The 52,673-nt window shown below is 39.7% G+C and overlaps 1 protein-coding gene and 1 long non-coding RNA gene across 3 annotated transcripts; one reads left to right on the top strand and one right to left on the bottom strand.

Moving 5' to 3' along the window:
- The first annotated feature begins 3,335 nt into the window (after positions 1-3,335).
- LOC308229002 lies at positions 3,336-5,471 on the top strand. 2 transcript variants are annotated; one of them, XR_013958319.1, is made up of 3 exons: positions 3,336-3,410; positions 4,010-4,080; positions 4,785-5,471. It is a non-coding gene; the product is annotated as an uncharacterized lncRNA (long non-coding RNA). The 2 variants fall into 2 exon arrangements; XR_013958320.1 differs by lacking the exon at positions 3,336-3,410 and adding an exon at positions 3,446-3,557.
- Positions 5,472-10,921: 5,450 nt separating this feature from the next.
- PRSS12 (serine protease 12) lies at positions 10,922-51,432 on the bottom strand (the record flags this gene model as incomplete). Its single annotated transcript, XM_080623118.1, has 13 exons — positions 51,063-51,432; positions 43,591-43,729; positions 41,133-41,311; positions 38,890-39,040; positions 35,042-35,220; positions 34,247-34,388; positions 33,060-33,256; positions 30,093-30,234; positions 26,245-26,450; positions 25,528-25,606; positions 21,023-21,145; positions 15,268-15,548; positions 10,922-11,229 (listed from the first exon to the last, which is right to left on the bottom strand). Exons 1-13 carry the CDS (start codon positions 51,415-51,417, stop codon positions 10,922-10,924), a joined length of 2,481 nt encoding a protein of 826 aa, XP_080479244.1. The 5' UTR covers positions 51,418-51,432.
- Between the last annotated feature and the right edge of the window lie 1,241 nt (positions 51,433-52,673).

Here is a 52,673-nt window from a genome sequence, read left to right as displayed (position 1 = left end):
ATTTGCTTTCTGCAGAATCTGTGCCATTAAAGGTTAATGTGTGATTATGAGCAGAAAGTGACCATTACAGGAGGTGTAAAAGGGCCTGATATGAAATAACTTAATTATTTAAGCAAACATTGCTGAACATGCTGTTGATATTTTCCCAATTCTACTCCTGCAGAAAGAATTAATCGCAATGATTTGCAGACTTTCTTGTACAGAATATCCTTTTTCATTGCTTAAAAATGTGAAACTTCCTCAGGAAGAAATTAAATAGGTATTTCAGTGTTATAGAGGTAATACTCTTGTCATTCACATTGAATGAAAATTGCTGGAAACATTTTTCTCAAAGTTTTTTTAAATAAAAATAGCTATTATTCTGATAGTGGCATGGTATCTGAAGTGCAACAATAAACTCTGATAAGAAAATGTAGTGCTGTGTGGAAGTGATTTGTCCGTTCATAAAAGCTGTCCTTTTCCAGGTTACTTAGCAGCTGTTGCAGCTTGGCACTGAGCTACAACAATCCAAGAGCATGGGAGCAGCATGAAATGTTTTCAGAAATCAAAAATAGTGCTTACTCTCTCTGTAAGTGAATGTTACTGCTTTATGCAGCTGCTTGTTTTACTGCTTTTGCTTCCTGCTTACTTTTTTTTTCTTGTGTGAGAAGTTGCTAATGTGCTATAGAAATATTTCCAGAGCTTGCTGGTTTTAATATAACAAGCAGACTTTATTCAAATCATTTGCTATGGGGATTCAGTAGTTGTACCAATGATCAGCCTACACAGAAATGAGAAAACCTTTCTTCAGAGAAACCTCTAAAATGGTATCAATGTGCAAAGGAAAATTCACTGTTATCAACAAATTTGGAACAGAATAGGAAACTGTATTAGCTATCTGGGCAAAAGCTGCTTAGTATCTTCATCGAGGTACAGAAAGCAGGAAACCTATGTTAAGAAAATAGTCCATTCATCACAGAGAAATAATGCAACCTATAAGTTAGAAGCTGCTTTTATAATACCCATTTCTGTAATCTCTAAGAATTACAAAACTGGAATGGTAATGTAGTAGCAGAAAAGCATTAAGCAAAGGAAAAGATCTTTGCTACAAGTAACACCTGCCTGACCTCTGTCTCAAGTGTATCTGCTTTCATTTACTATTTTTTTTCAGTTCTTCCAATCCCAAAATTCTTAGTGCTCAAAGGCAAAAGACATTTATTTTGTCTCTGTGGACCACATGGATGAAGAAAGCACAAGTGTCAGCATCAAAGGATAAGTCACAGGAATGAGGAAGCAATTAAGAGCTGAACCCAAGGATTAGGGAAGTCTGAATAGAGGGGGAATTTAGACACATTAAGGTGATAGATTTGAAAAGCATATAATGACCATGAGTCTTCATGACTGTTTTCTGTCAGGTTATTTCTTTCTTTTGTAACACAGTATTTTCATTCTTCACTTCCTTTTTTCTGTTCTGATCTTCTCTTTCTCTTGAGAAATTCAGATGGGAAGTAAGGCTTATGCGCAAACACACAAAAACCAAACAAAAAAAAAAATCAAAAAACAGAAAAACGCCTTTTGCATAACTTTTATAATACACAGTATATGTGTTTTAGCTATAGAACTCTGGGAGGAAGGAAAACATTATGAGCTGAAGGCAGGAGCCAGCTCTTTTGTGCCTGTGACAGTGGAAATAAAATTCCTGAACAGAAATGGTGCAAGGTCAGAAGAGCGGAGGTTTAGTTGATGGCATAGGTAGGACTGTAGGGTGCATTATGGCTGTAATTTGTCTCCACTTTTGCACAATCCTAGCTGCAGTTTTATTATTCTGCAACACTGCCTGAAATTCATGTATTTGAGGCAGTAGTATTACATCATCATCATCGCCTGGAAATGATGAAAAACCTCCAACATGACAGATACACCTTAAATAGTTTCCTATCTTTTCCATGGGGTTGAAAAGGTAAGAAATGTGATACCAAAATATGAGCCCAAAGGCAGCTTCCTGCAGTACAGTTGTCCTCACTTCCAGCCTCTTCTTCAAAAACTTGCTAACTATTCAAGTAACAAGTCATCCTGGTGTAGCTGGTTGAGCCAAATTTTCAGTCCCATGGCTGGTTCAGTTCACTGGCATGTGGTCTGCAGAAGTCAAAATTGCCTGCCCATTCTTCCAGCATGCCCATGCATGGAATATGAACTCACCTTTGAGGCACCAGCTGTGCCAGAGAGCAGTTTTTGCAGCCTGTACCCAGCTTTAAAAACCATCCTTCCTTGCAGTGAGGGTGACTGTAACAATACTTGAGTTACAACACTGTGGTGTAGGAAGTATGGCAATTGGGGGAGGTTTAGGCTTAACATGAGGAAGCATTTCTTTCGCAAGAGGGTGGTCGAACACTGGAACAGGTTTCCTAGAGAGGTGGTGGATACTCCAAGCTTGTCACTGTTTAACAGGTATTTGGGCAATGCCCACAACAACCTGCTTCACTTTTGGTCAGCCCTGAAGTGGTCAGGCAGTTGGACCTACAACAGATCAATGTAGTCCCTTCCAACTGAAATAGTCTATTTATTTTTTACTCTATTTTATTCTATTTTGCTGTAATAAAAATGTGGATGTAGGAATTTGGCTGGCGTTAACAAGATACACTTGCTTATATGGACTGGAAAATTACCTGTGTTTACTAAAGGGATGGCTTCAGTTTTCTAGTACATCTTTCATGACACAACCTCTTTTTTCTTCTTAGCCTGTGGTTATTAAATAACAAACAGTAGTGTGTTAGCATTTAAGGCCCATCTTCCAACTTGACCAAGCATACAGGTGTATATATATATACACACACACGTATCTCTGCCTACATATACCCAGGCTGAACAGGGCTTGGAGCAACATGGTCCTGTGGAACTTGTCCCTGCCCAGGAGGCTGGAACGGGATGAGCTTTAAGGTCCCTTCCAACCCAAACCAGTCTGTGATTCTATGGAAAGCAGCATCAACACCTACACCAGCTGAGGAGAGCCACTTTGGTTCGGGGAGTAACGGCAGCTTCTTTTCAGTGAATCCTCTAATCCGCTTTCTCCTGGGGTTGTGATTTCCGCAACATCCGAAAGGAGGAGAAAACTACGCACACGACTTTAATCCTACTGGCAACAGCCCCCTGCCCATGTCCCTCACCATACCTCAATCTACCACTGCACTCAGCTTCCGCTTGGGCGGAGCCTACGCTCCGGCCGCCGCTACGCGCTGCGCCTCGCCCCGTGGGAGGGGCCTGCGCTTTGCCACGTCCCAGTTCGTCCCTAGTTCTTGTGGACCGCTGAGGTGTGCGCTGAAGTGGCCTTCTTGCGCGTGGCTTATGAGCCGCTGAGTGGGATTCTGGTGGGCGCGGGGGGAGACCACTTGTGGAACAGGCGGCGGGAGGCGTCGGCGAGGAGGATGAGGAGGGTGAGGAGGGTGAGGAGGGTGAGGGAGGTGTCGGTGTTTGGTGCCCAAGTGCGGTCGCAGCCGTGAGGCGCCGCGGAGCTCTGCTTTCTGCCGGCGCGGTTGGGCCCGAACGGAACTACCGCGGCAGAGGAGCGGAGTGAGCAACAGGTGGGCGCCGCGGCGAAGCGGGGACGTTAGCCGAGGGCGGCGGGGCCAGGGCCGCGGTGAGAGAAGAGAAAATGGCGGCCGGCACGTGTCGGGGTGGGTAGGGGTGATCCATGACTCCATGGGGGCTGCCGCCCGTGGCTGTCTCCCTTCCTAGGCATGGAAGAGCAGTTCCTTACTAATTGGCAAAACTTCTACCCGCTTGTGGGTTTTAGTCGTTGACTGTAGCAAGGGACAGCCCGAATCGGCCGATGTGTGGGACGCCGTGGGGTTGGCCCTGTAGTGTTTATTTCTTTTGGAGCGGTTTTTTGTGGATTTGTTGATTTTGTTTGGGGTTTTGGGGTGGGTTTTTTGTGTGTGTGTGTGTCTCCCCCTCTCCCTCCTCCCCCCCCCCCCCCCCCCCCGTAAGTAGAGCACAGTTTTCAAACGTTTTCTTTTTTTTTTCTCTTCCTCAGGGGGGCAGAAGCTGAAGCATGGAGATGCATCTGTTGCCATTGAAGATCCTTCCCCAAAAAGCTGTGTCTGGGTATGTGTTACATAATATGCTCTTAGAAGTGAGGTTTTGGGCAAGAATAATACTGATTTTATAGTTTAGTTTAGTGACTGAACTATTGAGATGTGCCTGTTGAAGTCAAGGTTTAGTGTTTTGTTGCTTCTTTGGTGTGTGTACTTTATTGGCAGAAAAAAACGTAACCAAGTGTATATGGTAGTGTGACTAGGAAGGATTAGGCCACGGTGGAGATGCATTAGATATGCTGGGAAGAGTGGTTTATGATAAAAAAGTGTGGCATGTCGCTATACTCTTGCCTGCAAAACTAGAGGTATTGGATTCCACAGATTTCTTGGGGATGACTGTGCCAGGGAAGTGATATAAGAAAAGGCCAGCATCCAAACAGCATGGGGTTAACTTAGATCCAAGATAAGGAACTGTGTCTGTGTTGCAAGATAACAGGAACAGCCAGTATGTGAAAACAGGAAATACATTGTAAGACCAATCACTCGAGAAAGAACCGGTTCTTACCAGCCCTGTGGTGCAAGTTAGGAGGAGCGATCCTCTGGCGCCATAATAAATGTACCCGCTTTACAGCTCTCCTTGAGTTGTAGAGACTAAAAGTTTTGTTTCAGAGCAGTTTACAACTCCTAGGAGCACATCATATGGTTCAGTGATGTTTCCTGTGTTGTATGTGTTTCCAGGAGGAAGATTAAAGTGCTTCAAACTTGTTTTTACAGGGGAAGACCACTCTTGAGCTGTTGTGACAGAAGAAGATGGTGCTAAATTCCACACATGAATTGTAGGAGTAACTGATTAGAACTTTCTAATTTTTACTTAGGGTAGGGTAGATTTGTCTAATCTTCCGCATTTGATACCTTTCATGAGCAATAGTATTCCTGGTTATCAAGCAGAGATAGCAAATGCTGATTTTAGTCTAGATCTTAACCTCACTTCAGAATTAACAGAAATGAAAGAAAGTTCAGCCTAAATGAGAGATTCTGCAGCCCATCTCTCCTTATTACAAAGAAGTGCTGGAATGTAGCTTGCTATGCCTGAGATTAGCCTTGATTGCTTCTGTACAAATGCAGCTAGGATGACTAGCTTGTTTTGTGCTGCTTCTAGGGATCTTCCACTGCGCCTGGCTTTGGGCTGTTGCAAAGTCTTAAGCAATTCTAATAATGTTCTTGGTAGTTTCGTGGCTGTGCTGCGCTCTGTTATGTGGCTGATGTTGCCACAGTTTTAGTATTAGATTTGATCATGGGCATATTTAGTGGTGGTGCTTCTGTTCAGGTGTGTTAGAAAGGTGGCTGCAAGGAGCACACTGCATAAGCTGAAGGTAAGTTTGTGAAGTCTAGAGAATGAATGTGATATCTACAGTCAATGTAAATCAGTCAAATGTATGAATAAGTTAATAAAGAGACATCGACTTTGACTGCAAGTGTTGTCTTTTCTTTGCAAGACTAATGATAACCAAGACTAGACATGCATGTGTTCTTTGGAATTACTTCTGCAGCTGTGGGGATACAGCTTTTGGTAGCTGAGCCTGAAGTCTGTGACTCCGTGGTTTCAGGGCAAATGTTGCTGATGTGTTGTTGATCAAATTGTCTGGGAGCCATTCCAGAAGTCAGTTGATTTTAATCAGAGGTTACTGCTGCAGGTGAGAAACAGTGACTTTGAGCGTAGCTGCTTTTTCAGTCCAGATTGTTCAGGGATGTTCTGTTTAATCCATATTCGAGAAAAAGATATACGGAGTTCCACTGCAGACAGGACACGTTTTACTTGTAAGTAAATTTACTGTCTTGGCTAATAACAAGCCATACTGGCACAACCTTTTGAGGAGTATCTTCCAGTTAATAGGGACACATATTGCAAATTGTTGCAAACTGGAAAGTTAGGGGGCAAGGGCAGCTTTGAAAGAACTGGGAAACAAAATCTGAAACTAGAGCTGGGATCATTAGGCTCCGCAATTACAGCTAAGTGCTTGGCAACTGGGGGTTCCTGCTTAAATGAGGTGGAGTTGTGAGCTTTAATTGCAATGTGGATTAGGTCTGAGGAAATTACTTCTGATGATCTTGTTCTTCACAGTTTGGAATAGTCGAGAGATCAGGGAGCTGTTGAAGGAAGCTTTTTTTCCTTTCCTGCCATTGTAACAGTAGCTGAATGTATAGTCTGTGTGGAGCTATAAGAAGTGGTACTACACCTGTATTCATTGGTGGTGTGGGATTGTTCTTTTCAATAGCTCTGCATGCAACACTCTCATACGACATTTTTATTGCTTGGGATTCCAAGTTTGAGGCTGCCAGCCTGGTAGTCAGTAGTCATGAGTGTGTACTGAATTTCTTCTTTTCCATGAAGATTGGACTTTGGTAGTAACCTTAGTGCTTTCAGGAAAATAACATCTATCTGTTTTACAAAGGCACTTATATGCTTATCTTACACAAGAAAAAATGTTAGGCAGACAGTGGCAAGAGCAGTTCTGCTGTTATCCTGGGATCTGCAAAGTGGCTTCCTCTTTTCAGATAATTTTGGGGTTTATTTTGCGACTGGCTTTGAACCTATGAAGAAAATTAGGTATAAGCAAATGAACAGGAAGCAGCAGGAGAAAGGTTGGGGATCAGTTTCTTTGTGGATCTGGAATGCATTAAAACAACATTAATGCAGAGTACAAAACTCGAATATGATGTGAAGGTTTAGAGGAAGCAATTTTTCTTCTGTTGTCAGTGAAAAGTTCAGGCTTTCTGGTGTTGGCATCATATACTGTATGGCATCACACTGATGTGGTCATCTGATGTGTTACCCCAGTATCCTTGAATTTGATCTGACAGCATTTATGTATAAATTGTAATGTTTGCTGTGGGTATATCTTGCTAGTTTTAAGTGCTTAGTGAAGTGACAGAGCTATGAAGTTTCCCATGTACACCCAGTCACGTGCATAGAAGGTAGTGAAATCTGCTTTCCCTCATTACTTGAGTAGAAGAAGTATTCTTACAACATATGGCTTTTTTATTTCCATGTGGTTTAGGATGGCTTGTTTTCATTAAATTCAGAAATTTAAATTCCCAAACAACTGTTTTCCTATCTTTCAATCTATTCCTGTCACATCTTGGCTCTTAATCTTTATAGGTGCTCCTTATTTTTCTGCAATTTGTTCCATCTGCAGTTACATCCAGTGTCCCTCACCTCTCACAACCTTCACCAAGTGCAGTCTGTATTTTTTTTTCTTTTACATTGCTACAAAGGTAAATACTTCATTCCAAACTCTTAAGCCATCTTTTCCCTGTTTGTGGTTGCTTAATGTTGCATTTGCAGGAAGCTGCATGATCAGTTTCTGTATTCTGTGCTAAATAAATGGAATAGGAACTATGTCATGTGAGCAGGTGTCTAATGTGTATGAGGTAGGTCTGGTCTCCACTAGCTCGGCTAACTCAAGACACCCAGCACCCTGGACCACAAACAAAAAACCTTTTTTCTCATGCGACAAACATTGTTTTCTGGGAGGATCTCCTACTGGCATCTGCTACTTGAATCTGATTGTTTCAGCTTTGTATGTTTGTGCTCTGCAACTACTGCTCTAAAATTGGAACATGAAAATCTTAGTATAAATATTCTAGCACTTGGAAGTGTGAAATAGTTGCAGTAACATTGAAAATTATGAAGAACATTGATTCAGGACTGACCTTTTGTTAAGTATTTTTTTATTTTGTTAAGTGCTGTGATTTTTTTTTTCTGGAAATCAGACAGCTGAGGTTGTAGATATTCTGCATATACTGATCATAAAATGAGTTCTTGGTTTATCTGTGGCTTACAGGTCAGGTGCATCTTTGGGAAGTTGTTCATGGTTGAGATGAATGCATTTGTGTGTGAGCTGCAGTAATGCTTCTTTATTTAGTCTGTATTTCTCTGGAAAATGGAACTGGGAAGTTCGGGGGACTGCATCTAACTAAATCTTCGCAGTGGTGGAGAACCTGGATAGGTAACACATTTGTGTTTAAGATGGTAATAGACGTGCTGAATCTTTTCTTAGTTTATGCCACCGTTAACACTGTGGCCCACCTGTTTAACACAAAACTCAGCATTTGGCAGGTTTTTCTACAACCTTATGTGTATTGAATATGTTGGCCAAAGGGGAGAGCAGCAAAGGTAAAAAAAATTCTTAAGCTGTTTTAACAGTGTAGGATAATGTTACTTATGACAACCTAACTGGTCTCAGTTAAAGCCCACAAAGCATTTGGAATTCCATCAGACAGAATAAACTTCCATCTCTGGGGGGGGAAGAAAAAAAAAAAAAAAAAAAAAAACCCAAAGTGTAGATGCATTAAAGAAAGTATTTTCAAGAGCACCTTCTTTCACTTGAGAAAGCTCACATGAAGTTTACCTAGCTGATGTTCCTGCAGCATCTGCATGTACATTATCCACAGGATGAATGTATAGAAGCTGTAGTCAGTGTGGCAGTTTTTATGGTATACATTTATGTCATCAAGCTCATTGACCAAAAATTAGAATGGCATAATAAAGACAATTTCATTTTATGTTGGAAACTGAAAAGGCATGTTCTCTGCATGAAAATGGTAGTGCAACATATAAAAATCTAACAAAGCATTCTGTTAAAGACCAAAACTAATGAACTACCATACTAAATCTTACCACACTTAGTCTGCAGGCTTGTCTCTGTCCCCCACCCCTTTGCTGTGGTGCAACTTCTAAAAAATACTATTTTCCTTGGACACAACACATGTATTGCACTATACAGCCTACTCGACCATATATAGCCTACTTCACCACGTCTCAAAATAACGATTCTGGTATAGCAAAGCTGTGATGGTACAAATAGATACATTTTGACAGATTTACTTCCCGTTTAATTAGAAGGGGTATAAGTAAAATGGTTTTGAAGTTCACAAGCACAATGTTTCACACGGGTCTGTTATGTGTCTGACATAGGTGGTCACAGTACTATGATTTCTGGCATATTTTTAAATAAAATACTTTATGCGATTTTGATTAGTATGGAATTGCAGGAAGGTAAAATATATTAAAGCACCTTGCGTACTAGGTTAGCACCAGTTCCAACAAAATTAAAACTATTCATGACCCTTGAAAATTAAATTTGGGGTGAGAACCAAGGAAAATTAAAGGCCATGTCTTCAACCACTTGGGCTTCTGCAATGCCATCATCACTTTTGTATGTTAAATGAGTTGACTCAGATACTTGTTACAACACCAGAGAGCAGAAATGGGTGATTGCCCACTTATAACATGAATGCAAACATCCCACTTTGTTCATGAAAGGTAGAGTTTGGAGATAAAAAACACATGGAAACAGCCACTGGTAGTCCTGGTTTGCACAATCACTATGTGGTGACGCACGTCTGCCACCCTTTTCACACCATAGCATTTCATGGCCCACAGAGCTTTTGTTTCATCTTTTTAAGAAGCCTGTTCACGTAATGCGTAGAGCACATTTGCATATAGAATGGCCTTTGACAGGGATTGTAGAGGTAGCGCTGAATTTTCCTGTCTTCTTGACTAGTTAGTCACAGATATTTTCAAGACTAATACCCATTAGTGTTGCACTAAGATGGAGATTGCGTCTAGTGGTCTGTGTGCAGAGTTCAGTGGGGTGGCCCTTTTTAAAAGGATAGCAAGTTCGTTTATATTTGTCTTGTACATCAAGAGTAACTTTTTATCCCTGCATTTTTATAATAACCAATTATGGTCTTCATAGCGTGAGGAACAGTATTTGTAAAAAGAATTAAATGGAAGCAAGATACGTCAGTACTTCAGAAGCCACTGAAAACTATCTAGCTCTGACCTTTCCTGTAAGATCAGGCTGAACAGTGTTGCAGCTAAGCCAGAGAGAGTTGTCTAAATATTATCTTGTAGAATACAGTTAAGACTTTATAGACCTTTTCAGACAGGTTTTGGCTTCACTTCTCTAGTATTTGTATTGTACATACTTACAACTTGTAGGAGGTCCTTAGTGTTACTTGAGTGAAGCCTCTCCAAAACCAGTGATGAGAGGATTGGGATGTTTGTCTGTTAGTCTGATACTGTACTCACAGCTCATGGTAAATAGGAAAATCTGAAAAGCTGTATGTACTAAAAATTACAAATTTCAGAAAGAAGACAAATGACATTTATCTAGAGGAAAGAAAATAAGAGGTCATTTGTCAAATCTAGATTTTGCAGCAGCGCAGGATGTTTGTGGGGAAACTAACTTCCTATGTGTACTACCTATTTTATGTGGGCATGTACCTTACGCACAATAAGATGTGAGAGCATTTATCAGAATGGCTGGGGATCTGGTTATCAACCATTATTTTCCTTCTAACCTCTAATATATACGCAGAATTGCTTACCAAGAATCAACCTGCTAATGGTCTCATTAGTTACTGAAACATGATTCAAAATTAGAGGGCTGATTATAGGAATAATAAGAGAACAACCAGGAACTGATTAAATAGATGGAAGATTGATTTTGAGATCTGTAATTAATTCTAAGGAAGCTTGAACCATAAATAGCTTGGAGCTCCTGCAGTCTTCCTGTAGGCAGTGAATCTCATAGTGAACTCTAGCTGTCCTGCTCCAAATTCCTGTTACTCTAAGCTGGCTACCACTTTTCCCTTTATCTTAGATATATGGTAACTTATTTGTGCAATATATGAACTTCCTTAACACAGAGGGATTTTGTTTGGGTAGTAATCCCTAACTGGAAAGGTAGCGTGTATACAGTTTAGATTTAACAAAAAGAAAAACACACAAATGAGGAAAATTTCCACCCACTCTGGACCCCAGCTGTGCACGCACCACCTGTGCTGTTCAAGTTGTTCTGCCTCAAACTTTGTTAACAAAGTTTGGTTTTCACTATGGACATTCATAGCTTGATCACACTTTTTATCCAGGGTACAAAATATGATACTTTTGTGTAGACACCTGGAGAATCTTTCACTCCACAGCCGTAGCCCCAGGAGGTCACACCATACACAACCCAGCTTCCCCCTGGACGTTCACACATCAGTGGACCCCCACTGTCTCCTTGACAGCTATCAACACGTTTCTGTTCCTGGACATTTCCAGCACAGAGCATTCTTCCTGTGAATCTTCTTTTGTAACGTTCTTCGCATACCCTCTTGGGGAGTAAGGGGATGGCAGCCTGTTGTAATGTTCTTGAATAAGCACTTCCTGAAAAGAGGATCAGAATTATTCTCTCATGATGGATGCTCTTGGAAACATAAATGTGGTTCAATCCAATTTTTGCTGTCAGTCCTTCACACTGTTTTGTTATTAAGTAAAATGACTGTAAACAAGACCAAATACTGAAAAATATCTACTGTGCATTAAATATCAAAATATTATATAAATAGTGTAAATATGGCATACAGTTTTGTTTTTTTTTTTTAAAAAAGGCATAAAATTTAAAGGTAGTTTTACTCCTTGTGTCCACTGAATCTTTCCAAGGCTGCAGTCTTTTTGTTCCAAACACGCTTTGTCTTCCACAGAAATATATGCCTTAATACCTAAATGGAGAAGTTACTTTTGGGAGTCTTGAGCAGTAGACAATAAGGCTGTAGAAATACTTCATTTTTAGGTCACCAATTCAAGTCTAGTCTAGCTCAGTCTGACAGGTGCTGCATCTTCTGTTGACTTCCAAGTAGAGCATCCAGGTAACCATCATGCTTATGCTCTGTATGTACACACAGTCTTGCTTGTCACCTCAACTGAGGAGCTAACATAGAATCATAGAATAGTTAGAGTTGGAAAGGACCTTAAGATCATTTAGTTCCAACCCCTCCACCATGGGCAGGAACAACTCCCACTAAACCACGTCACCCAAGGCTCTGTCCAACCTGGCCTTGAACACCGCCAAGGATGGAGTATTCACAACTTCCCTGGGCAACCCACTGCAGTGCCTCACCACCAGTAAAGAACTTCCTCCTTATATCCAATCTAAACTTCCTGTTTAAGTTTTAACCCATTACCCCTTGTCCTGTCACTACAGTCCCTAATGAAGACTCCCTCCCCAGCATCCTTGTAGGCCCCCTTCAGATACTGAAAGGCTGCTATGAGGTCTCCATGCAGCTTCTCTTCTCCAGGCTGAACAGCCCCAACTTTCTCAGCCTGTCTTCATATGGGAGGTGCTCCAGTCCCCTGATCATCGTCGTGGCCCTCCTCTGGACTTGTTCCAACAGTTCCATGTCCTTTTTATGTTGAGGACACCAGAACTGCACACAATACTCCAAGTGAGATCTCAGAAGAGCAGAGTAGAGGGGCAGGATCACCTCCTTTGACCTGCCTCCTTTTGATGCAGCCCAGGATATAGCTGGCTTTCTGGGCTGCGAGCGCACACTGAAGGCGGCTCATGTTCAATTTCTTATCAACCAACACCCCCAAGTCCTTCTCTGCAGGGCTGCTCTGAATCTCTTCTCTGCCCAACCTGTAGCTGTGCCTGGAATTGCTCTGACCCAGGTGTAGGACCTTGCACTTGGCATGGTTAAACTTCATAAGGTTGGCATCAGCCCACCTCACAAGCGTGTCGAGGTCCCTCTTGATGCCATTCCTTCCCTCCAGCGTATTAACTAAACCACATAGCTTGGTGCCATTGGCAAACTTGCTGAGGGCGCACTCAATCCCACTGTCCATGTCACCGACAAAGATGCTGAACAAGACCGGTCCCAACACCGATCCCTGAGGGACACCACTCGTTACCGATCTCCAGCTGGACATTGAGCCATTGACCACAACTCTTTGTGTGCGGCCATCCAGCCAGTTCTTTATCCACCGAGTGGTCCACCCATCAAATTGATGTCTCTCCAATTTAGAGACAAGGATGTCATGCGGGACAGTGTGGAACGCTTTGCTCAAGTACAGGTAGATGACGTCAACTGCTCTGCCCCTGTCCATCAGTTCCACAGCCCCATCATAGAAGGCCACCAAATTGGTCAGGCAGGATTTCCCCTTAGTGAAGCCATGCTGGCTGTCACCAACCACCTCCTTGTTTTTCATGTGCCTTAGCATGCCTTCCAGGAGAATTTGCTCCAAGATTTTGCCAGGCACAGAGGTGAGACTGACTGGTCCGTAGTTCCCTGGGTCATCCATTTTCCTGTTCTTGAAAATGGGGGTTATATTTCCCTTTTTCCAGTCATCGGGAACTTCACCTGACTGCCATGATTTTTCAAATATGATGGCCAGTGGCTTAGCGACTTCATTTGCCAGCTCCTTCAGGACCTGTGGATGGATTTTATCAGGTCCCATAGACTTGTGTACATTCAGGTTCTTAAGATGGTCTCGAACCAGATCCTCTCCTACAGTGGGCCCAAGGTCCTCATTCTCACAGTCCCTGCGTCTGCCTTCTAGGACTTGGATGGTGTGGTCAGAGCCTTTGCCAGTGAAGACTGAGGCAAAGAAGTCATTAAGAACCTCAGCCTTCTCCAAATCCAGGGTAGCCAGTTCTGTTAGCTTCCGGAGAGGGCCCACGTTGTCCATAGTCTTTTATTTGCAATGTACCTATAGAATCCCTTCCTGTTATCTTTCACATCCTTAGCCAAGTTTAATTCTAACTGGGCCTTAGCTTTCCTAACCTGGTCCCTAGCTTCCCATACAACATCCCTGTATTCTTCCTAGGCCCCCTGTCCTTGCTTCCACCTTCTATAAGCCTCTTTTTTCCCTTGAAGTTTCCTCAGCAGCTCCTTATCCATCCAAGAAGGTCTCCTGGCCCTCCTGCTGCACTTCCTTCTAGTTGGGACGCAACACTCCTGAGCTTGGAGCAGGTGATCCTTGAATATCAACCAACAGTCTTATTTGGCTCTTATTGAGCCAAAGTGTGCTCTGATAGAAATCCGTAGTATCATTTGAATCTTTTACAATCCGAGTAACTTCTAAGTACCAGAGTACTAATGGGACTCCTGACCAAAAGGAATCTTCAATTTGTGGGGGTGACCAGAACCTGTCCTTTGGTTTTCTTGATTTGTAGTGAATCCTGCATTGTATAAGCAGTGCTTTGCTTATAATAAGTCATGATTTAAATAATTTGGCTTTTTTCTATAACTTGCACCTCTTTTTCAGTTGGAAACATGGGAAATTGAAGTCAATGTTGGGTTTTTTTCAATTTCCAAATAAAATCTTAATACTTGTAAAGTAATTATGATTCATATGGTAAGTGTGAAGTTTCAGCTGAGGTGCTGTGATGATGTAATTTCTTACCAAATTATTGTAGTGGTTAATGTTTCCTTAAATAAATGTCCTAAGTTAACAGTATTGCAGAACTTTCAGTGAGTTGTGTACAAAGCTAGGCAGAGCCAGGCAATGAATTAGCCATTGTTGTTAGCAAAAAAACCCACCCTACAAATCATATCTTCCATAGCATAGAGCAGTGCCCCAGACATCTGTACCTACAGAGTAATGCGTGTAAAGAGGAAGAACTGATATTTGGCCTTGCTGCCTTGTCTCCTTGCCAGTTTGAATGAGTCCGTGGAACAAAGACTCAAGCGTGGTTGCTGCCTTGTGCTGTATTCAGCACCATAAAAACATGAAAGTAAACCATGGTTATTGATTTGTAAAACAATTAAAGGACAAAGACCTTCCAAGACGAAGAATCTTGTACTGACCTACAGAGTGCCTAGTTTGTTCCAGAAGTCTGGATTGCAGACTGCATTGTGCCTCTCGTAAATTTTGGCAAGATGTTCTCTTAATTTAAATCAAAACTGCTGATTGAAAATGTCAGGGAGACTAAAAATGTTATTTGAAATTATATGATCTGAACATTTTCTATCCATTTTATATTGAAGTAAGGTAATTTAAATAACCTTTCTAAAGTATTCATTGTACTTACCTTAAAACTCTTAACTATATTAGAGCTGTTATGTTCTGAGGCAGGGGGTGATAGGCTGCAGTGCAGGGTGTGCCTGGCAACAAATCAGCTTTTCATTGATCTTTATCAATCTTAATGAGGCCATTTTACTGACTGGTTCTGTGCTTTAGAGTCACATGGTTAATTGCTACTTTTCAAACACAAACTAAATTCAGTAAATGGAGTGCTGTCAGTTCTGGTTAAGGATCAGGAGAGAAAATATCCCCGTATATAAAAAGAGTAAAATTGTTCCATTTGGAGCATTTTCTTATTTTAAGTATTTGAGTTTGGGGTTTTGTTTGTTTCCATTTAGTTTTAAATAAGCAGCCTCAGGTAATGCGATTGGTGCATAGAAATCATTAAAACATTTTTACCTGTGTCACCCCATCCAGTGATATAACAGTTGGGAGCAGTTTTCTGTGGTCTCTCTCTTCTTAATGGCAAACAAGCAGGTAAGACATGGGTACTGAATCTGGCGCACCGTTCCTCTGGCCCCTGTAGCCTCACCAATGCGATGTCATAGTCGCTGCTGTCAGGCCTGTAGTCTTTATGCATCACAATCTGTTGGACTCCAGTTTCTTCCTCGTACTCTTCTGGTACCAGTGTGTGATAATCTCCAATTCGCACAGCATAGTTCTGAGTGATGTTGCCATACCTAAGATTGAGGTGAAAACAAATAGGGCTGGCTTATGCAAAGTTTGACCCAAAGCATGCAAACAGGTTTGATCAGCATCTTTATTGCTCATATAAATAATGATACAAAAAGGGGGTTTTAAAGAGTGGAAATGCTTTCTCAGGTGCTTAGATTGACATTCATAATATGTCAATATAAGTATGTAAATAATATAAAAAAAACTTTTCCTAAAGTTTCAGGTTGGGCTATATTCCTTTTTGTGTATTTTCACAGGTTAAGTTTCTTATGGCCATCTGCTATGACTGGCATTTATTTCAAAGGTACAAGCAAGGTGTTCATTATAAATGTATTTAGCAAGGGTAACGTAAACTGCCAGTAAATATAATGAAAGTGTGAGTACTAACATCATTGTGACGCTCTAAATAATTAACTGAAATGAAAACCATGTTCAGGCTTGCTTTGCTTTACATTAACTGAAGTAAGGAATTAGTTGTAGACTACATTTGTGGCATTTAAGGAACCCTAAGGAGTTGTAGACATAATTTTTTAAGGAAAATAAAGCCTATGTGCATCACAAGCACCAATTGTCAAAGTGACAGAACACCTGTAAATCTTAGATTTGTTATGCACCTAATATGACTCCAGTCTCTTTCACATCATAGACTAAATGGTAAATACCTTAGGGACTATTACTGTGGCTGAAATAATTTTTTGTGTGTGGCTTTGGAGATTTCTGGAGCCCTTCGCAGGAAAATACAAACAAGATGGTACTGTTGGGTACATTTATTTATTTATTTTAAAATCTGGCTAAGCTAACCCAAATGTTTTTCCTTTGCCTTCTTCCTTTACCTCTTAGTCTTCAACAGGAAATGGGCAATGCATGTGCAGAAAATAGCCTACAGTTTTCTGTCCCCTTCTAACCTGTCTTGTTCTTTTCACACTCTCCAGCAAAGCGCTGATCTCCATAGCTTACTAAAGCCTGCTTGATGAGCAGCAGAAAAAGCAAGAACATGACAGGTTTCTTCTGCACAATATACCACTGAATATTTCTTCAAATTGTGGATTGCTTTCCTGATTGCTTTCAAAGCTTTTTTTGCCATATTCTGCAAGACCTTCAGGTCTTCTATGAACTAAATCTCACTTCGAGGCTAGTAAGGAGAAAGAGTTGCAGGCTATGACCAAATACCTGTTCATTTTAAAATTACCTTCTATATAGGAAAACTAAAATAACTTGTATACCAGAAAACCTTTCTCAGTTTTTCCATAGTGGTAGTCTCTGTGAAATACTTTCTAGTTACTGTATTTTCCTTGTGCTTGGAAATAAAAATTCTACACAGCTGGAAGTGAAGAGATGCAATGGATGCAGACTTTTTAAAGTTTAAAAAAGTATTCATACTGAATTTAGTCTCAGAGGGAGAACTGAGAAAAATTGTGTATTCTATCAAATACATTACTTCTTTGCTTCCTGAAAAAAATAGCTCAGAGCTTTTTTAGTTCGTGAATCAGAATGTTTATCTCAAAGGTATTTAAGAAAAACCCCTCTATTTGTATGTGTTACATTACTAATCTTTCTGTTTTGACCACAAAATTGCTAGTATTTCATAACTTACCACTGAATCAATTTTCATTGGGAATTTTCTAAGAAATTAGAGCCTGAATACAAACAGAACATGAAACAAGGCAGAACCATGAATCTTGGCTTTCTAGACATTCTAAATCCAGCCCCTGAAGTTTCTAGAATAGAGGTATTTCCTTGTAAGGCCTTTTTAAAAAACAAATACTTGAGTCTCGCTTTCTCTTGCACTAGATGTCCCGTTCTCACTTCTAGGTCAGCATTTGTGGCTTTGCCAGTTTTAAAAGCTTGGTGAGACTTCACAATTTATTATTTTCCTGATAAAATAAACAGCAAAATTCCATGGAAGTAGTTGTGATACACATCTGAGTGTCATATTAGAATACAAATGTACAAGGTCTTTAGCTATATATATATATATATATATATATTTGACTGGCATAATCTGCTGATCCGATCTAAAAGGTCACTGAAAATAGTCCCTTGTAATTTACAGATACGCTTTTGGCTGTGTGCAGCAAACCACATATTAATAATAAGTACCTTCTGGATTATGAAAATCTTTTTACCTTCAGTAAATATTTGCCCAAGTTAACCATTCTGTACATATATACACTGACGTACATGGTTTGTGTATAGAAACAAACACAATAATAGTACTTCACAGTGGTGCAATAGAAATCTGGCTCTCAAGTAGAAAAAGGTAACTTTGCATGGTTTCTTGGGGGTTTTGGAGCGGGTTTTGGTTTTTTGGTTTGTTTGGTTTTTTTAATGTGCCTCTGCGTTTTAGTTTATAGATCTTACCCACAACATCAGCATCAGGGATTTACCATATTGTGTATCCATTATCTTTAATGCAATTTGAAGGGGAGAAGGGACTAGGGGAGTGGCGGGGGAAAGGGTTGGGGTTTTGTTGTTGTTATGGGGTTTTGTTTTCTGTTTTTAAACCGCATGGAAGTCAAGAGGACGACAGAGTCACAAAAGAGTTAAGTGTTTCTAATTTAGATGAGAAATGAACATGCTTCCTCCCTAAACTAATGTAATAATCACAGGAAATAGACTTGTACTTGTTATTTTGATTCGTAACCCTAAGTATGAAGGGAAAGTTGTTTCTGACTTGATAATGAGGGCTCTCTTGTCAGTCATTTATCAGGCAGTCTAGTAGAAAACTTGCTGCTTCTATTTAATGTTGCATCCTTAGTTTTGACAAAAGGAATAGTGTTCCATTTAATAGGTACCTGCTGTTTTTCTGTGTTATGGATGATGGTCATTTAGAGCAGAATAATAAAAGGAGATTGAGGAAAGCTTATCTTAACTAAAAGTACTGATTTAAAACATTTAATAGAATGAGAAGTGCTGCTTCTCATGCAAATGCATAAAACTTAGCTACAAAGGCTTCTTGTGAGAAGCTTAATGAGCGGTCTTTGCGCAGATTTGCCATATTTCTGTGCACTTTCATACACATCAGGCTTTCTTAAACTGATTTTTTCATCTGCAGACAATCGTATTTCTTCCCCTGTAGTAGCTGGTGTTAGCCAAATGCAGAAGTACTCTATTAGAACATCAGTACAAAGGCAAAGTGTCTCAGGGCTATCCAGTCTTCCTTACGTAGAAGTCACCTTCGAAATGGCAGAGAACCATCACACACACATCACGTTTGAAGAGTGGAAGCAGAGGAGGAGTCTGGCAGTGCTTCGTGGATGGAAAATGATATAGCTTTCAGGGTATTACCCCTTTGTTGGATGGCTGGGCATGCCTTGAAGCTCTGGTACAGCCTGGCAATGTTGATCTTAGCACCTCCTAGAAGGTTTATTTCCCAGCCAACTGGAAGATGGATTAGTAATCAGCCACCATGCTAATATCATCCTGCTGCTGGTCAAGAAATGTACTGATACTGAAAGCACATCTGAATTCATCTCACCATTCATGCTAAATTTGAGAAAACTGAACTTTAATTCTGGTATCTACTTTGGTTTCTGGTGTCTTACTAGTAATTTGGTTCCGCTGTGCCTCAGGGTCCCTAATTCTCAAAATAAATTACCAGGACCATGTTGAAGTATACCTGAGCATTCAGGAATGTATAAAGAAGCACTTAAATAAGAGTTACATTATTAGAACAGTACAATATTCGTGTAATACCATATTTCCTCAATTGACATCATGGTCATTATAATTTATTTTTTTTTTCCTATGCTTAATATTTCATATTTTCCAAAGTTAATATTTTTTTGATGTATAGACCTGTGAATTCCCTATAGCTGTCAGAGCCACTCAGGACAAAACTTAGTAATTAGATGGGTGGGTTATAAAAGGAAAAATAGCTTCAAGCAATTTTTGATCTTAAATTATGTCTGTGAAATTACAGTAATGCTTCTATACTACTGGCAAACAATTCTAATTATCATGCATAATACTGTATTTCATTTTTATCCATAGTGCAGATAAGCTCACTTTTGCTATTTAAGCAGTGTTCCAGTTTCCAGGATGTGAGAAATGGTATACTGTCCTTTCTTTTGTCTGTCTCTGAAAAATATGTGAAGAAAGTGCCTGATCTGTAGATAGCCCTTGGAAACCTAGCCCCTTTAAAATCACTCTGACATCATTAGGAAGTTCAGCCCAGTCTGTCCAATGTCAGCTTTGAGCAAGATACCTTCTCTCTTTCACGCTAAATATTGAAAACACCATCCACAGGCTCTTAGAGTTGCATGCTTAGATCTAGGTTGCACAGTTTTAAATGCCATATCTGGAGCAAAACAATACTTTGGTCCCTGAGAGCACATGTAACAGTTTGAGGGTAGCCTGTAACAGACTCATGAGTGACTGCACCGCTCTGGAAGTACCATGGTGTACAATGCTCCAGCCACGCTGCTGCCCATCATGTGGGTGTTCAGCAAAGTATCCAAAATGGGCATGCTTTGGCAGTACATTCAGTAATGACTTGAGGCTCCAGCTACGTAAGCAAGCCATTGGGAAGAACAAATAATGTATTTTGTGGGGAGTGCTTCCTGTAGGAATGCACTGCAGCTGCAGCAGCGCAGCATGGTAGATACTAAGTTGTTTCACCAAACTTTGTTTCACAAACGCTTTCAGCGTTACTGAAGAGTTGCATAAGTAAGATCTTGATTTGCACATGTAAAACATAACTGGCTTCCTGTGACCTCCCTTTTCCTTTCCTTGAGGAGGATCTTTGAGTTAAAACCAGGAAGGACTGCCTTGTTTTCAGGCCTTATTCAAAGGCTTTCTCAAGAGGTTAAGTTGCATCCTTCGACGCAATCATCCACTATGGAGATGATGAACAGGGCAATAGGAGGCCACTGTCTATAAACTTCATTGGTAACAACTGAAGTGCTTTCATAGTTCTAGAGAAACAACTGGGAAATCATTTGAAGTAGGCAGAAATTTTACCAACTTTGACCATTTCCACTTGAAACATTATCAAGAAAAGCCCTTTGTGATTTTCATGAAACACGAAATGAAATGATGTACATCTGGCTGTGAGCAAAGATAACACTATCTGTTCAAGCAAAAGTACATCTGACCTTCTTTTCAGTTATTAGTGTGGAAAAGGAAAGTCTCAAAACATTTGCAGCCCACTTGAGCAAATTCTAGCCAATATCCTCAAAACTGCAGTGCCATTCTATGCTTTTATTCAAGCCTATACTGCAGCCTTTTGTAAGGATTCAAATGAAACAATTGCTGTTGAAAGCTTAAAATACTAGATGACACCCAAAAGAATTCCAGTGCATTAGGGATTTTGTTTGTTTATATTTGGAGGGAAAAGAGGTCGCTTGGTAGTTCTTGTTTACACCAAGGGCCGGCTGTATGGAACAGTTTTCAGTGGGCTTGAACTGGAATGTTTTTGCCTATACCCAGAACAATGAAAGAGTTTGAAAATACACTTCAATAGTGAAGAGAGAGCTACCTTTTAAAGCAATGTGCAGCAGTGAGGACCCAGCAGCTGCTGATAAGAGTAGCACCACACAAGAGTCTTCCATCACCATGAGAAGATTTCAGTCGGAGTGCAACCTGCCATGGCCATCCACCCCTACAGAGGACAGAAGACATTGTATTGAGGGTACAGCAATGGAAAAAAGTAAGGTAGCTTGTCAGTCACCTTGAATGTAAATCCTGTTTAGTTTCTTTGACCGCCACAGCTTGCAGACTGTGTTACTTACAGAGTAACACTTGAGAATACTTTCATAATCCTGCAGTATTTTGAATTCCAGTTAACAATGGGCATGATTACTTTACAGATTCTTTGGGCATCCAGCACTTTGGGCACTTCATCCCACTGTCAAATACTTTATTCTTCCCTTCCTAGATTGCATTCATCATGCCAAAAATACATTCTATGAGTTCCTCACCAAATACCATCCAAGCCAACAAACCAGAAATTTCCTGTCAGCTTTTGAGGAAAGAAGGGAATTTCTTGAAAAGCTTAACCTAGCATCCTTCCCTGTTTGTGTTAGTATCTTTGTTTCTTCTGAGCTGTTCGAAAAGGGAAGCTGGCAAACAAAAAGGTCTAAAGTAACTGTAGAAACCACAAGTAGTAGAGTAGCATGTCTTTTCAGCCTGCAATCATCTGGTTTGTATAGTAGATCTGGGATACGTATTTGCAGGCCTATGAAGACAGGATGTATTATTTTTCACCATTTTAATTGATTAGCAAAATATGGAATCAGAGAAGGGAGAGGGAGAAAGATGCACCTGTAAGCAACAGCAACATCCAAAAATAAGGTAGGCTTAGGTGTTTCTTGACTACTGTCAACCTGAATAGGTATGCTGGAGGGCAAGAACTGCTCCTATCCAGCATCCTGTCCAAGGTTGCCATGTTTTAAAGGAAGTAAAGGAACTTACTTTCCATAAAGCATATCACAATTTAGGCACCTTTAGTTTTGGAAGGTGGGGTTTAATATGTCTTTCCAAAATGGGGCAATTCAGGCAGTTTTGGATTTCCTGGTAAGTATCCTGTTCTTTGTCTTAAAGACTTCTTGTGAAGCGTGTCCTTTTCTGATACTGTTTGTATGTTCCTTTTTCTAATCATGAAGCACTTCTAAGTGCACTGTTGGAGTTCTCTCACCTTTTTGCTTCATCTGACAAGTCCCTGTGCTTATTTATTATGAGATCAAGTTTCTGCTCCAACTTAATTGTGCAATCCATTATTTTGTCACCATTTCATTTCATCCAGGATTCTTTGTACACACATTCTGAGACAGTAATTCTCAATCTTCTTTTTCAGTGCAATGTATTGTTTATTTTTCTCATTTGTCTCTTTACTAAGCTAAGTAATCCTACTTTACTCTGTCTGACTGCATTAAATGTTTTTCTGGGCTCCCTCTTGTTTCTGTTCACTTAGAGACAAGTTCACTCTGGCAGTGTCTTTTTTTGAAATGAACTGATTGATGCTGTGAATGTATTTTGAAATAGGTTGCACAATGGCATGTAATAAAAACTATCTTTTACAAATCCTTTTGTAAGATTCTGTGAATATATATTTTTCTGTGGTTACTCACAGCTGTTAAGATATAAAACTTATACTTCCTATCATAGCATTTAGTACTAGTAGCTGTAGTATTCAGTTAATACGTTTGTATCAACTAAATGTAAATATATTATTAAAACTTAAGAACAAAGTGTTAACAAAAAGCTTGGATTATAGCCATGTCATCATTGAGGCTTATTTTGTGAAGGAAACTAGGTCTTGGGCAGTGAATTATACCCAAGTGTCGTGGTAAAATCAGCTTTTCCACTCCATCTGGGAAGCTGCTCACTGAAGACTGGAGCAGCAACTTTCCTGGGAGGATCATCCTTAACCATTGTTTTCCTCTTCAATTCATGCACCCGTTCCTCCAGAACTGAGGTAGGTTTTCATTCCCACTTTCTCATGTCTTCTCCATGATCCTGCAGATAAAACCATAGGGTGTCCCATGGTGTGTATCTCCTATATCTTCTCTCAGGCAGTAGAATACTTTCTGTTAATAGCTGAGAGATAGATTGGTACACATTGGGAGCTGGATAGATAGTCTCTCAGTTGTCTGAACTCCTGGGTCAGGAGTTTTTCTGCAGCTGAAATGATGGAAGGGGTGAGATTGTCTTTGAACTCTCGGAGTTGCCGACTCACTTCATTGGTGATGCTGCCTCACTCCAGGTCATTGATGCCAGTGAGTGGGCATATGATGATGGTGCACTCCGTGTAAGGTTCTGCCACATGGGTAGCATAACATTCAACTTCATCTGGATCTACAGGTGAATTCCCAGCATCCGGCCTACAACAGATCATCTCTAGAATGGCTGATTCCCTCAGGGACTGGATGGCTCTTTCTATTGTGGTCCACTTGGCTGAGAGACACATAACATCTTCCTTGCAGGGATACCTTTCCTTCACAGCTGCTAAGAACCACCTCCAAAGGCTAAGTGCTCGTTTCTCTTTTGCAACCGCTTTATCAATTCCCCCTTCCCGAGCAAGTGATCCCAGCTGCTTGGCTTCCCTGCATTCTAGTTCGTGAGCGTTGCCCCATTATCCCAGCATCCTGTGATGATGTGCTAACCTGGAAGATGGCTGAAATCTTTTTGTGTATTCCACAGCTTGGTCGAGGTCTGGGACTGAGAAGTTACCTCTTCTTCCTCTGATTCCTCTAGTAATAACTCTCATTCAGATGCCATCCCCTCTAGTACACACATTGGATCTTAATCTTTCTTCACTGCACGGGTTGCTGTTTGTGGCTCTTGTTTGCTCTTCCCCTTGTTTATAGGGGCAACTGATATTGGCACAGATTGGTCATTTGGTTCAGCTGCAGTGTGTATCACTGTGACTGGAGTGGCTGCAGTGTCTGTCACTGGGGTTGGTGGAGCTGCTGTGCTTGGGGGTTGAATAGCTGCATTGTCTGTTGCTTTGTCATCAGATCCAGAGACATTTTTTTCCAGAGACGCTTTGTAGGCACAGGCCAAGCCCCAGCACATTGCTGTAAGTTGTCCATCTCTGGTACTGCCAGGAAAACAGCACACCTTGTCTAACTGTTCTGCTAATTTTTCTGGATTTCACACTGTTCAGGGGTGAAATTCCAAAGCACTGGAGGGGCCCAATGGCCTAGATACTTGCCACACACCCTGCCACTCATGACTGTCCAGTCCTGGGAAAAATCTCTTGATGGTACTCTTAGATCATCATTTAACTTTAGACAAGACCCGAGCCTAACCCTGCTTAACTTCCAAGATCAGACAAAATAGGGCATTCTCAAGGTAGTATGGCCGTGGGTAAAACACATGCTGTATTTGTGACAACATGCTGATTCCCAGCAAAAGCAGCAGGCAGGTTTCAAAGGTATCCAAAGGATATCCAAGACCTTTAGAATTCTCAAATGCTGCTACACCAGTACACCACCTACTAAGAAGGAGAAAATTAACTGTACAGCCATACCCATGACACCAAGCATTTTTTTGCAATACACAGAATCACAGAATCATAGAATAAAGAAACCTTAAGATCATCTAGTTCAAACCCCCCTGCTATGTGCAGGGACACGTCACACTAAACCATGCCACCCAAGGCTCTATCCAAGGATGGAGCATTCACAACTTCCCTGGGCAACCCATTCCAGTGCCTCACCATCCTCACAGTAAAGAACTTCTTCCTTATATCCAATCTAAACTTCCCCTGTATAAGTTTTAACCTGTTAGCCCTTGTCCTATCACTACAGTCCCTAACGAAGAGTCCCTCCCCAGCATCTTTATAGGCCCCCTTCAGATACTGGAAGGCTGCTATGAGGTCTCCACGCAGCCTTCTCTTCTCCAGGCTGAACAGCCCCAACTTTCTCAGCCTATCTTCATACGGGAGGCGCTCCAGTCCCCTGATCATCCTCGTGGCCCCTCCTCTGGACTTGTTCCAACAGTTCCATGTCCTTTTTATGTTGAGGACACCAGAACTGCACACAATACTCCAAGTGAGGTCTCACGAGAGCAGAGTAGAGGGGCAGGATCACCTCCTTCGACCTGCTGGTCACGCTCCTCTTGATGCAGCCCAGGATACAGTTGGCTTTCTGGGCTGCAAGCGCACACTGAAGCCGGCTCATGTTCAGTTTCTCATCAACTGATACCCCCAGGTCCTTCTCTGACATTTCTGCGACATTCATAGCTCTCTTCATTCACATCCTGATATCAAGATATCCTTTGAAAAAAAATTAACTGGCTTTTTTGAAAGTAAGAAATTCAACCCAATCAAGGACTAAACCCATAAACACTTAAAGGTCTTAACCAAATGCTGCAAGTATTTATCAGTGAATATTTTTTAATTTTCTACCAAATTTGCTCTGAAGAGAAAAACAAAACCACAAACCTACAATAAAAACATAAATTAGGCAAGCTGCTTATGGCAAATACATGTTTTAGAAGCTTTATATTCAAAATTATTTGGTTTTACAAATTATTTACCGTAAAGAATTTTTCCCACCAATTATTCGCTTTTGTCGACGATGTAGTAACCTCAATCCACAAACAGAAGCAAGAGAATCTAAATCAGAAAGTGAGACATAGACAGCATTAAACTCAAAAGGAAAAGTAGTCAGTCTTTAATGAGAGTTAACTAAAAAGCAGCCACGAAGGCTGAAGTTATTCTGTGTTTCACAGGAGTTTTTAAGAAACAAAATTTACTTGGGGAATATACACTGAATTCTCTGAGAATTTCTCTTAGAAATTCTTTGTAGCTGAGTTTGTTTGTTTTACTGTGATCACAGAGCAATTTTCACATTTGTGCTCTGCTTCTCAAGTGTAGGATTTTTTATAGAGTCCTTTACTTCACATCATATCACATGTCTCAGTCCTCAGCTGAAGATACTATGCAAAGTTTAAAGGAACTGCCTAGGTTTTTGCATTTTCATGTCCAGTATACAACTTAAGAAACACGGCTGCTGTAAACTATGGCAGAGAAGTACCCTGTATCATATGAATGGTCTTTATGATTCCTTTATTCACCCGGCACAGGGATAAGATCATAGAGTGTAAGCAGAGAGTATTTCTCAGCACTTTTGTTTTTGTAATTCTTTTCATATAATTTTGCTCTGTGATGTGGGATTGTTTATGTCTGTCCCTTCCTACCACGACAGTTCTCCATCCTAACCTGTTGGTCTTCCACTCACAATGGGGCTTCACCTTTATTGCTGTTCCCTAGGGCCTTCTTGCTTAGATGGTCACAGATCACTCCTGCGTCCTCACTGTGGCGGCAGTTGTGAGTCCCAAAGTTTTCTTTAATGCAGTCTGCCAATGATCTCTCATTTCCTGTACATTTCACATTATCCACGTGGATTGGGCCTTTGCCTTCCCCAAAATATGCCATTGTCCTTGCTCTAGCTGGACCTCTGGAAATATAATATATTTCTTTTATTAAATATTTTGAGGTGTTATACTACATTTTACTCAACCAAAACATTTCACTGAGTAGTGAAAGACATGGAGATTTCATTCCAAGTCCTGTCACTGATGCACTTGATGACAACTTTTGTTCTTATTGTCTCCATTACTCTGGTATGTAGAAGAAAAATAAGTGCAACAAAATTGCTGCAGTTCATTAGTGTTTTAAAAGTGCTTTTATGTATCCAGTTAGAAGGCATGATGCAAAGTATGTTCATTGCAACAGCATTACAAGTATTTATAAACCAAAATACATGAAAGCTGCTTTTTCATAATCTTTGTAATCTGGATATAAAATCAGCATCTGTGAATGCTAAAAATAATTTCTTCTTTTCTGATTCCATCAGAAAGATGGGCCAGTTAGATACAGTATAGTTGCAGTGTGGTAAGAGCTCTGATTTACAGAATTAATAGTAATTAACATATTTTGTTCTCATGCCATTTTTAAAGTGCACCCCACAAGCGAGTTCTAAAACTGTAATGTAATTGGAGAAAGACTGAACCCAGTTCAGTCTCAGCACTCACTTTTTCCTGGGAGAAACCCAGTACTTAGCACTTGTGTAGCATTTTCATACACAGGCCTTAAGGCACTCTACCAAGAAGGTCAGTATGATAATCCTGTGCTTGTAAAAGGATAAGTATCAAACCTAAGCATTTAAAAGTCAGACTTAGGACATTTTATTAGGGTATGAAGTCCTGATCCGTTTAGCTTGTATGTAGTGCCCTGCAGCTACAGCAATGACCACAGTGTCAGTTGTGTGAATGGCTTCTTTTGACTCATGAAGTTTTCCCCCAGTGAAGGAGTGGATGAACAAACACAATAAAAAACCAGCATGGATTGCGCATATAAGCATCTCATTTGGTAACTTTTGTGATAATTACTTAGGATAATGCTCCTTAACATATAAATGTTTTGTTGTATATGGATTAAGAGCCAGAAAGAATTGAGTGGGAGACCACCCAACCAGCTACACAGAGAAGTGGGACAGGAAGCCACAGCCACTTCTAGATGTGTCTGAACTACAAGTTTACATATCAATTAAGAACAATTTACTGATAATTTATAGCAATAAAAATATACAGAATTACAGATAACTAAAATGTTGCACTATAATCATAGGTTTCCATTTTAAAGGATAGTTTACAATCGCATATTGTAAAGGACAGTATTTCTCTGTATACAGAAGGGTATGTACATGAAATGCTGTAGTACAGAAAGAGTTTAAGAATGAAAATGTATTTAGGCAAGAAAATTTCTCTCCCTTTACACCCCTTTGTGTTGAGGAAGCTAGGTGAGGATGGCATAAAGAGTTTATGTCCCTTCATAATCTAGGGATTCTCTGTTGGGGAGCAGTTTTGATTTGTCATAAGGTTTTCAAAGCTTCATCATACTAGAAGTGTGGCTGGATCAAACTCAAACAATCCAGCCATCGCTTGTCCATATCCATATAACTGAAACACAAAAGTAATACCTACAAGCTTCCTCCTTTTTCAAACTTGCATGTAGAAAGCCTTGCCTGTTTGGATTTTTTTACTATATACTGAAGGATTGGTGTGCAGGTTTTCTAAGTAGGGAATGTTGGTTAGACATGAATTGTGAAAAGCCAAGAAAGAGAAGCATGTAAAACATTTGACAAGAGTTGAGATGACAAGATCAACGTGTGTATGTGTACACGTGCATTCTTATAAGCCTGTTTGAAGTGAAAGGGGTGCAGTATTACTGGGCCACTTAATTCACTAAAATGAAAGAGCAAACCCATCGTTTGCTCTTTACTTGTTCTATTAAAATACTTCTGTATGTTAAACCCAATCACAGAGTAGATAGTACTTCAGAAAAGGTGTGTATTCTCTTAATGTTTACCTTGCTACAAATACACTTGTATTAGCATGCTATTAATTATTTTTGTATTTTCATGACTGGTTTTAGCCAATTAGTAGAACTGTTTACTAATGGTTTTCATCTTATATTGTTCTAATATTAGTCATGGATTGGACAAACTGGCTTAATGAGACATCTTTAAAGCTAGTATTGCTTTGAACAATCGTGATTTTGCCACCTCAGGGATTGTCTTATTTCAGTCTCAGAAGGAACACTAGCCAATGGCTGAGACCATTCCAGAGCAGGATTTTGTAATCTAAAAGTGCAGATAAGCATTGAGAAGAAGGATATATGCAGGAAAAACTCAGTCCGTTTTCTCGGTGTTTAGTCTTGGCTAAAGTCTTGCATAAGTCTTCCTTTTAAGGCAGTCTTTTCTCCCATTTGTAATACCAAATGTGTGATTTCCGCCCCGCTGAGGAATGTAAATCCCCGGTAGGAAACACTTGAGAATGGAACATAGCATTGTAAAGGGAGCTGGATAACACTCTTTAGTTCTGAGGTCAGTCTTCATAAAAACTGATGTCTGTTTCAGTATTAGGTGCTTTTAAAATTCCTCCCAGAAAAAAGGTCATAATGTGTTTATTTCCAAAGAAATGACATTCATCAGCCCTCAAGCTCAGGTGCATGAACCCAGAAGCCTGAGCCTTGTTTTGCAACAGTTAAGTCACCACTGAATATAATTCAAACTTAAGCAAAAAAGTCTGTGCATGAACTTCAAGGCCCAGAAGCAATTCCAGCTCATAAGTGCACATAACTGCGAAGTCAAGTTTGTGGAATGTAACTGTCTAGACATAGGGTCACCAAGATGCAGTGTTTCTGACAAGCCCTCCCAGTTTCTGGAACCTGATTTTAGATTCCTAAAATTTTGTCTATCCCTAGTCATTCAGGGAATATGTGCTGTGTTGTAGCCTATAATCTTAATCCCCCATTCTGAGAATCATTGAGACTCCCAACACTGTCCTTGCAGTGATTTAAAAACACGAAGTGTTTGCATTTAATCATCTTAGGGAGACATGTAAAAAGCCAAAGAGGCTGAGGATGAAGCAGACTAAATGAATGATTCGGTGGAACATCTAAGGTCAAATTTTGTAATTTTGAAGCCATAGTCTACTATGACTTACAAACATGCTTTGCTAAACAAATACCAGGCAATTTTAAAAACGCATATATTATGCGTTCACTCAAAATTTGAGGATATTTGCTTGCACAAACTTTACTTTGTGAGATACAGCAAACAGATAACATGATTTGTATTTCTTAAGCTCAGATTTCTTGACAGACTCAAGAGAAGGCATTTCACTGCTTTCCTGTTGTATCCACTAGCGCTCTGGATATTTTTCGTCTCATATTAGTTTTGCTGTTTATACGTCTGCCCTATAGTTGTTGTATCTTTACTGGTCTTAGGCATCCAGAATATTTCCCTTCTAAAAGAATATGTAATAACTATCATTACCTTGCACTTCAGTTGCCAGACTGTGATGTGCCTTTGGATATTAAAATTCTTTTTCCCAATTATGCTAGTTAATGAATACTTCTTTTGCAGACATATCCTTATGACTTCTCATCTGACTAGTATAAATACACTTTTCTAAAACAATGCCAAAAAGGCAAGTTTTGAAAGGTGTATGTTGGTGATATATGGTTGCAGAAATTGACATTTTTAAATACAGCAAATGGATAACTTGAGAAACAGCTTAATGAGTTTTCTTACTTGTAGCCAAGCTGTCGACAGACCACAGCCGCATCCTTATCAGACCATCCATCATCACAAATCGTGCCCCACTGTCCATTGATAAAAATCTCTACACGTCCTTCCTTCTTATTCTCACCATCCATCAACCTGATTGGGGGACCTGGAAAAATTACTGCTGTCAACTTAGAACAACAAAAGCAAGAACTAGTACTTTAAGTCATTTTCATCACATTCAGTGTATAGGGTCAAATGATGTTTATATTTGACAAGCCTAATACCAGCTGTTACAGTAGTCATATTTTTTCTGGCTGGCAAAAGCAGTTTGTACGAATTGCAAGACAAATACAAAACAGTGCTCTATTTTGAACTTAATAGTTCATCTGGTTCCTTCGTTTTGTACAAATAGGTGACATGGCTCAGAATTTGACCGCCATGGGCACAGAGCAATTCTACTGCTAAAGGCAGCAAACACCCATCATATATATAATATGATGCCTATAGAAGCTGGACAGGCTTTCCTTGCAGGAACTTTATGTGGGTGAATTTAACTGTATCTCAGTTCATAAATGCATTCTCAAACTGCATTTATGCAATTTACTTATAAATTGAGCAATTTACTCAAATTGCTACCACTTATCTTAACCACTATCTCAGTGAAAAAGGGCAGCATTGTGTTTACTTACCGTCACGCATGCTGTTCTTTTGTGTGACAGCATCATGTTCTACAGCATGTTATTCTAGCCTAATACATGATTATTTTCTAATCAGTTGAAATTGTTTGTTTATTCAGATATGTTCATGATACAAAATCCCACTAATGTGGATTAGTTAGACATTCACTCAGTGCTTGGCTTGTAGTTAAATTTTGAATCATTGGGCAAAGTACTAACTGGATTCTTTCTTACTTTAAAACTCCTTTGTAGCAGGCAAACAATGCAAGTAGCCTTAAAACAGTTATGAATTCCTTTGAGGCCTCTTTATAATGTTTAAGTCAGAATCGCCTTCTAAATCTTCTAATATGTCATACTTTACAATCCTTAGTACACTAATGAGAGTTTCTTTTCAGAATAGTTGGAAAGACTGTTCCTCATTCCTCTAAGCTGTTTCTAATCTTTTCTAAATCAGTTAGGATAAGAAATTACTTAACTATGCTCTTAAATAAAGCAGTATTTTGAGACATTTGTGTTTGCTATTTAATTCAAATTCATTTAGGGTATGAGTAACTTTTGTATACCAAACCTTATTCTGGATCAGAGCTAGTTAAATCTAGCCTAATTAATTAATTAAAATGGAAAGATTTGAAAACAAAGTCTCTTTGCTTCAAATGTTATTTAAAACATGTTATTTATACTCGAGTTCATACTGTCAGGACATCTACATGAATTAACTTCAACAACTTTCTGTTTAGCTACATCGTTATGATCTTACATAGTAAACAAGTATTGTAGTTATTGTATTCTGTCTCACTTTTCCTTAATGTTTCTTAATGTCCGTATCTCCTCAGGTCATCCCTAGAGGGCTTTTTCAAATGCTGGAAATTAAATGGTAGCAACGGTCTTTGTCCACTTTCCAATCAGAAGTCTCGTAGGAAATGTCAGATTCACCTTCTTCATTTTGTTGTTGAAATTATGTATTACTCTGGAACAAGATAATTACCCAGCTAGAAGCATATAAACTTATGATCATGAAATTAATAAAACTTTCTTGTAATAATGAATGTGTGTGAGAATGTTAACATATGGACGCATTTAACTGAACCAGACCTCCTTGAGATAAGATTATCTCTTTTAGGAATTTCAGCAAAGCAGCACAGATGGTTTGCGTTTGTAAAGACAACAGTAATTTGAATTCCTGTTACATTTGGTCTAAGAAAATTCTGTCTACCAAATATGATTTGACATCATCTACACATAATGGAACTGTACTGCAACATAAAGCATTCATTGGATTGTGAGGGGTCAAAAGGTTATAAAGAAAAAGACTATAAAGAGGGGAAGATGAGAAAAGTACATGTAGAAGTGCTGATTGTTGTTACAACAGTTGGCAATGTCTTACAGTGAATCCATGCCTTAGTTTGCAGGACAGACCTTCAGCCTGTAATTTCCAGAGAACTTCAGGCACCCAGGCGTACAAATCCATTGCATTTCAGTAGAAACTGTGGCTCTAACTCCACTAGTTATCATTCTAAATTCAGAATTGACTAAAATATACTCAGGTAAACTGAAGACTATCAGCAATGGTTTTGTAAAAGGATACCTGCTGACAAGCTACAAACTTTGTAGGCAGTAGATTTTAAAAATGAAACTTCTTAGAATCACTGAGCAACCCCTTTTCTCCTGTAATTTGTACTGTGCATATCTGATAGCCAGAATCCTTGTTTAATTAATACATGTGGACTTGAGAGTCTTTGGCATTCGTTTGCATATATTTTATTCTACAATGCCAGTATATAATTAGCCCACTCACCCAAGCACAATATAAATGATAGGCAATACTCATACAGAAATAATTTCATGCTTCTCGCCCTTCCTTTTTGCTATCTTTGAAATTACCCTCTTTCTCCATACTTCTTTTTTCAGACTACTTGAATGTAAGGCAGATATACTACTGATTTATATTCCTCAGTGCTAGTGTATGTCTCCAACTTTTGATAGCATGAGAGAGTTACTTAGAACTTGGTGAGTGCTGAATGAAATGAGGCATACCATTAGGAAGTGCTGAATAGGTCTAAAATCTAATGAATACTGAAATCTCTGGAATCTGACTTTGTTAGCTTACAAATTTGTGTTCATCTTTAATGTTCTGGCTGTCTATGTTCCTTTAAACAAAGCTTGATTCAGGAGAAAAGTGAGCTTTTTTTACTTTCCCTTTTTTACACACATCTGCCAAATATTAACTTTGAGCATCTTTAAGTATACTATACTTTTCTCAAATCTGCACCCACCACAATACTTACGCTGTGACTTTAACAAAGAGGTGCCTTACCGAGTGTGAGCTTATGGTTGTCATTATCTGGATGGCAAATAAGTCTGACATCCTCATGATGGTTGCAGTCATGTTTTCCCCACTCTCTCCATGAGCATTGCAGGAGGTTTGTCTCCTTCCCTGAGCAGCTAACATCATCTAACCAGATGGGCCCAGAGCTTCCTTCTGAGTAGCTCTCTGAGGCACGTTTTCCATACCTGCATAACATATAGGTAACATTTTGGTCCACAGTGATCGGACGAGAAGTCATACTTAAGCACTAGAAAGAAAATAATTCATTTCTGAAGAACTAAAGGTTTCTCGAGTAGTACCAGTAAAACTTTTAACTGTCACAGAATAGGTTCAGTCAGTGTTACGTTCAATGGGAACACCATGTTGCTCCCTTGGTGATGCTTTTTTTAAGAAATTACCATTGCATTAATACAAACTTGTGAGTGTAATACCTTTGATTAAGGCCTCCCTCCAACCAAGCATATGGCTGAATCACTGGCTTTTCAGATTTAAAGCATGTTCTTCATACTATATATGCACTTAAATGCCACAGTCTGAGCAAAATGAGACAAAATTCTTTTTTTGAATGTGAGCTATTACAATCTGAAGGCAAGAAAACAATCATCTAGCAAGAGTGTATCTTTGTAGCCACAGCCAGTAGAAAAGTAGTGAGAAGTGAATGCATGAAACTCAGTGAGATTTTTTCTGAAATATGCTTCTCGATACATATCAGTGTTACACTGCCAGACTGCGGGGTTTTCTGTGCTAGTTCCAGAAGGAATTACACCTTGAAAGTGTCTGTGATTTGTAATTACTGTTCAACAAGGAATGATTTTGGAGAATCAGTTTTTTACAGGCAAAATTGAACAAATCAAGTTTTTCTCTATAACATATGCATATCTCTACAACATATGCATATACATATAACATCTCAGCCAAAAGGATTGGAAGGAGATCAGTGAATAAAGGCTGCTGAATCACAACCTCCGTTGAAGCTTTTTCTTCTACCTAACTAAGGCCATAATACCTCTTTGAGGCTGAGGGAAGCAGGCTTTAAGGGATTTTAACTCAGTAGTTTCGATGAAGCACTCGGCTAATGTTAAAGAAACAGACTCTTGTATAATGCAGGGTTCATCTAAATGTTTGTAATTATTACCAAGTCAAAGAGTCATACATCTAATATCAAGTAATCTTACTTAAATCCCAGCTGCCGGCAAACCACTTGGGTATTCAGCTCTGTCCACCCATCATCGCAGATTGTGCCCCACTGCCCAGTATAATAGACCTCCAGGCGTCCCTCATGACTGCCTTTCCCACTTGCTAGTCTTAATGCACCATCTGTGTCATTAACAATTAAGGAAAAACAAAAACAAGAATCAGTTTTTCTTGGGTCCAGTTATTGTTCTAAGCCAGAATTAATAACATCGCATTTACTGCATGTGATCAGAATATTAGACTACTACATCTAGTGCTGATCACTAGGTGTCGTTTAATGACAAGCTGAGACATGCCATAAAGCCAGTCAGCTGTGAAGTATTGCACAATGCAGTTGCTCAATTGCAAGAGAACTAGCACAAGATACTGATCTCCTAAGCCCTTATTACATGCCAAGTCCACAGGAGTGGGCTCTGATTATGTGATTTTGCTTTGTAAACACCTTATATTTTTCTTTATATATTCTGTTATTTCCCGTTGCTTTTATGCTGAAATACTAACTGCCATTGGTAGATGTGATACACATTTAAGACATGCCTCGCATAGTAAGTGGCAGTTAGTGTATTACTGAGGAACCAAGGCTTTGTGCTGAATAATGAGGGGTCTTGTACTGTAAAATATCCATAGCCAAAATTTCCATTTTCATTTTGATACTGCCAGCACACTTTATTACTGTGGGATTCTATGCATCAGCAAACTTTCAAAATTCTCTTTCGAGAGCTGTGAACACTGCATTTGTCACTGGTTTCCTGTGTGATTATTGGTAATTAAAGTACCTGTGAGAGGTGTGCAGGAAACACCAGCATCTTCTTTGTGGTCACAGTTGTGTTCTTGCCAGGAGCTTTTTGGACACTGCTCTATGGATAGTTCATTTCCTGTGCACTGCACTTCATCCAGTAGCACGGGGCCTGAGCCTTCTCCAAAGTAAGCCTGGCTCCATGCCATGGCAACACCCCTGTCAAAAGGTAATGAACCCTCAAGAACAAGAAAGCTGAAGAGATGGGACTCAGCAGGAAGAGCTAAAATGTTACAAATCCAACTTCTAAAATAGCAAGGAAAATGCCTGAATACCTGTGTCAATGCAGCCCACATTGTGTGATGCAGTGTTTGTGGTTCCGCAGTCAACTTCAGTCTCAGGGGGGCTACGGAGTGACTTAAAGATACTGTTTCCACACTCTCATGATTTCAACATGTTTAGAATGTCAATTTCTGTTGTTTCGTATCTATGAGATTTTCCTTTTCTGTCCTTTTTTGACTTTTTAAGCATAATTTTCATAAAGAGATTACTGATGTACATCTTGGGTACAAGGATTCTAATTTTAATTTTCATTTAATGTTTATATGTAGTGAAATAATCCAATATATATTTTTACAGTGACTTTCATCTGTTGTCCTTAAAGCACATTAATCAAATCTCAGATACTCAGACAAGGCAGATAGAAGTGATTGCTCCCCATTTAGTCATGGAAAAATCACAGCAGAGAGATCTGAAGTAACTTGACTTGTCATAACTTGACAGTCAGTGGTAGCAACAAGAACAGAAAGCAGACCAATGGCCAGCCTTGTCTGTGTTACACTTTTTATGTTAGCATAGAGGATTTTGGACACAAAAATCTGTGTAAATTGAAAATGCTCTATTGTTTCAGCATTACAAAAATTACACAGTGTTTAAGACTTGATGATCTATCAGGATATCTCCAGTGCTATTAAAGATACCATGTCTTTCATATGTAAATGTTTTTTCACATGGTTTGTTTTCTTTCCATTCAATAGTTTCTCTCTTCACATATCCAGTCAAGTTTTTATAGAAGTATTCTCAGTATCTGTTGTCTTTTTCAACTTGTGAGATTAAAATATCTTTTTTTTTTTTTTTTACTATAATGAATTACCTATCTAAAGGGTTAGTTTAAATTAATTAACGTACAGTTTGGGTACAAGGCTCTGTACTACTTATTCATTTGCTTTAAAGAGTTTTCCACTACCAGCTGTATCTTATCACATAACACCTAACAGGAATGGTATGTTCAGCTTATATTGAAAGCATGACAGGTATTGACTATTTTGTTTTGAGATGTGATCATTCAGACCCTTAACTGGCTTTTGCAACTGTGTGTCAGAGCAGTACGCTGCTGTGAATTATTTTGTTTTAAATGTAAGTTGGAGATGTTCCAAGGTTCTAAGGCACTGACTCATTAATCCATGTATGGACTTACATAGATGTGGATTTCATTTCTAGTGCTTTGTGTAAATATGTAACAATCCCTGTTCTCTCTTTTTTTAAGGAAAAGAATACTAAATTTATAATTAGCAATAATGCAAATTCTTGATAAAGAGTAAATGGGTATGGTAAAAAAAAAAAACAACAGAAATAATAACCTTATGAAAATTAAATTAGGATCAGGAAAAAGTTCTATAAAAAGGAAGGATGTGGAAATTCATGGTAGAGACTGTATAGATGATAGTGCTCAGTAAATAAAAGCACACAAGACAGGTAGATGAAATAATCTGTGTTTTGTATTTTCATTTTTTTTAATCAATTTGGTTTTAAGATATTCAAGCTAATATGCTTAATCTTGAAAAGGTACTGTTATTTTTCAAACTCTTCCTTTGATAACCAGATGCCTTCTTCAAATGATAGAGAACTTGGAAAATATCAGAAAGCAAGTCATCTTACTCAGTGGAGAGGAGAGTTACAGTCCCCAGTTGCTTCAAAGAAGCAGGTAAGCAAACCAAAAATGTCCTCCAGCACTCAGCAGGACACATTTTAGCTAAACATGTAGCTTCAGTCTGAAGTTAGTACCTTATTCTTGAGAGAGATTTTCTTCCAAATTATCTTCCTAATTCCAAATAACATACTGACATATCTTGCACTGAATTTTTTTTTCTTTCATCAATGTCAAGAAGAATTTAAAAAAAATTGGAATTTATTAAAAAAGTAAAAGTCCAAAGGGTGTGGGAAGCTACTTACTGAGATGCTTTACTTTTACAATTTGAAGCACATTTCCAGACTGATTAACAGTATATAAGTTTAGATTACTTTTATTGCTTCATAAGTGGTCTCCTGCCACTGTTGGTAAAATGCTATTTCACATAGTGAGCATATTTGTCAAGACATGTCTGTTACTTCAGAAATTCTGTAAATGTCTATACATATTTCAAAAAAACTTAGCACCATCTCAATACTATTTATTTACTCAGAAAACCAAATCAAACTAGAAGCTTCTCAGAACAGCAGTTCATGAACATTAAATATAAGTCATCAGATATTTTAGTATAACAAGTAAGGAGACAGGTTAAGAGCATGATGTTTGTCATTAGTATACAGAAATGTAAAGCATAACTTAGTAAATCACCAAACTTATTAATAGTGGCCCAATTCAGAAACAGACAAAGGCAGTAAGATGATTAGACTTCCTGTTTGGTATTCCCAATTGAAAATGTACAGGAATGTAGAAATACAGTATAAAATAAACCAGAGGAAAATGAAAATCTGATGTCAGAGAAGCATGTAGATTCCCACATAGCTCACCAGGAGATCTAGGAACTTTTGGAGTACTGCACTGTACTTGTCCTTTTGAGCTAATTTAGATGGCATCAGCAGTCCAAAGCCTCAGTGACACGTTACAAAATACGCTCTAGGGGCCACCATCTAATGCCACAAAACTTGCTACCTTCAGTGCCACTTCTTTTAATTCATCATAATCCCAGCAGCAACAGAAGAGTTCTGTTCCAGTCTCCTTTGCACTTACCTGCTTTGTTCTCCTCCAGTCTGACTCAGATATAATTCCCTTGTCCTCCTTAGGATACATCTTAGTATCTTGCTCCTAGTTCTTTCCCTCTTCAACCCATATGGCATTTCATCCCAATTGTCACCATCTCATTCCTCTCTGATACAGCAGTTCTTCTCTTTGCCTCCCACTTCTAAAGCATCTTTCCTCAAATACTGAATACTTTTCTGTGTGGTATCAGAATCACTCCCGGAGGGTGATTTTTTTCGTTGCTCCCCAGGGAAGAGCAAGAAAATCCTGTTCAGCTGCTGTGACTCTATCATGGACCATGCTTAGTCAGACAGAAACACTGATAAGTTTTAATTATCAAAAGCTCAAATTGATCTCTACTCAGTAGGTGCAAAGTGACAATCTTCAGAGACTTGTGACTTACACAGATCTTGAAAGATTCTCACAGGCATGGCAAAAAACATATCCTTTCTGTCAAGGCAGTGCTCTTACTCCAAAGTAAGGAGGCTGTTAGACTCTTGAGTAAAATGCATGTAAGGATTTTAATAATCAAAGGAACTTGCTTTTTTTCACCTAGTTTTTGATTGAAAATTTACTGAAATTGCAGTGTGTTTTCACTCAAAAGTTAGCTTTATTCTCAGACACATTTTTTGTCTGATTTACAGACAAACTGCTCCTGACTGACACTGAAAACTGCCTCCTATAAATCAGAGTTCCAGGGAATTGAAAGTAATGGTGCCGTGCCTGAACCTTCTGTAAATAAACTTAGTTACTGCTTCAAAGTATTAGTGCAATTTTAAAGGAGCATCTTTTGACAGCTCCAAGCAGTGTATTTGACTAACTCTCCTGCTTTGCTGCTGGAGGAGAAAATATGTAATAAAACAAACCCAAGGCCAAGCTGCCGACAGACAACTTCAGCATCTGCATCATCCCACTGATCGTCACAGACAGTCCCCCACTGGCCAGCATGATAGACTTCTACTCTTCCTTCATGAGTGTTGTTCCCACCAGCCAGCCGAACTGGAGTAAAGACAGGGGCTATGATCAAACATAGAATATAGGAAAAGGTTATTTCTTCCCCAAAATGTTATCCTGATAGTAAAGAAAAAAAGATCACTTAATGGTTTCTCTGACATCCCTTAAGAACCACACTTTTTTTTTTGTTAGATAGAAAACCTGGAAAAGAATTGAGTTCTCCTAGTGCCAGTCTTCAGTAGCTGAAGAATATTATGGTTACAGACAAGTAACCATACTGATCTTGAGTTACTTAAGGGTAAGAATGTTCACAGGTACTTAGGGCTGTAAAGCCAAATACTACAATCAATCAGTTACAGCTGCATTTCTACCAGTATGAGCAAAATTGGCTCTGTATAGGCTTGGTCCCAGAGGGTAAAATCTGAAGTTAAGAGGCTCAAATTCTTTCATTACCACAGAAGTAGAAATTCATCCTCATGTTTTTTCATTTCTTTGGTAATTCCAGTCAGAGCAGTGAAATCTCATTGACTGTGGAGTCTCACTTTAATTTATTCCCTTCCTGTTTCTGAGATACAGTTTGGTTTTTGGTCTTTTCAAACCCTTAGCCCTTTTCTGGTCCAGCAAGAAATTGTCTTGAAAGCATCACTTCTGCATAAAGTTATAATAATACAACAGCTTAAAACCATATGGAAAATCATTGCTATATTATTTAAAAAGGTTATTTGAAAGTTTCATCATATCTAATATCTGAATGATTTAAAATGTGATTAATTTTTTTTTGGTAGGCCTTCCAAGCAATTAGTGCTACTATTTCATCTATTTCTTGGCTTAAAAAAAATGGAGGGCATTTGTAATTACTTAAAAAGGCTTCTAGTTGCAGTAAAACCTTTAAAACACAAAAGCTGCATCTAGTCTGCTGAAACTTGGGATCAGTTTAATTCATTTCTGATATCCTGCACTCTACATTACTTGATAAACTTTCTTTCAGCATTACGGAAACAGACAACAGTCCTTTAATAAATTTGCCTAAGCAAAACAAAGTTTTCTGACGAAAATGTCCATAAACAGAAGGAAAACCTTATAATCTAAAAGCATAATTTGCAAATTTATAGTTTTCAGTATCTTTAAGCAAAACTATTTTTCTTGTTTTGGTGCTTCAACTCATCTGCTAGTTTAAAGATTCTCCTATCCCTCTGCACTATAGTTTTCTCAATTAAGACCATGATGATTTTTTAGAAGTCATTTATCAAAATATTCCTCATGAATAGTGGTGCTTTAGGACAAAAATGCATCTGCCTTTGGCAGTAAGCAAGGAAATATAAATAGGAGAGGAAAGGCAGCACAGAACTGACCGTGGCCATCCATGTTTTAGATACAGGAGAAGAAACTGGCATTCCCAGCTCCTCAGCACTGCCAGCCTAGCCTTCCTCAGGGGTAGCAGTATCTTAAATCTGATGGCATGATTACCTGCTTAGTTGCTGTTTAGCATATTGATTAAAATAATCTGACATGTCTTAGAAACATTAATAATACTTTTTTTCTAACAATATCAATTTGACTTGTGGGAGTGATGTGTATGGCAGCAGTCTTAAGCTAGAAAGGCTTGGAATTTTTTTAAGTGTACGCAGCATAGGGCAAAAACTTTATAGCTCCTTGTGCAACGTCAGCCACGTTCACAGGAAGAAGGAATGTCATCCCCACACTTCTGTAACAAAGGAGATGGCATCACCTGTTTGTGAAATTGCTGCTTCTCCCTACTGTTCAAGAAAAGCTAACAAATTGACACGTAGCTTATGTAGCTATCAAAGACACCCTCTGGGTAAATAAATGAATAACTTTGTAAAGTTAAAAAAAAGATGTGGGGGGGAAATTCCTACTTTTACAGTAGAAGATTCTTGCTGTTTCACCCTTTCTCACGGCCTACATCTCAAAGCAACAATTTCCTTGTTGACTATGGGAAGGTAAATAGCAGTTCAGCTAGTTGAGGCTTGCACAGCATAGAGGGATTTGAAATAGCTAATGATGCAATGATACAATCTGTTTAATTTCCTGTTCCAAGAAGTCTTAATATTTTTTTCTAATTTAATAACAAGTAATTACTGCTACTTCTATTTAAATAAGGTAAGGAGGTAACCAAACCGTAAGGTTTTTTTACCCAGGGAAGAGCTACATGCGACAGCAGCTGCCATTTTTTGAGGACATGTTCCATCATGCCAGATGTTTTTTTCACATAACAATATATTTTCTTCATCACCACGACAACGCACTTCATTCCAGTAAACAGGAGTAAGGCCCAGTCCAGAAAATGGTACATGTTTTGCTGTACCTTTTTCACTGTAAGAAAAATAATCAGGATAGGACATTAGAGTGGGAGGAGTGGAAATGGAACATTTTCTCATCTGTAAATCCTGGAGAAGAAAAAGCTTTCTTTAGCAGTATAAATTCATCATACTTTCGTACAGTTCAACATTGTCTTCTGCACAAAGAAAAGTAACAGATGTGACCCAGTTCTCATTATTTTGTTGTGGTGTATTTTAATACAATGGCCTGTGTTGCTGCAGGGCCAGCCACATCCCTGTTCTCCCAGTTCTTAACTACAAAAATCAACACGGAGTCCACAGTCCCTAGGTGAATCTGTAGTACCATCCCACTGCAGCTGCCAGGAGAGGTAATGCTAACACTTTACCTCTTACCTTTGACGCTTATCCTCGCCTTTGCTCCATTAAAACATACCAGTGCTCTGCCCATACACGTCATATAATACAGTTGTGACCAGGGGGCACTGAAACCACCTCATACTCCATTACATCAGGATGTAATGTCCATTATTCTCTATTCAGCCATTCCCATCCAGAATATTTATAAACAGCTTCCTTTTCCTTCCCATACTGAACCTACAGTGAAAATCATTCAGCCATCTTTTCTTCCATATAAAGCCAAATTAAAAAGTTTAATTTAATTAACAAGATTAAATTAGAACTAAAGTCCAAATATTTTAAAAGCAAATGAATAGATGGAAGCACCTGAAAGACACCAATAACACCTAGTGAGTTTACCTTGTGGGATATAGATCTGAATTCCTGCCAAACACTGATGGTAACAGAAACTTTCAGCTGATGTGTGCTTGTGAGTTTTTGGCCTCAATTGAGATTTAAGCCATTTCTATTGGAAAGACCAAACCATTCACCTGTATCACTGAATTACTTTTGCTAATAGTGCTAGTGTTCAACTGAAATGTTTAGGATATGGAAGGCAAAAAGAACTTACATAAAAATGAGGAAAGGAGACATTGCATGTAGACAGCTGAAGTCATAAGCAAAATCACAGCTTCCAGATGGCTGAACTTTTATCTAATCCTCATATTTTTATAAATTGGCATGATGTGTCCATATTGAACATTATAAAGCAGTTTAGATTTAGTTCTGGCTAGCAGTCTTAAACAGTAGAATAATCATTAGGAATATAACAGTCCAAGTATGCTATAAAAGCCCCTTACTGCTTGTAGCAGACAAAATCACTACCTTGGTATGTGACTGAAAGAAACGGCAGTGATACTTTGTGGCTTATTGAGAAAGTGCAAACTGAATGAGGTGCTAAGTGGGGGGCTATTCAAGTAGTTTGGTTGCTAACTTGAAGAGCATTAATTTTTTAGAAGCTGAGATTGCATTTTATTTATTAAACTGCCTTTTGGCATGGGCATTTTCTTCCTTACCTCAATTTTATCTTACTACTGCAATTGCAGTGTCACTATAGGCATTATCTAGAGTTTAATGACTGATTATGTTACAGGGTCCTGTTCCAAGAGCAGTGGGAAGTAGTGGTCAATAAGGACAATGCAGGGACTTTCAACCTGCATTGTACTTTATTTTGTACTTTATTTTTTATTTACTTTATATGCACAGCATTACTTTAACTCTGTAAAACGTTGCCACAGAAATGCAAAGCTACAAAACTTGTCTGGTTTTTTGGAGGTTTTGTTGAGAGCATGCAACTCTGAAAGTAAACCACACAGATTATCTAACTAGATGATGTGCCTAACAAAAATGCCGTATTTTCCAGAAACCTAGGATGAGTCCCAGATGTTTTTTGGCAGGGTGGAATGAATGCCATGCTCTCATCATAGGAATTTGCCTATGATGAGGAGCCCATATAGAGTCTAATTCTGGACACATTTACATTTTTATAGATTCAGTAACCTCACTGGAGCTGTTCTTAATTGACACTTCCATAAGAGAGATCAGATCAGACCTCATATTTCTCCCCTTGTGGACATCTCCTGGAGGTCTAGTAAAGTAGCTTTTGTTTGCAAAGCTTTCCTGGCCTGTTCACACTTTTCACTTGGAAAAGATTGTTTCTAGCCTGGTCTGCTCCCCTCCAGACCCCACATGCAGCTTTCAAATGAAATACTGATTCTCACAGCAATCTCTTTGAAGTACAATGCAATTGAAGGAAGTGAAGGATTCTGGGAAGAAACACTTCAGCATTCAACAACTTTAAACAGAAAAAACAATCACCAAACACAAAGAGTCCTCAGGATTTGCCAAATAGATTGCCCTTTATACTGAAACACCATTAAAATAAGTTGACTGATTTTTACTCAGACTGAAACTTACCCAAGTGCAAGCTGTCGACATACGACTGTTGCATCATCATTGTCCCAATGGCTCCCACAGATTGTTCCCCAGATTCCATTCAAATAAACCTCCACTGTACCTTCAAACTCATTCTTGCCACCCTGGAGTCTCACTGTCCCTAGTTAAAAAAAAATATAAAATAAAATCCTGCAAGATACTCTATTGCTCAGTTAATGTATCCCATACAAAAGACTCTGAACCTCATTTTCCCTTTGTTCTATGTGTTACCTTCTTTGTGCTCTTTGAGTGAGCTGCTTCTAAGAAGCACTCTGGCACATCTAGTATTCTTATACAGTGATATAAAAAAGGAGGTAACATTTTTTACATGAGGAAAGCATTTTCCTTCTTATACTGAAATTACATCACATTTCTGATCCTTCTGATGCTACAACTTAAAGATCTAACAAAAAAAAAAAAAAAAGATGTATAGACTACACATAATTACTTAAATGTGGTTACCTCTACCCAAATGAGCAGTAAGTATATATATATATAGGAGTGCCATACTTCTATCTTCCACATAATTCCATCCAGTTTAGGGGAATCAGAAAACAAACACACGGGTTACATAGCTTTTGGTCTGACTAGTGTAACATTACGCATGTCATGGATGTCAGCGGTTTATTTTAGCCAAAGAATGCATTTGTTCATACTTGTTCTCAGACAGAAAAACACTGGATGTGGTTTCACTAATTCATGAGAGGTCTTTACCAAATTCTCAAACAAAACCATGAGGAATCATCTAAAAAAATTCAAAAATAGTTTGCTTCTTGAGAGCTACAGAGCACAGAATTCCAAGAAAATTAACAGATTTTGCATTTTGTTGTTACAATAGTTTTACTTCAGATGCCAGATGGATCTGCTGATGAAGCTAGCCAAATGCCACTGGTAAAGGTATAAAAAAGCTGGTCATAGGTAGAACTGTACGGAAGCAGAACAGAGTCATAACAGAGCAGAAATTGTACAAGAATACCTTTCTGTTAATTTATCAAACATTGCCTAATTGCATGCTTTAGTATTGCCAGTAATCTCAGTTAATACATCTGGCTCTGTTCTGTGATCTACTTAAAATTAGAAGCTATACCATCATCGTTCAGGTTGCAGGGATTTTAGCAATGGGAGAAAACAACTGATTTTGTGTCTGCATTTCATTGTATAGGTGTTCGCATACATGTAAAGAATGATGATGATTATGATGATAGGTAGATTCACTTTTTCTTCTTTGCTTTCACTCAGATTGTGTCCTGGTTTTAATTTAGTTCAGTATGTTTTATAAAATCAGAAAGCCAAATGACTGCCAAATAACTCGAGGAATTAATTAACCTCAAACTTAGTTTCAGGTTCCTTTTTGCCTCCTATTTACTTTCTCAGCAGTAACCTACTGTGCAGTAAATTACAAACAGAATTTATTCAACTCATATGACAGAGTGACCTGCCATTCTGAATACAGGATTATCACTAGTGCAGACATGTTGTATATTGTTTATCTGCCTTTAGAATTTTTATCTCTGTTTTTCTGTCACAGACAGAGCCTGGAATTCTGTTTATTTCTGCTCTTCACCAGACTTTTGTATAGACTATTATTTTCACTTGAAACATCAGCTGCAGTCATAGTAAAGTGATTCTTGATATACCAGAAAGCAATTTTAAAGATGTCATCTCCAAAAATAAGTTTTATTTTGTACTCGATTCCTTACAGTCCTGTATGACACCTACTGAAATCAATACAGTGTTTCCTGAATACACATTACACAATATTTGTATTCAAATTATTGAATAAGGGAGTCCTTGAAGAATAAAATTCTCTTCTAAGGTCTCCGTGGCAGAATTTGGCTCACTCCTCTTTCTGTATTTACAGAATTCCCAATTACAACAGTGAAAGAATTTATTCATTACACAGAGCAGAAGACAGCACAAGAGATAAATGACAGAAATCTGAAATCCTTCACATCTCCAGTAGAAGCCTCAGGAAAGAAGTTTGATAAGCACAGAGTTCTCACTGTGGACACATACCATTGAAGAAAGACAATAGCTTTTCCCTTGCCACCCCCTAAAGATCCCTAGGTGATGTCTGTTCCCATTTGCAGTGGGAAAGCATATTACTGGTATCAGTGGTAAGGAAGGGAGAATGACTGGAAGAGACAGTGCCCACGCCTGTGGGAAGAGACAGCTGAAAAAAAACTAATGAGGGATTTTTAAAAAAATTATCTAATATCTCAACAAAATATCTTAGTTTGCTTTTTTCCTGTAGATTGCCAGCTGTGCATAGGAGCACCAATGTTCTATGAAGGGCAGTAGCATTCATAACCAATCTTTGTTCATCTCACAAGAAAATAGGATAAGGAATCAGCTTCTGTCATATAGAAAACACAGGATTATTGCTAAGGTAATTTTTTGAACAACTTTAAAATATTCTTGATTTTCACCCACTAAATTAATCTAGAGATTAAAAAAAAAAAAAAAGTCCATTTTTACATGTAACTAATATTAAACATGTTATTATACCTGCTGGTTTTAATAGAGTTAACCAAATATATGCTATAATAATTCTAACATGCTGGTTGCATTGAGTCACTACTCTTCTCATAGGATAGTATTGATATCTACAGCTATGATTAACGTCAACCATGCAGGACAAAATTCGGCATTCTCTCCTCAATTAAAACAATTAAGTAAAACCATGGCTGAATTGCAAATAGAATGGAAATCCCTTCCACTTCTGCTCTACATATATGTGATGCAGCAGTGGAGTTTATGGTGTTAGCTAAATGTGTGCCAGTAGTTTCTTCATAAACACCTGTTTCCAAAGGTTTGTGATTTGGCTAAGTGTAGATTTGGAAAAGAGGGATCAGACGTAGAAGCTGTATGTGCCTTTCACCCTTGTGCTGGGTGCTCTGAAATTGCAGATTTAAGGCAAAGCAAAATAAGTACTTTAAATTTTGGAAATCTGTAAAAACAACAAATATTTTCATTTCTGCTTCCATTTCCAGGGTGTGTCAATGTCAGATAGTGCCACAGAAGGGCCCTGCACTGACTGTTCATCTCTGTTACCCTGGAGTCAATTAGGTCCAAAGTGACATAAAGTGCCAGGCTCTCCTACTGACACATGCTGTATATATATATTCCATGTAACCACATTGTAACTCACAGTATTTCAGAATGCTGTTGGATGATTCATAGTACATGTAAAAGAGTCTATCCCAGTTTCAGGATGAAACTGATTAATCAGTTTGCATGACGTACTTGTAAAAAGCTATCTGTAGTACAAGTCAAATCCAGCACCATTTTAAATCAATGACAATTTTTCTTCCCTTCCAGGATCAGGCCTGGCTAAAATCAAAGAAATTTGTCTTGTTGATGAAAAACTATGCAAATCAGCAAAACTATGGATGATGCTCGCTGTGATCAGTGAATGCTGTTGTCCATCATTTTGCTGAGCACTACTCTTAGTCTAAAATTATAATTATTTTCTCCTGGTATTCTAACCTTGAAAAAAAGGATGCATCCATCAGAACTACTTTTAAAGAACTATCTTGAGAACTTCAGCAGTGCTGTATTGCATACTCAAGGATCCTTACATTAGAAGTTTCATAAATATTGTATATATTGAATGTGTAATGTGCTGTATTGGTTCCTCTGCAGAGTGCGATTCATCATGCCAACGATCAGTGGTTTAAGTCTCTGAAACAATAAATGGAAGTGTTAGGAATGTAACAGGCTCTAAAGATCTGCCATTGTCTTACGTGGTACAGAGCTGTAGAAAATCAGGGGTCTCATGCTGTGCAGCTGTAATAAGAACGGTTTCAGGAGAACTGCTTCTTTGAAGGAAAATACAGACATTCATGTTCATTTTTTCATCTTTTTTTTTCTTTAACCCTGTGCTCTTAAAAAAACCCAAAGTCCCAAAAAGACCTTCCATCAACTGCCTGGACTACAGTATAATGCAGAGAAAAATCTAGCGGTTTAGACTGTAAGCCTGAGGCTTGATCCTTCACTCACAGTTTAGTAAAGCATCATTTGATTAGTATTAGTGGAATTATCCTGTGATAAAAACAATTTAAATGGAAAGACTACAATCTGGCCATTCTAGAGATGTGGATTTTATTTCCAGTTCTGCCGCTGATTATTAGGGTGACCTATGGCAGAGACACATACCCTTTCTTCTATTGTTTTGCCTTTGTAAAATACGAAAAAATAGTTAACCCCCTTGACTCAAAGAGGTTTAAGTTGGATATGTAACAACATAGCATAAACAGCATAGCATGCAGAATACTGTAGTTACATGCCACATAAACATTATGGGCAGAGGTTGCTTCTAGGTACTGTGGTAGGCCTCTTTTTTGAAGCATGAGTACATTACAGGTAAGTTGTTATTAGCAGTAACTAAAATACTAAACTTTGCTGGACTTCTGTTGGCTCTGTGTACAGAGTACTCTCAGACTCATTTATTTTCCTCTATGATTTCCTTGGCTAATCATGATAACTTTTACATGTATGTTGGTACTTGGTTTACTTGCTTTCAAGGCATGAATAAATAATATTACCCAGATGTCTCTCATTTGAGAAGGAAGGAAATGAAACACCAAAATCAATTATTTAAACTATAAAACAGATTTTAGACTGGTACCACACAGTATAATTATAAAGGCACTTGTATTATTATCATCATCATTAATGTTTAATGTTTAAATATAGTATGTTTATAGTATATTATAGCCAGTAATGTTTAAATATAAAGCAGTTTAATAAATACACATGCACTAAGTTTAGCCAGTTAACTTTGCAGGTAAGTCTTAATATGTAAGCTAGAAAAGCCAGGAGATTTACAGTTAAGGCTTTGAACATGGTATTGCATTTAGTCATTGCAGGTGCTGAATAACTGAACATGTACTGGACATGTACTAAAGCAGTAGATGCAGTGAGTTTATCTCTGAATACTCTGTCCTTCTCCAGCTATAAACTGCATCATAGCATTGCCTTACTTGCATTTCTTTGCTTCTTGTAACAAAGGAACATACTTCATGACGAATACTACAATAATGTTTATTATTTCTGGGCAGATGGCTTCATTGATTTCCATGTTCCACCTCAAGCCATCTCACACACTAATACTTTCATGTCACCTCCATGAAGGCTTTAGGACAGATGTTTGCTCTGTTGATGTCACTGAAAATTTACCACTGAGTCCAGTAGGACCAGACAACCTTTCAATAAGGAAGTATTGTCTACTGTTCAGTAGCTACATCCTCTCTCTTAACAGGGGCTAACCTGGATTTCCTTTTTCTGGCAGAAAAAAAGGCATCATTCTGAAAAGACTAAAGAAACATGGCTAAACCCAAACCGTGTAGTACTTTTTGGTATTTTTTTACTTAAATCACATTTGTGCTGAACTCACAGCGGATTCTGGAATTTAGTAAGTGCAGTCCTGGGTTCTTTAGCAATACAATGATATGTTCTTCTTCACTGTAACATGTTAGACCAAGTCCTCACAAAGTATTTTTAGGGACCAGCCTGAAGAACTCTGAAAACAAAAGCTATATATATGATGGGCTAAATCAAAGAAGCAACTGTGGGATCTCTTTCCCAAATTAGGATGAGTTAAAGGCTGGGAAGGCTTCTAGATTTATCTGTCTCCAGTTATCCATTTTCTCCTGCATGGCATCAGCTGCCTGGTATTCTTTCCAGGAAAACATCTGTAATGCGTAATATCCTTCTATCTTCTTGAAGGAATACAGTATTTTACTTGGAAGCTGCGTTTTTCTTTTAATGCATAAATGATCAATATGGAGGCACCTTAATGCTTCCCTATGCTCTTCATGTGATATTTTATACCAATATGTATTATTATCACATTGGTCAAATTATCAGCTTTTTTTCACACACCTTCTAGGGCTATTGTTGAAAGAGAAAGATAACAACCCTCTTCAGAGATCTGAAAGTAAATTAATTAAAAAAACAACCCAAAAAAACTTCCACAAGAACAAAATTATTGATATCAATGATCAACTTCCTTGCTGACCTTGTGCTATTACAAGATATGTAAAAGGAAGGGCAACAAAGAAGAGAATTTCTTATTTTTGTTGCAAAATTTCTGATTCGTTATTTTTAGTAAAGCTAGAGATAAGACATAGTTCTTACTTAGGTAGGAGATAATACCAGAGAGATGCAGGAGAAAATCAGAGAATAGAATCAGCGAATAGTTTGGGTTGTAAGGGACATTGAGAGGTCACCTAGTCCAACTCCCCTGCAATGAGCAGTGACATCTTCAACTAGATCAGGTTGCCCAGAACCACATCCAGCCTGGATTTCAATGTCTCCAGGGATGCTGCATCCACCACCTCTCTGAGCAACCAGTGCCAGTATTTTACCACCCTTGTTGTAAAGAATTTTTTCCTCACATCCAGCCCGAATCTCCCCTCTTTTAGTTTAAAACCATCACCCCTCGTCCTGTCGCAACAGGCCCTGACAAAAAGTCTTTCCCCATAAGAACTGAAAGCCTCACTAAGGTCTCCCTGGAATCTTCTCCAGGCTGAACAACCCCAATTCTCAGGCATTTCTCATAGGAGAGGTGCTTCATCCCTCTCTGATCATCTCTGTGGCCCTCCCCATCTTCCCTATACCAAGGACTCCACAGCTGGATCTAAGTGGGGTCCCAGATTCAAATGTGAAGTCATTCCAAATCAGACTGTACAGAAATAGAGTATGTATCTATACAGTATATATATATCTATGCAGAAATATAGTATATATCTAACGCCAACGGTGCTGGCTAAAGGGCTGAATGCTGAAATTGCTGTTCAGACCTTATGCACTGAAAATTTCCACTGAAGTCACTGGGAGTTTAGCTGGGGGCAGGGGGAGGCAGGTCTCTTGACAGATGTCCTTAGGCACCAGCGATAACTTGCAATCCCCACTATCCCAAGATGGGGAAAGGGTGATAGGGGGAGAAAGAAAAGAGATGCAATGGGAGCAGTTGGCGTTTAGAGCGCGGCATCCTTTTGCTCTTCCTTCTGCCACTGGGCTTCTGGAGACCCAAATGCTTCCTGTAGAAGTGTGCCCAATTACAAAAAGGGGAATGACAGCCTTTGCTAACTCAGCCTACTGAATACTTTAAGCGCAGCTTCTTAACGCGATTTACCTAGTATTAAAATAGCGTCGGGCTAAAACCGGGTCGGACCTTCGTCCTTCCGCTGCATCTACTGATGTAAAAGTTTAAACGCTCCTCTCAGAAAAGCGTTTGCTGTCACTGTGGCAAAAGGTGTCTGCTGTTACCTGTTCCCTCCAACGACGGGGAACCGGGCAGGGGATTGTGAGAACGCCGCCGCCCTGCTAATGCTCTTCGTCCAGCGAAGCCGGTCCTCCGCCCGCAGCTCCGCTCCGCCACTACCACACGCCCGACGGCGGCGCTTCCTCGCCCCCTCCCCGTTGCCCGGCGTCCCTGCCCCCCTCACCTTGCTCGCAGTTAGCGCGGCCGCGCTCCGCCGGGCCCTGGCCAACCCCCGGGGCGCACCCGGGCAGCCCGCCGCCGCCGGGCGGGGCGCAGGAGCAGCGGCGGCCCCGCGGCGCCCGGCCCGCTGTCCGCCGCCGCGGGAGAGTGGACACCGCCGGTGGCCAAGGGCGTCGGGGAGCGGCGAAGCTCCCGGCTGGCGGAGCAGGGGGGCGGCCGGCGGGGGGCGGCGGCGGCGGGGCCGAGGCGGGTGGCTGCGGGTGGCGGATGGCCGGGAGGCTGGCGGAGACCTGCCCCAGCTCGCGGTCTCCGGGGATCGTCCCTATCACCAGGGCCACCACAAAGCCGACGAATATCATGGTGCCAATCCCGCCGGCTCGGGTCCATCTCCCCGTCTCATCTCGCCCGGGATGCGAGGGGGGGAAGGCGGGGCCTCGGCGTCCCGCTAATCACCCACGCCGCACACCCCTGTGGCCCTCCCCCCGGCAGAGCTGCCTGCGGGGGCAGGGCGAGCGGAGCGCGGAGAGGCGCGGAGAGGCGAGCAGCCCCAGCAACAGCAGCAGCAGCGGCGGCGGCGGCGGCGGCGTCTGGGGCTCTCAGCCACAACTCTTCAGGGCAGCAACCGCTCCGGCAGCCCTAGCAGGGCTTTGGAGGGGACCGCGAATGGACCGCGCCATACGCGCTCCAGGGAGCCCGGCCTCGGGCGCTCTCCCGCTTCCTGCCAGTCCCGGGCGCAGCTGCCCCCGTAAACCTCCCTGCGTCCTCCCCGGCCACCCATCGGGTTCATCGCTGCGCAGGCTCCTCCCCCACCCCGCTTCTGCCGCGCACTTGGGGCTCCCCTACCAGCTGCCTTTTTTGTCTGCCCTCGATCCTCCCTCCGGCTGTGGCTCCCCCAACCCCGCCGACAGCCGCACAAAGCAGGAGGATTCCAGGCAAGCAAAGCCTTGGCCAGAGGGAGGGACGCGCAGCCCCAGGGAAAGGGGGACAAAACTGACGCGCGCGGCGGCTGGGGAGGCAGGGGGATGGAAAGAGAGCACCAGCCGTGCTGCAGGAAACAAAGAGGCTGGAAACAAATGCTGTGAAGAGAAATGTCTTCGAGTTTAGCTTTGTAGCTTGACCAGTGTCCTCTGAATAGTAATCTGCTTATTCCCAACACTAAGGGACCTGATCATCTACGATTTTCTCTTTCTACCGAGATAGCTGTCAGTTAGTTTTGCTTCTTTGTCTCATTCAGTTGTTAGTTTGGGTTAGTTGTTAGTTTGGGTTAGTTGTTAGTTTGGGTTAGTTGTTATTTTATACTTTACCACTTTTTTTTAATCTCTGTTTTTCATATTTGCAGAGTCCCACCCTGTCTGATAGAGTGCGCAACCTTTATTTGGCAATTTGTTTATAGTGTGAGCCTGTAAATTCACCTCTGTAGGATCCTTTTGTTGGTTTGGTGTTTTTTTGTCTCTTATTTGTTTGGCTGAGAAGTGTCAATCTGGTTTCTGGGTGAGCACATCAGTATTCGCATAACCTTGTAGAGTTTAAGAGAAAGAGTGAGTGTGCTTTCTGCTTTTCTGCAGGATCCTATGTATCTCCAGTAAACGGTGGCCTTCCTTTAACAGCCTCCAAG

Source organism: Psittacula echo, assembly GCF_963264785.1.
Source record: "Psittacula echo genome assembly, chromosome: 1".
NCBI lineage: Eukaryota > Metazoa > Chordata > Aves > Psittaciformes > Psittacidae > Psittacula > Psittacula echo.
The sequence above is the reverse complement of the archived record's forward strand: the minus strand, read 5'-3'. Positions and strand labels throughout refer to the sequence as shown.